The sequence below is a fragment of the Columba livia genome, chromosome 2, assembly GCF_036013475.1.
Source record: "Columba livia isolate bColLiv1 breed racing homer chromosome 2, bColLiv1.pat.W.v2, whole genome shotgun sequence".
Taxonomy (NCBI): Eukaryota; Metazoa; Chordata; class Aves; order Columbiformes; family Columbidae; genus Columba; species Columba livia.
Genome location: NC_088603.1, coordinates 91,907,662 through 91,979,750, shown reverse-complemented (window position 1 = coordinate 91,979,750; position 72,089 = coordinate 91,907,662). Strand labels below are relative to the sequence as shown.

Here is a 72,089-nt window from a genome sequence, read left to right as displayed (position 1 = left end):
AGGTCCTCTCCTAATGTCAGCCATAAGCAGAAGGGAAAAGGGCAAAAGGGAAAAGCAAACGAGATCCTTGTGATCTCCCACTTTTATATGGAGTATTCAAGTGAATGGGATGTTATACACAGTTGGTCAGTTTCTTGCTCACTTGCTTCTCGTCGCCCCTCTCACGAGATGTCCATCCGTGCTTATCAATAAGTTTGCATTCCATTGCTAGGTTTACCAAAACATGTGTCTGGTTCTCCAGGAAAATGCAGTTAATATGAAGGCTTTAGCTGACAGGCAAATTCACTGAAAGAGATACTTGTTTTTAACAAAACCAGGACAGTATATAAGATGAAATACATAGGGGTGGCAAACAATCTGTTGCCCAGATTCAAGTACTTGCAGCAAAGGAAATTAAGTTTAAACATTAGAGCAAACTACCTGATAGATAAGAAAGCCAACGCTCATGTTGTTTGTGTGAGCAAGCTGCCGAACTTCTGTCTGTAGAGGTTTTTTAAGAGTAGGTCCTACAATCTTCAGTAAGGAATGTTGTTGATCCTGCTTTTAATTGAGGAATAGTTATTGTGTCCTTTGTGCTTATATGCTTTAATCTTATTTCAATTATAAATTTATTACTTTATTTTTGTTTGACACTGAACACAGCATGTTTTATGATGCTGGATGTGTATGTGCTCACAAAAAGTTGAGTGATTTGTCCTTTTAGACCTCTAGTGTCCTGCAGCAAGCATATGAATTCAAAGTCCTCTGCAGCCAGAAGTTTCAGCCTCAGACCCAAGCTTTCTGAAGAAGTTTTTGGGGTCACAGTGGGCTCTGACTGAGGCGTGGGTCTAACAGCTAATAGTCAGGTCCTGAAGACAGATTTTAAAGTTCACCGGTCCTCTGTGTTGACATAGCTTTTTAAAATGTTAATATAACTCCTGTTTTGTCATTTTTTTTCTGTATCTCTTTCCTTGATGGAACATATTGCTTTGCAAGGTGCCCTTATTCTGTATGACTTGGCTTGAAGCAGCAGATAGATGCTTCTTGCTCTTTGATGACAGATATTTAGCAGGCTGAGGGCTATCAAGGCAAGATTCTTCCGGCGTCATTGGTACTTATCTGTCTCATCCCAGTAGCTGTGCTAGTGGCTCATGGTGCACTGCTATATGAAGCGGTAATTATATATTGATTTATTTCACTGCAGAAAGCCTTCCACCTTCATTCTGTGAGATGAAAAAGGAATCTTTAAAGCAGAATGTCAGAGAAAATATCTGAATGATAACTCTAGGATAAACCACAGCAAATGGGCCCTACTTCTCACAGTGGACAAAGGTTGATGCAGCAGCAGGCTACTCTGGAACAAGTTCCCTCAGTGGACCGCTTGAGGAAGGGAGGGACAAAAGGTAGTTCTGGTTCACACGCAAGAGAAATAGCTGGGTAGCCTTTGCAGGATGAGTGGCAGGTAGTCAAATGAGAAAGAACTGTATGAGGAAGAGTGAAAAGAATTGATGTTTGATAATGGTGATTCTGTTGGAAGAAATGTAGCCCCAGAAGCACAACTGGTCAGGGATGCAGGAAGGAAAGGCAGATGTAGGGAGGAAAGTGAGGAGCTGCTTAGCCTAGTGTTGGTTGCTGTAGTACCTCATTAGAACACTGCTAATGCTGGTACTGGCAGCTGGTGAGTAGTTTCTCCTAATATGTTTTTTTGCCACTGTTATCAGTTTGGAAAGGATTTGGTAGTGACTGCTCTTGGGTTGCACCTGTCTACCTTGTGGAACTTGCTTCTTCCGTGTCTGCTGGGCATGTTTATCAGGGCAGTCATCACTCCCATTTTGCTTCTGTGAAGGGTCTGAATATAATGCCTCCTGGAGATGGAACCACTTCTGATTTGGTAATGTGGACAATAACTAGAGTCAACAGTAGGTGTGAATGAACAGCCCTTTCTGCAGCACAGAAGTCAGAGGCTGGTTATAACTGAAAGAAAGAAGAGAAGGCTGGGCTTGAGGCTATACTGGGCCATACTGCAAACAACCACAGGAGCTGTATGAGACACAAGGTTTAGATAGGGAGAGACAGGAGACTTCTAAACTGTTACAGGATACCAGAGTGAAAATTAATTCCACATATGCTCTATGATTTTGTTTCCAATCCCTATTGAGTATATTTAGAGAGGAAAAAAACAGTCACATGTAGCTTAAGGCTGTGACATTGTCTGCAAAGTACACAAAGATGGAGGCTTTATATGTCCCCGCTTTCTTGAGAAACGTTTCCTTTCTGCCATAATGAAAATAATGGTGTCAGACAGCTTGTTGCTGCTTTGGGAATAGCAGTATGGCCTTGCTGAGATAGTTGAAAGGTGGGTCAGGAAACATGGAAATTAAACTCATACCACACTCTAAAACAACTTCAAGCAAGACACTGCATCTTTTGCTGAGAAGACATTCTGCATAAATGTATTAAAAGAACTATGGGTATTAGTGTATCAATATACTGTTACAGAAGAGTGGTTTTTCACTTGCTGCTTTCTCACAATACATACTCTTAACAGATTAAGTGACATGCTGTGACACACTGAGGATTCAAAGGTGGTCAGGGAAGTTGATATGGAAATCATATAAGTAATCCTATTTTGTGGTCTATTAGGGAGAAAGCTGGGATACAGTGAGCCTCTTCCAACAATATCACTGTACTGAGAAAGCAACAACATGAAAGAAATCCCTGGTGGAAAACTCACTGAGTGCTTTTCTGTGGAGTTGCACACAAGGGCTGTCAGGGAAGGACTGCTACATGATGTCGTTGAACTCCTTATCTCTATGTACCTGTGCTTTGTTCTGCAAGGAACAAAGAGGCAGAAGTACTTCTGCAGAGGAAGAGGCTTCGGTGTTAGTCTTCACTCATGAGCAGCCAAGATATTACCATTATCAGATGTTGATATTATTGCAGGTTCTGCAGCAGTAGACAGTAAAAGATCTCTTCAGCACTAAATGCATGTCCTACATTTGAGAGGAAAGGCTATATTGTTGCTGCAATATAAGAGGCAGGGAAAGAACAATAAAAGACACTATGGTGGGGGGGCATGCACAGAGATTAGGTGGGCCAATCCTGGTTTGTTAAGGTACACTGGAAGGGATTTTTCACCCAGAATTGCATCAGGAAGGTTTTCATGATTCTTGCCCACCAATCGGTGCATGTTTGGAATGTCTCTTAAATCACTGCAGATGGCTGCAGTCTGGCCTGCAACAGTGCTTACCACCAGGGAGTGTGAAAAGCATTAAATTGCAATAGATTAGTATTAACTTCCCTGGAATGCACCCAGAGGATTGCCAGAGGTCACTAGAACCATTTAAAAAGAAAAAAAACCTTTCTTTAGGGCAAATAATGACTTCAGAAAACTATGTCTTTAGGTCATCTTTGTCAGCTCAAGGAAGGAATGAGTGTTAGGAACAATCCTTCCCTGAACAGGAGGGAACAGGAAGAAGAGAAGTTAAGCATGAACAAGAGCCATGTTGGTAAATGCCAGTAATCCAAGATGTAGCAAGAACTCCAGATTCCTAATATCTGACTACATCTGCATAGTGTGTTTTTGTCTGTGCAAAATTAGCATCTGCATTTCAATACTTATCATCTTTTCCACCCAGCAAACATATTTTCCAGCTCCAAACATTGAATTAACTTTGGAGCTGAACGATAGCTTAAGCCTGTCACTTTAGGCTCCTCCACTGACACTGAAAGCACTTGTAAGTACATTACTGTGATGCTCTGTCCATGAAGCAACCCAGGTTAAACCCTCACATCTTCGAACTCCTCAGCAATATTTCATACCTCTAGTTCCTCTGTTGTAGCACACTTAGTCACACTAATTTTCAGTGTACCAGGACAGGATCTCTCTGGATAGAGACTGTGAAAGTTGGTGTTGGGAACAACTGCAGCACTGGAATACAAAGCACTACGGAATAAAAGACTAAAAACCCAAACCTGATTTCTTGGTGTCTTTATAGATGAGTCCCCAAAATAATGGTCTTAGATTCTATCCTCATGTATTGTAGATCTCCCTTTTCAGCATTACCAGGCCAAATGAAACATTCCGAAATGCTTAAAATTATTCATTTTGGTTCTGTCCAAAACTTCTTTATATTTCCTTTGTGGAGAATGATACTGGCTTTGCTTTCTTTTTCAACCCTATAGTTAATTTTTCTAAATCAGAATGCAAATTAGACTTTGACTTTTTTTTTTTTTTTGTGAGAACATTGCTGTTCTTTATCTAGGTCTGCAAATAGTATTTTAATAGCTTGCATAGTTTTCCTTTAGGGGCTGTTACTTCTTTCTTCTATTGTCTACTCACTTTTTTGTTAATGCTAAGAGTTCAGAAGATTTTGTTTTTCTTCTTTGAAATATCCACTCTCTTGCTAATATTTAGCTTCAAGAGATATCTTACTGGCACCCCAAGATCTTTGACTTCATAAGAAGAAAAATAGAAAACAAAAATATAATAAAAACTATCAATTGGTTGTCCTTAATGAGTCACTTAAACAGCAGTCATGCTGGTTTTGCCCTAACTATTATGTTAGCCATCTTTGGCTAAAGGAGCCAACTGTGAATTCAGTAAACCATCTTGTCATGCCAGCTGGGAAGAACATTTGTTTAAGTTCTTCTGAGGGCTTAAAATGCTTTGAATGCTTTATTTTCATGCTTCTCTCTGCTTTTCAAAAAGCAGTTTTGAAACCATACGGAGTCTACCAATTACTTAGTAATGTAGCATTTCTGTTAACACTCACGCAATTGCTGCATCCTAATTATAAATAAATTATCACTCTTATAAAGACAGGTCTGGCTTAGATTCTCCATTTTGGGAAAGTGTGACCAGAACAGTTCTTCAGATCAGATCTCACCCATAGGATCAGTACTTTCCAAGTTTTATTGGAAATGTCTCTGCATATGCACTGCTGTTGTCATATTCTCCTGTTTTACAGTAGCATCACACTGGTCACCCAAAGTCATAATGGCTGATAGATTGATAAATTCAGGTCTTGGTACTTCTTTATTATTTCCATCTATTTCCATGAGAGACCAATCAGAAGCAGACATTCTTCTAAGCCTTACATAATATTTCAGTTTCTCCCCTTGCTTACTGTCACGGTTTAACCCAAGCTAGCAAGATAATCATGATAGCTGCTCACTCACTCCCCAGCCCCAACCCCCCTCCCCAAATAGGAGAGAGAATCACAGAATTTTAGGGATTGGAAGGGACCTCAAAAGATCATCTAGTCCAACGGCCCCACCAGAGCAGGAACAGCTAGATGAGGTTACACAGGAAGGCGTCCAGGTGGGTTTTGAATGTCTCCAGAGAAGGAGGCTCCACAACTTCCATGGGAAGCCTGTTTCAGTGCTCTGTTACTGTAGCAGGATGCAGAACCCCCTCTCTCCCCTTCCCTCCTTCAGTATGGAAGGAGTAGGCACATCTCCCTCTCTCTCTGCTGTTTGGGGCTAACAGCTTCTTTTGTTTGGCCCCAGAGCACCCTGGCCAGGGCCATTAGGAGAAGGGAGTGCTGAGGCGCCAGTGAGCCGCTGGGTGCCCGCGGCCAGTGTGGGGGATGTTTGGAGGCTTCAGGGGCACGCACAGCCAGGGTGGGGGTGCAGAGAAACTTCTGGAATGCCTACAGTCACATCTGATCAGCCAATAAAAACCAGGATTCTCGTCGAGACTCCGCCCATTGTTGCGGGTCTCTTGGAGCACGAGCAAGATGCTGCTGCCAAGAGCCCCCGTCCCTGGGATGGAGACTGCGCTTGCCTTGCCGACACGAGTGTGAGTAAAACTTCTCCTCGCAGGACTGCGAGTGTATTTATACTTTCCAAGCACATTTGCATGTGTAACTTTCCGTGCTCAATACGAGCATGTGTAAAATTAATCCTCGCATAATCATGGGTGTATTTTCCTCCCTTGCTTCTACATAAGCACATGTAACTTTCCGTGCAAATTTGCATGTGTACTTTCCTTGCTTAATACAAGCACGTGTACTTTCCGTGCACATTTGCACGTGTAACTTTCCATGCTCAATACCAGCACGTGTATAAACTATTTCCTCGCACAATCGTGAGTGTATTGTCCTCCTGTGCTTCCACGTAAGCACGTGTAATATTCCATGCACATTTGCACGTGTATTAACCTTCACAGGATTATGAATGTATTATAAATTTACCCTTGCAGAATCGCGAGTGTACACTTTCCGTACTCACTATGAGTACACGTATCTCTTTAAAATAATACCACACCGTGTTCAGGCAAGTGTGTACTCCTCCTGGACTCAGAGATGGTTCCAGCATTGTTTTGGGTGAATCCACGTGCATGCACTCTGTGGACCGCCTCTTGTGTTAGTTGCTGCCCCTTAATAATTTTCCTCAACAGATATCCGAACCTGTATTTAAGTCACTTTTGGAGTGCTAAAACTCAGTTTCTCACCGGTTTAATAAAAGTTGGTTTGGACCCTGTTGTCCCTTAAGCTAACCTTGGGGTGCCTCCGTGACAGTTACCCTCACTGTGAAGAAGTTTCCTCTCAAATTTAAGTGGAACCTCTTGTGTTCCAGTTTGTACCCATTGCCCATTGTCTTATCATTGACTGTCACCAAGAAGAGCCTGGCTTTATCCTTATGACACTCACCCTTTACATATTTATAAACATTGATAAGGTCACCCTCAGTCTCCTCTTCTCCAAGCTAAGGAGACCCAGCTCCCTCAGCCTTTCCTCATAAGGGAGGTGCTCCACTCCCTTAATCATCTTTGTTGCCCTGCGCTGGACTCTCTCCAGCAGTTCCCTGTCCTTCTTGAACTGAGGGGCCCAGAACTGGACACAATATTCCAGGTGTGGTCTCACCAGGGCAGAGTAGAGGGGAAGGAGAACCTCTCTCGATCTACTAACGACCCCGCTTCTGATACACCCCAGGATGCCACTGACCTTCTTGGTCACAAGAGCACAGTTCTGGCTCATGGTCATCCTGCTGTCCTGCTGAATCGAAAGGGGGAAACTTGTAAATTGAGATAAACAGAATTTAATAAACTGACAAAATAATACTAACATACTACTACTATATATATAAAATAGAAATAGATTATAAAAAAAAGATACTCAAAGCAATTCCTCACAAACTCTGTCTGTGTCGAGCAGCCCATCCCAGGAAGCAACACATTGGTACTGAACAGCTGATCCTGGAGAGAGAAGAAGACAGAAAGGCCCAGAGACCTCTGCAAAATAGCAGGATGGGCGAAGGCTGAACTAAAGATACTCCCAAACAGAACTCCACTGAAATGAAGCAGAACCAGAACAGATCTCTGTCTTTGGCTGTCCTGGCTCTGTCCTGACCCGTCACTAGCCAGAAGACGCTGACTCTCCTTTAAGTGTGACACATGACATTAACGGCATGAAATACTCTTATTGATCAGTTTGGATGTCAGTTAAGGTCTGCCCCATCTATGCCCCCTTTCCTACCTGCCTTACACCTGTGAGCAGAGAGCTCAGAAAGGCCTTGGCTCCCAGAAAACAATAATTAAAAACTTTAACTCCATCCCATGATCTTCTTGTTCTCAAACTAAATCCAAACAACAAGTGTGCTAGCTAAGAAAAAAAATTAACTTGTTTTCAGTCAAACCAGCACGCTTACTATCGATGCCACACATCTTTGTGTCAGTGGGTATCACATGCCTAATTTTTGGGCTAAATTCATTAATGAAAGTATGGAGCAAAATTTCCCCCAATATTGATCTTTCCAGTACTTCGCTAATGGCTTTTTCTTTGTTCATTTTAATCTCCTTAATATGGTCTAGTTCAGTTTGACTTTAAGACGTTTTATTTTCATTCTTGCCTTTTCCAACATCTTATTCAGACCTTTCCATAGTGATCTTTCTCAATTTCTATTCTGTTTCCACTCCTTTACATTAAGATTTCTGGATATTTCAAATACTAGATATTCAGGTATTAAGCTGAATATTCATCTGTCAGAGTTTAAGCCTTCGGGGAAGCTTTCTTCCGTTTTCCGTAGTTTTCAAGTCTGAGAACTTCTGCAGCCTTGTCTTAAAAGGAATTCAGGATCTGATTTTCACTGAAGTCTTTCAACCGTTAACTATCACTCTCAGTTTCATGGTTTAATAGCATAGTGCTGTCTGTGAAAGCAAACAGATACCATGAAAAACTAACCAGGTTGCAGTTATCTATTTACCTTCACAGGAGACCTGGTACATTATACTTACCCTGATCAAGCAAAGGACTAAAGAATGTAACATGCAAGTAGTCTGTTGGGAAATTTGTGAGGTTACTAAAGCAATTGCTCACCTTTTTTCCAACGTCACAGGCATTCTTTCATGCTTCCAGTGAGCTACTGTCTTTACATCTTGATTTAATACAGATTTGTATATGGTCTGCAGATTTTTTGATACCAGAAAGGCACTGTTGCAGCTGCCTGTCTGTAGATTTTTACCTAGGGGATCATTTTAGTAAAGTGCTTACTGAAGACCTCTTCTGTTTCTTCAATGTCTTTGGAAAGGAGAAGTCACCAGGCATCTCCATGGGTTGCATGAAAGCCCAAGGCAGAAGCCAATGTACATCTCTGTTCCTGTGATTTGAGTGAAATAACAATCTTTTAAATAAAATGTTTATAACAAAAATGTGAACTCTTGCAGTCTAGGCTGTTCAAGACTGTTGTGTATAGGCTCAGGGAATAGGCATTTGCTGCTCGAGAAGTATATACAAAGCTATTTTTCTTTAATTGAAACTGTAAATATGTTCATATATTCAGATGGCATAAAAGTGGCATAGCTACCTCAAAGTACAATTCCGGTTGCTATCAGCTGAAGATCTCACACAGTATATCCTTGCAGTAGCTTTATTGTTACTTGGATTCAAAGCTTGACAATTCATTCTGTGGTCCAAACGCTGTGAAGGTCAGTGTCATGTGAGAGAAGGCAGCTGACAGGAACACAATGGCCTCCTTGAAAAGTGTATATGCTTTTTCTATGTGACCAAAGAAAATGCATGCCCCCTGAGATTGACACTGTTGTTAGAAGTCTCAGGGGAAAGGGGAAGATCTGATTTATACTTTTTTTCCTGAAAATGGTCTCTGCAGGTAAGTCGCATCAAGCTGGTGGAGCAGTATGCAGAAGCCTCTCCTGACATGACTTGCACTGTAGTTACTTTGCAGGGAGAATAGATGAGTTCAGTGTGCAGGCCAGTTCAACTTCGTGCAGAGCAACAGATCTCCAGCCTTAGGTAGCACTCCTGAGATCCCCAGCGGTGTTCCTCAGCTGAGCAGTGGTGTGTTTGCCTATACGCATATTGAAAATACAACCTATTGTGGGGATTTAGCTATTTATTTACAGTGTTGCAGTGCCTCAAAGTGTCAAGTTAATTCAAATCACATTAAAGACTGTCATATACTGTGTGATATGACATCAGCATACTAGGATTGATAGAATTCATCTTGACAAGGCACAAATGGACAGGTCAAATAAGGATAGATTTTTCCCTCTCACTTGCCACTGAAGTTGTTGTCCCCTTCTGATTCAAGGGAAGAGAAGTCCTAGACTAAAGTCAAAGGAAAGAACCAAGCAGATTTGAATGTCTGGTAAATATTTGGAGAATGAGAAAGAAGGTTTTTTTAAATAAGAAATGTAAACTGTTTTATTAAAAGAATTCTTAACATAGTCTTGCAGAATATAAGTGTATTTTTTGCGTGCTATGAATATCATCTACCAAAATGAGTCTGTTTCTGTGCTGAAGAATTTGGCTTGAGGTTGTCCAACTTCTGCACAAAAATACCCTTGTATTTGTTTGTTGAGGTTTGATTGCAGGGTGACAATAAAACCATGGCAGACGTATTGTGAACCTCTTCTCTCCCCTGCTTCCCCCTTCAGCCCCTCCCTCTCCCCCCTTCCCACTAAGGACAGGCTACTGAGAGGGAAAGAAGGACAGAGAGAAGAGAGTTGGAAAAATTAAAAATGTTTTACTAATGCTACTGATAAAATAGAGAAAAATAATACAAAATATACAAAACCAATCTTGAAAGTCCTGGCAACTGCTCCAGCAGATGTGGGGCCAGCACCTGAAGTCCTGGACTGGACTCCTCAGCCAACCGGAATTGGATTCAGTCTGTCACTAGGCCTCAGTTCACAGGGACGACTTGCAAGGTCCTCTGCTAATGTCAGCCATAAGGAAAAGCGACAAGATCCTTGTGATCGCCCATTTTTATATGAAGTTTTCATGTGAATGGGATGTCATATTCGGTCAGTTTTTGGTCACCTGTTTCTTGTTGCCTCTCTTGCAAGATGTGCATCCATCCTTGTCAGTCCAGCGACCTTGCATATCGTTGCTATGTCTACTAAAACATGTATCTGGCTTTCAGAAAAGCAGCTAATTTGAAGGCTTTAGCTGACAGGCAAATTCACTAAAAGAGAAACTTGTTTTTAACAAAACCAGGACACCATTGCTTCATGGAGAAATAAATGTTGTTTGGTCATCTAATTCCAATGGAAAGTATGTGGGTTCTTTTGTCTGTTACCAAAGGAAAATGCATCTCCCCAGCGACTAGCATGTTTGACAGTCTCAAGAGAAAAGAGAAGGTCTATTTTATACTTTATTCCCTGAAGGAGGCCTCTCTGGGTAAGCTTTGCATCAAGCTAGCAGAACAGTGTGCAGAAGTCTCTCCTGCTATGGCTTGTACTGTCATCTAATTACTACTTACACTGAAATCTCTGTAAACCCTCTATAAAATAGTATTAAAATAGACTTTATGAAAAAAATAAAGCAAGTTAAATAACACACTGGAAATTCCTAGAGCTTTCTGTTGGTTGTGCATGAAGTTGTTAGTTGTTTTTAATCCAAAGAAGACTGCATCTTGTTGACTCACATAATTTAATAACATGCTATAGTTCTTTTAGGGTGCTTATAATTGTCTGAGTAGTCTTTATGATCGCTTTTTATCACTTCATTTATGTGTAGAGCTGCATGCATTTTTAGTGTCCATCATAAAATCTGAGCTAGGTATTGCTGAATAAAATACTTGTGCAAACGCAGAATGAATATTTAAAATAAACCCAGATAATTAACTTTTCTTTCTTTTTACAATCCTTTTTATCTATGGTAATTCAGAAGAGTGACATTTTTCTTTTTTCCAAACAATACTTGTGAAAATCTGAAGCTTTGCCACTAGGTATAAATATATTTTAGTGAGCACATTAACATCAGAAATGCTCTAGAGACTTCTCATAAGGACTCATACATCAACTCAATTTTGAAAAGAAATTCAGGGGTGAAAGAGCTTATTCTCTGAGATTTGAAGGTAAATGCACATTTTAGTGCTTTCTTGGATTGACAATGTAGAAAGATCAGAAAATGGAAACTTCAAAGAAGCATAACAGAGATGTCGACTACAGAATCATTTTGGTTGGAAAAGACTCTTAAAATCAAAAAGTCCAACTGTTAACCTAACACTTCCATGTCCCTATGTGCCACATCTACACATCTTTTAAACACCTCCAGGGATGATGACTCCACCACTTCCTTGGGTTGTCTTTTCCAATGCTTGATAATCCTTTTGGTGAAGAATCTTTTCCTAACATCTAGTCTAAGCCTACCCTTAGACAACTTGAGACCATTTCCCCTTGTCCTATCACTTGTTACTTGGAAGAAAAGACCAACACCCTCCATGCTACAACCTCTTTTCAGGTGGTTGTAGACAGTGATCAGATATCCCCTCAGCCTCCTTTTCTCCAGGCTAAACAGCCCCAGTTTCCTCAGCTGCTCCTCATAAGACTTGTGCTCAAGACCTTTCACCAGCTTTGTTGCCCTTCTCTAAACTCTCTTCAGCACCTCAATGTCTTTCTTGCAGTGAGGGGCCCAAAAATGAACACAGTATTCAAGGTGCAGCCTCACCAGTGCTCAGCAGAGGGGGGCAATCACTTCGCTAGTCCTGCTGGAATTACATTCTACTGATATTTTGTCTGGTACCAAATTGAATTGTCTTAGCAGGAAGGAAACCATTAATTATTTTGTAACAGAAACAAAAGAAATAATCAGTGAAAAAAACATATATTTAACATCTTTTTATTTATGATCCAAAGGTATATGTTCAAAAAAACTTTCAAGAATCTGCTTCAGAAATTTTCATATGAATATTTATTTTTCAGTGATTAGTAGATATGTCTTATTTAGTTAGTCTCTATTTGCCTGCCAGAAAAGTCACTCATGCACTGAATAGTAACACAGCTGTGTCATTTGGCAGGCCAGTTATACAACCCAAGCAAAGGCAAAGCAGTGAGCTTACAAATAAACATGAGATAATGTTGTGTGAAAACTTAATAATTAACTTCCAGAAATAAAATAAATACTGGCTTATGAATGGTGACATCCGCCCTGACTTTTTTTCTTCTGAGAAATCATATGTTCTTTTTTTTTTTAGTGAATCTGCTGATTATTCCCATTTCATAGGCACTCTTTGAGCTTGTCAAGTAGATTGGGTACATGTGAACTGCATTATTTTTTTTTTTGCAGGAAACAGATCTGCAAGCTACTGTTAAAATCTATTCCTTCTTTTCTTCCTCTTTTTATTCCATCAGGGATTTCTGCAGACAGGGAAGACGTGGTTATTTTGTCAGCCTCATTTTGAGTATGAGCCAGAATCCACCAAAATCAGTGAGAAGTTTTCCACTGAATACTGTAGGTACAGAGTCATGCCTCTAATTCTGTGAAGAGTATCACAACATAAGCAAATAAATTTGTATTGAAAACAAAAGATGTTTCTTACTTTCAGTAAAAAAATAATTACAAGTTCATCAGAAAACCTACAGTTTAATTGCAGAAAAGTGTGATTATAGTGTTATTCTATCCAGCTAAAAGGTATGTTTACATCTGCTTTTTCAGTAGTAGAATTTTGTGAGGCAAGTGGATTGTATGGAAATAGAAGAAAATAAACGAGAATAAATAATCTGAGAATATTAAAAAAATAAATACTTTACTGCAGCTACTTGTATTGTTTTATGGTTGATGTTAACTAGAATTTACAGGCTAATATCTTAAAATGAACTCATTTTGTTCAGCACTGAGTGTTTGTAAAGAGTATAGAGGGAAAGTCTCCTTTAATGATTATATAATAAGGATGAAATCTGCTGCGCATGAGGCTAAGCTATCAAGAGACGATTTGGAAAAGTATAGCCTGAGCTTTTCCAGTCAGAGGCCTGTCTGAAGTTATTTGATTGTCTGTGAGAAATAAATGAGGCTCTGGACACTAATGGTTTTGGTCCCGAAGAGTAATGCGTGTTCAGTGGTTGAGAAATTAAGGAACTGTCTAGAAAATTTATCTTGCTTACTGCCAGGCTTCCAAATACACAGAGGATTTTGGGAACAACCTGACAGAAACTCCTGAGTGACAAGTCAGAGGATGATAAAGGAATGAATTAAGACACATGAGGCCAAACTGTCCTCCTGATTACTCCTATGGGGTCATGCAAAGGCATTACTTTGCAGGGTTTTTTTGGACAGAATCAAATTTGCCTGTGTTATCAGATGCATCCAAGCTGATTCTGCACTAAAAGCTGTAAGACTGTGGGTTTAAGATGAGGTCTTAAGCCTGAGGTGAAATCTATTAATATTTGAGGCTTAAGAAGTTTCTGGAGTTGTTGTTGTTTCTGTCTGAAAAGTCTACATCTGCTTAAGGTTAAAGTATTAAAAATAAAGCCTTCTATCTCTCAGTGGTTTGTCTCTATCTAATTTCTGGGTACCACCTGGAAAGGCAGAATAAAATGAGAAGGCACAAAGCTAAAACAAAAGCTTCCTACATTTCAGACTAGTCTGTGACTAGAAGAAACAGCATGCCTGTTCTTAAATTAAAAAAAAAAAAAAAAAAAGAAACAAGAAGAAAATACATATGTGTGTGTTTTGTTGGCCTTTGTTTCTAACTCTTAATGACAGGCCTTCCCATAAAATTATAAACACTGTACAAAGGAAGAAATGCTTATATTTCCTTTGAAGTTAGGTTTTAGAGATATAATCCTGGAACAGTTACAAAATGTCTGTGGGCAAAATACAACGATCAGTGAATTATCCCCAGCTTGATTTTCCTGTCAATTTTACCCAAATTACTGCACATTCTGAATTCTTTATCCCAGATTTACAGTGGTATGTAAAATAAATGAAAATTAGTTGAACTTTGCTGTTAGTGCAATCTATCACTCTTCTGTGTTGCTCATTTTACTTCACCACAAGATCTGAGAAAAGTGTATGGCCTTGACGGACACTGTCCTTTGGCAATTTCTTTAACCGAGGTAGATCACAATAGGTTAATTAAGACCAAATGGGAACAATATCCCTCAAGAGCTGAACACCAACATTTATTAAGGGGTTATTTTAGAACTAAACTTTAGCCTTGACACGTTGCTAATTTTCTATGAACTTTTAAGCAATGTAATTTCAAAGATGAAACTACATAATCTCAAAGTAAGTGCTGGGATGAGCAGTGGTCTGGCTTAGAAGGAGTTTGAAATATTGGCAATGAAGGAAATTCTCAGTGACAGAATGTAGTTTAGGGCCTTCTAGTCCTTCATGCCTTCAGGTGAGAAGAAATAACACAAATAGTTTTGTGTATTCCCCTCTCAGTTCCCAGGTAAGAGCGGTTTGGATTATTGGTCTTTGGAGATTGGAGAGATAAGGTGAAAGTGGGAAGTGGGAGAGAAATGAAGGAGAAAGGTGGGAAAACTTCGGGTTTAGTATTCAAGAGGATTTCCAATTCAAGAGGATTTCTAATGCCAGGCTCTGCCAGTGGCTTTCAGCAGTCAGTGTTGCCTTTCAGCTTCTCTGCTTTCCTAGTGCTATCTGCTCTGTAAGGAGACAACTCCTGAGGCTCCACTCTTTTGAGATCGATTACTCAATCCATAGAAAGAGGGAGAAGTAGTGACAGGGATGGGACAGATTAAGAAGGGTAAGATGAGTGAGAAGATAAAAATATGACTCAGTTGTCAAAGTGCTAATATAAACTGGGAAATTACGGGTCTGTGACAACAATTTTGGAAAGGAGTGAGTGTTAACAAAAGGTGAAGGTAAAAACCTAAACAATTAGTATAAGAACTGAGAAAAAGTTAAAAAGTGGGGTGGAGAGACTAGTGTGAAGGAATATTACCAGTTTTTGAAAACCAGTGGAAATGGACAGAAAAAGAAATAGGAAAAAGGGGAAATTCAGCAAAGAAAATTGAGTGAAAGTCAACAAATCCCCAATTTTGTTAAATATTTTTGTTTAAAGTTGCCTTTTGAACAGTTACAAAAGCATCATGTGGTGTTTTTTACTTGGTATGTAAAGCCTTTCAAGGTCATTATAGTGGAGGAGTAAATCAAGATAAGCTGGCCAGGACAGGAAGGATGTACAATCCATCTGTCATTATAAAAATATGGGAAGTGGAAATAACTTTCCTATTTTTCTAACATACTTATGTTTTTGTGTAGGTATCCTGAGTTTTAGTAACTGTAAAATGTAAATAACAACAATCAGTTTTTGCCTTTAAGCACATTTTCTGCCACCTGATTAATGTCTTAGTTGTCCTCTTGGAAACATGTAATTTGGGAATATCAAACTCTAATAGGATGCTGCCACTGACACACATGGGAAACATTCTACATTGCAATGAAAGCTTCAGTGCTTCTGGGAACATGTGTCATGAAAAGCGAAAAACTGCAAAACATTAATGCCCAATCTGACCATACCACTTAATGGTTTGATGGAAACTGACTTGTGTATGTTTGGAAATAATATTATATAGATAACCTAGCTGGGACCAGAGATTACTTAGTCTTGAAATCCATTATTGCCTTCAAACTGTTGTCAGCATAAATTCCCGTCTTATGCTTATCAAGGCTTATTGAGTAACTAGTAAGTGAATAATTAGACAAAATAGAAATTGGGACATTTCAGTGCTTTTTTTTTTTTTTTTTTTGGTTAAAGGATCCTTTCATTTATTTGTTTCACAGTGAAGATAAAATTCTTCTTTACAAGTTCTCTGTCCTTTTTTTGGCAGTATTAAAGCTTTTTTCAGACCAGACCAGAAGTCACTTTTTTTCTTTTTCAAGGTTTGTCTGCTTCTTCACAGGTACCTATTTATGTGATAATTATTTGCCTGTCTGTCCAAGAATTTTTCTGTTCATACAATCTTTTGCTGGCTGTGGATTTCCATCTTAGCCCCACAATGTAGTTGTTTGGAGCACAGCCAGTTCTGCCTGTCAGTGGGTGAGGTGTTTCTACAAATATCAGCTTCAAGCTCTTGCACGAGATAACACCTCTTAGCGAAAGAACAACTGACAGTAAAAAAGAATACAGATGAAGACTGCGAAAGCTTTTCTCTCTGAGCTGACAAACACACTGCACTTCCATGTCTTTTTTTAATAGTGGTGTTGGTTCTACGTTTTGGTCAACATTTCTATGCAATGACATTATAAGCATGATGATAGTAGGTCTGACATCTGGTAGATTTAGGCAAATTTCCACAACTATACTTAAATCATTGTGGCTTGACCGTGAGATCCTACAGTGACTCTCATTGTTGCTTTTAGGACAATTTTTATCATCTTTTCTCATTTGATGGACGTTGAGCTCCATATTGTGCATGGCTAGTGCCTGACTAACACCAGTGCTGACAAAGTATAAAGTATTATAACTGAAACAAGCCATAGGAAAGGAAGGAGAAATCTGGACCAAAATCAGAATACTTAGTGAGAAATGCACCTGTTCATCTCATGTTCAAGAAAAATATATGATAATACAATTATTACTAAGAAGTCAGTTTGTCTGTAATTCCACAGAGTTGGCTTTTAGTAAAGTTTTCAAGACTACTTTAAAAAAGAAAATATGTACATTGAAAATAATGGATTTAGTCCTACATTTTCTTAAGTTTGTCTCCAGGCAGCTGCCTGAACAGCTTAATGGTGGGACACTATTTCACGTTCTATATTAATATTTTTAGCACCAACCTTTCTGATGTTTGTCATTTGTAATCACCCTGTGAAGAGTTTTCCTGAAATATCTGCCAGGTAAAGGTTTGTGTTTTTTTTGTTGTTGCTTTCTTTTAAGAAGGATTTTCTTTCTTTTGCACTCCAGAGTAATTTACACAAATTAAAAAGTTACTTTTAACTTTCAAAACAGTGGGTGTATTTCTGAAATACTATTGTATGTTAGCCAAACCATCTTTACCTACTCAACAGCTGCGAGGAAAATAGGTTTATTTTGCTTTGCCCTATTTATATTCTTTTTGAAGAGGTGATGTAGAATTTATTTTCACCTTACAGATCAGTTAATTTTATTCTTTCAAACTTGTACAGGGTCATTCTCAGACCTAAATATTTTCCCTGTTTCTTCAGGGATTACTTCTTACATGAGTCTTTGGCAAGACTGGGTGATTTTTTTTGCTGCCTCCAGAACCAAGGCTGTTTGCAAGCATATATTCACTAGCCTTGCTCCACTTTGGACATGAAATGGCTGATGAACTGTCAGGACCTGGCAAAAGACATTCATGCCAGACAGCAAGTGATTCACACAAGGAGCCTGGACAAAAGGTTTTATCTCTCTATTGTAGATCCAGTACTGTCTGGAAGAGAAGAAAACTCTTGCTATTCAGTGCAGCAATCCAGAGAGACAAGAAAGCCTATTTTCAGTGTGGCACGTTTTAAGCTCTGCAAGTCTCTTTAGTATTAATGGAAGAAATAGACCTTGATCTGTGTGGATTTTCCTAAAGCCTTGTCCTTATCTGTCTTGTTATTATCATGGCGAAACAAAGGTGAGAAAACACATGTTTATGCTTTGTGGTGTTGATCAACAATATCCATCTTCTGAAATCCATTTGCCTAGGGGACATGTACCCTCACCAGCAACTGTGTTTGGTTCTTTCAACCATGCTCAAAAGAGGAGTGCTCCTAAGTCAAGCTAAAGACCAGTTTAGGTATGAAAGTATGGTCAGATCTGTAACTTCACTGATAAGTCAGTACAGGGTTTTGGAGAGAAGAAATGACAACAGAATGCCCACTTGAAAAGCTGCATTCAGAAGCTGTTCCAAATATTAGCCAAATGTGCAGCTTTTTGATATAATCAACAAAGTCTTTCAAGGGTAGAAACTTTGTGTTTTTTTTCTAGCCATAATGACTTAAAAATAAACTTGTTTTATGTATTGGAATAGTGAAGTTTATGTATAGCTGCTTATTGGGCCACATTCCAAGTACCTCTGCTGTAAAGAACTGGTTTGAATTAAACACAAGGCAAAGAGAGCATTTTCCTGCTTCTGGCATAATATTGTTTTTAAGGACAACGAAGTGCTAGGTAGATTAACCCTGCAAATACCTCTTAGCAACATGGGTCGTCTTCCCATGTGGGGAAAGAAAATCTCCATATAGTCATTTTAGTTGGTGCTTCTCATACTAAAAAATCATCCTTATCTCTTCTTCTGAACTATTTTCCAGACTTCTTCAATTTGTTTTCATTAGTCAGGCATCTTTTACCACATCATACCTGACTTCCTAGATTTGCCCATTATTTAATGACATTTCCATGTCTTTACCTGACTTCATTTCTCTTTGTGTTCTGGTAATTATAAAGGTCTAAATATTGTTTCTCTTTTGCAGTTGTTCTCTTTATTTCTCACATTATTTTCATGCTCTTTCTTACATTCTTTTTTGTTATATAGCCTAACCTTCACCTAAGACTATCTTTAAATGTTACGTGTAATACTACCAGAACTGAAAAAATAATCTCTTGTATATAAATTATTGACATTAAAAGACTATATTATCTGAAAAATATTATAATTGTGCTGCAGTATGTTCAGTCTCTCCTTTGTAAGTCATTGTTTTTTCTCAGTATGATCACTGCAAGCAATAGAGAGCAAAATAAAAGGGGTAAAAACTGAAAACTGAGTGACTAAAATTAAACCTCAAAATATCTTTAAAAATGTCCCAATTCTTAAAGCTGAGGAGCTATGCTTGAAGGCACACAACTGTCTCAAATTCAGACTCATTTGATTTAATGTTCTCTTATTGTTAGGAAGTAAGGTGTATATTCATATATATAATCAGCATAAATGCTGATTTATGCTTCTTCTAGAAGATGTACCTCTGTGGTGTTAATCAGATGTACCAACAGAAAAATATCGAAAGAACATTATTGAGTAATAATGACACTTCAACAATCTTCACTGATACAAAACAAACAAGTTTTTTTATATTACTGATTCAGTAAATAATGATTAAACACTGCTTTTCTGCCCAGCTGTGTTTGCCAGTTATGGAGGTGCCTGCATCAGGGAGCAGCACATTCACTGTGATACCTCAGGGCATGTGAGATTCAGCTTTCTAACAGCCACAAGCTGTAATGACAGCTGAAGTTTAGGCTGCCCACGGATGCCATCTGCCTTGCCAGCAAGTGCTATTGCCATCCCTCTAGTGAGGAACCAGGATCTTTTTTTTTTTTTTTTTTTTGTCTGGCACTGGCCACCAGAAGATAAAGCAGCTAGAATGTTCCTTTGCTGCTGGTGTATGCCCAGCTCTGTGGAAAGACTGTATAGACATCTGCTTCTGCTTGTCTTCCATGGCTTTCAGATTCCCCTTGATACTTCTGTCTCATTCATCCATGATCACGCACTTAGGGACAATTGATGTAGATGGCTAATGAGTTTGAACTCTGCTGTGCACTCAGGTTAGTATTTGATAGGCAACGATGTGTATCCTTACGTTCATATTTTTAATGCCTATGCCACATGATGACTTATCAGTGAAACAGGTATGGCGTACTTATCAGCCATAAAGTGATGGAAAAATAATGTGGAAATGAACCTTACAGCTCATTTTCAAAATTCTCTCATGCTTATAAGTTAGTAAAAGAGATATCTGAACCTGTGTGGTGTTTTCTGTTTTGGAGAAGTTGCAGCCTGTGAAAGTTGGATTTCTTTTTTTCTAACTTTTGGTTAAAGTTCATCTGAAAATAAGATATTGTGGCATGAAACAAGTTCTGTTCTTTAGGAAGCTTTTTATTCCCACATTGTATACAGCAATGGAATTACAAGTAGTTTATGAAAACATGAAATAAATGAATATTAAGTGCAAAAACTCAAGACATAGAAAATACTTTCCTTTTTTTTTTTTTTTTTTTTTATTAAAAGAACAGGGACAGGATAAGCTGTCTTCTTGAAGGCAGGTTGTCTCATTATTCTCTATTTAGGTGAAGATGTCTCACACTTGACTTTACATGAGTATGTTTTACTTGCAGAAACAATTAATAGACCCACGTGCATTACAATTGAAACAATTGAAACACTTGCACCACTCTGACAAGTTTTAAAATGTGATTTAAATAAACTTTCTTGCATTAATTTAGCTGTAAATCAGATATTACTCATCAGAATTTTAGTTCTTTTACAACCTCCTGGGCTGGGATTTGGACCATTTTAATACTGTGTAAGTGTAAGTAAGGGCAAATGTGTAATTTATTTCTGGAGCTCTCAGTACTGTAGTAGCTAAATGCTCAAAATATGTTTAAAAGGAATTAATGTGCTGAGATTTCAGTCTGATATAAACTACCAATAGAGCATCGAAAGTGTTCTCTATTTTTTACCCTATATCTTCTTTGTCTGTTTTGAAGAAGTTTGGGCCTTTCTGAGGACATCAGATAAGAACTTTTCATCTAGGTTTATTCAAAGAGAGATGTGCCTTATTACACAGATTCAATGACCACAAGATCACAGGCTGGAAGGGACCTTACAGATAGTCCAGTCCACCTCACATACTCAAAACAGAGTCGACTAACCAGGTTGCTCAGGACTCTGCCCAGTTGGGTTTCGAACATCTCCAGGGATGGATACTCCACAGTCTCTTTGGGGAAGCTGGTCTATTGCTCTATCACACTTAGAGTAAAGCAACATTTATTTTTAAATGGAATGTCTTTTTGGTTTGGTTTGTTTTTCCTCTTGTCAAGGGCATCACAGAGAAGAGTCTTACTTCATCTTCCTTACTTCTCTCCATCACTTATTTATACATATTGACAATATTCCCCTTGAGCCTTCTCTTCTCCAGACTACACAATCCTAGCTCCCTCACCCATCCCCACGGTCTAAGTCCTTAAATATTTTGTGGACTGAGTCCAGTATGTCCAACTCTTTGTTATGCTTGGGAGCCCAGATCTGGACAGAGCAGCCTCACAAGTGCTGAGTAGAAGGGATGGATCACCACCCTTGACCTGATGGAAACACTCTAATGCAGCCCAAGGTGCTGTTTGCCTTCTTTTCTGCATGGGCATGTTGTTAGTTCATGTTCAATTTGCCATCCACTGGGACCCCTAAGTCCTTTTCTGCAAGTCCCAGTATCAGTTACTGGGGTTATACCACTGGTGACTGCCCTTCAACTGGAGTTTGTGATGCTGATCACAACTCTCTGAGCTCACCATTCCAACCACTTTTCAACACAATTCACTAGCCACTTACCTGGCCAATGTTTCATCAGTTTGCTTATGAGGTTGTTATGGGAGAAATTGTCAAAAGCCTTACTAAAGTTGAGATAAACATCTACTTCACTTTCCTCATCTGCAATGCCAGTCCTCTAATTGCAGAAGGATATTGGGCTTCTTGAACATGATTTCTCCTTCATAAAACCTTACCAATCACTCCTAATTATCTTTTTCTTATGTTTGGCAATAGCTTCCAGGATAGTTTGCTCCAACATCTTGCCAGGAATCAAGGTGAAGCTAACTACCTTGTAGCTCTGTGGATTTTCCTTCATGCCTTTTCTGAAAAAAAAAAAAAAAAAAAATGCTTCCAGTCTCAGGAATCTCTCCCAGGTGCCACCACCTTCCAAAGGTAATCAAGAGTTGACTCACAATGATGTTGACCAACTCCTCAACACTCGTGGGTGATGACCATCTGATCCTATGGACTTAAATTTGTAGAACTGGCTTAAATTTTCCCTAACATGCTTCTCCTGCACAGTGGGTAAGTATTCATTACTGACGACTTTTCTACTGATCTCAGAGACAAGGGATTCCTTAAGGCAAATCTTACCAGTAAAGACCATAATAAAGCAGGCATTGAGCATCTTGACCGTTTCCGTGTCCTTCAGCAGCAGCACTCGTGCCCCATTCAGCAGTGGGTCCAGCTTCTCCACTGTCATCCTTTTGTTGTTGATCTATATTTTCAACATTAAAAATAATATTTCAGAATTTGATATGGAGATCTTACCAGTCAGTTTCCGTACTTGTGATTCTGTTCTATCTTATGTTAATTTCTGCTGGTGTCACAATAGCAGCTTAATTCAACTGGGAGCATGTTGGATGTTTTAAAGTCTTTTTTTTTTTTTTTTTTTTTTCTTCTCGTGTCTTTTTGGTAGCTTAGAAGGGCTGGTATAAACTCTTCCTCTTCCTTCTGACAATGCAGAACTGGAAGTGTAAGTCTGAAAGATTATGCAAACCTTGTTGGCGAGAGAAGAGTTTTGTCAGTGTTGTCTGTGAAATACTAAATTATGAGACCTTTTGTTAAAAAAAGTTTACCAAACAGTTACTGCTGTCCCATAATCAATTTTAAATGAATAAGACTGCAAGCAATCTCAACATTAGCACCCGAGGTTTGTGCATGTGATACGTTGGTAATGTTTTAAACATGAGTCTTACCCTTTTGGGAAGTTTATTTCTTCAATTTAACTGATATTCTTTCTCCAGTTCTCTTTTCTTCATGCACTTCTGCATGTGTTTTTATTGCTAGACAGCACCTTGTGCCTATGTAACGAGCTGGCAGAAGCACAATTACATGTCTGCAAGACTTAACTTAAAAAGTTAAATCTTTTCCATACAAGTTGTTTCAGCTTCAGTTGCCTTTGCTAAACGCAAAAGAGAACCTTTTATTTAGCACTAGAGGGAGCACTTGTGTCCATCTTGTGTTTCCTGCCACAGTGCGGTGGATGGAGTACATGTAGGGAAGGCACACTGTCTTGGCTAGAACATATAGAGCCAAAGTTGTGCAGCTTTCAACTCACCACTGTACAGTCTGAAAGCAGAAGTCCTTCACTGTCCCAGGCCAACTTCATTCACACTGCAAGGAAAAGAATAATGGAAAAACTAATACCAAGCTGTTTTCCTGTATTTACATGGCATTTTGATAATCCTTCTGTAGTGGTATAACTCTCCTGTATTTTTTACATTTTGAAGGGTGGAAACATGAAGGGAATAACTCTAGAAGAAAAACACACTGTTGGAGGAAAAGGTAACCTGCCAGAATAGGTTCTCTGATGTTACTTTAGCTAAATACCAGGCAACAATAATAGTTAAAACTGTCGTATAAAGTGGACCATATTGAATCCCCCTACCTACCCTGGCCACCGATATACTAGTCATTTATCAAGATTTAGATCCTGCAAAGACCTATGACCTATGTGTATCTGGAGACTTGCTTTCTAAGCAGGTACACTAACTGTTCATGTGGTGATCTATGTCTGTAAGTCTTTTCATTTTGGAAGAAATAAATTAAGCCTTGTCCTTCTTAAAGGCAATATAAAAAGTCTTACTGGACTGAGTGTAGTGTAGCCAAGATTTTCTATTTTCTCTCTCCTTTGTGGAACCAACTATTCTCAGTAACTATTAGAAGCACTGTTGCTTCCTTTCACTTCTCTGATTTTATATAATACCGGGCAATCTTTACTGCTGTTAACTGGTACTATTGATAACCTTTCACGTCCCTATAAATTTTTTTCAGAGGCACTATCACCCCAGAGTTGTGCCACTGCAATTTCTGGTCTGTATACAGGAAACCGGGAGGAAATTTAATCTTCTCCCAGGATATGCCCAGATGGGAACTTGGTAACTGGAGTGTTCAGTCAGCTCAATGCCAAAGCTGCTTAGCTCCACAATCAGGGGGTTGTGGAAATGCAAAGCATCAGGAAATAATTTGTCTTATTTATATAAAAGCTTTTTATGGAGTCAGTGTTGTGCTGTAGAGCGCTGAGGTACTGTATAGTCAGCATTCCAACATAAGACTCTCCTAGCAAAAGATTACCAGCTGACTCTACCACCTGATTGCATTGAGATAGAATTATTACAGTATATTTCATGATTTGTGCAGATCATGAGCAATGAAATTTTAATCCAGCTGCACAGTAATTTTGAGAACTGTGAGAATGGCATTTTAACTTGATATCCCTGCCACCTTAAATCCTGGCATATGCCTATGGAGAGAGGAAAATGAGATTTAGAAGTAGTTGGCAGGGAAAGATGTGAGAGTAAGAGGAAGAGAGTTAGCTAATACGGAAGTTTAGGGATTAAACTAAACCTTTCCAATGTTCTCATCCATTACTCAGTGAAAGAGAAAATAGTATATTGCGCACACAGCTTGAATTCACTAATCAACAGTTTCCTGGGTAAGAATTGCACTAATGAAAATATATTTCAAGTGACACATGATCTGGAAACATCACTGTGTGTGTCTAGGCCAGAAAAATTCGTTCTCAACTTAAGGAATGGGAACAAACAGCAGCTATGTCTCCAGCCATGCATAAATAGCTAAATAAATAAAATGGCTTGATAAGGCTTTCCAAGCTGTCAGTGAACATCATCTGTGTTGATTCAAAGAGGTAGTTGTCAAGTCATCGTGTTCTCCAGATGACTTATTGAGTACCCGCAGGTGCCTAAAGCACATTCTCATGCTAGTGGTTACATTGTCATGGGCAGAATGACCATTCTTAACATTGAGAACACTGCATCCGTTTTTAAGATGGATCTGGAAACCTGTCCAGAGTATACATCTGTTTCGGTGCCTTCCACCTCAAAGGGAAACTGAAGAGACTGAAAAAAGCTTTTGAAACACTGGTTTAAAAACACAGATTACCTTGTTTTCTGGGGATTTATCTAATTCCTTTTTAAACTCACATGTGTATTTGGCCTTCACGTTCCGTAGTGGTGTGCACTGCAGTTACCTTTCCTTTCCATGGAAAAGAAATTCTGTTTACTTGTTTCAAACTTGCTATGTGATGATTTCATCTATCATTCATAGGTGCTTGTCTTATATGAAGCAAAGAAAATCATTCCTGGCTTAGCGTCTCCACATCTTTCAGCACTTTATTGATGTCTAGTTTATTTCTCTTTGTTGGTTTTTTTTTTCTTTTAAAAACTAAACTATATGGTGTTCCATGCATGGGATCACTGTTACATTTTTGCTGTTTACAATACCACTTCTAGTTCTGTTGCATAGTTTTGTTGTTTTTTTCTTTTTCGTATGGGGTGATCAGAATTAGACATATCATGGCTTAAGCAGTAGTAAAATGATGCTGGTGATTGCTATTCCTTTTAAAGTAGCTGCAAATGTTTTATTTGCCCTTCTTTCTGTGGAACTTTGAATTTTCATAGGGCTCAGGATAGCAAGATGTCTTTCTGAATTGGTATCAGTAGAATGTGTTACTGTAGGTGCACTGAATGTCATTTTTCCGTGCACGGTCCTATGCACTTTTCTATGTTGAATTTCATCTGCTCCTTTTTTTGTCACTATATTGTACCTCAGATCCATCAGTATTGCAAGAGCCTTTGTAAATTTTTGCATTCAGCTTATATCTTTATGATCCTGAGAAATAAGTATCTTCACAAGTCAGTGCTTTTCTCAGATTGTTTACAATGTCAAAGCGAGCAGGTTCATATATGATCCTCCTGGTAACTCCCCTTCTTCCTTCTACTCTACATTTCCTTTCTTTTAATAAATTAAATTATAAGAGGCCTTTCCTTTATGTCTGGACAGCTGGCGTATAAAGGAAAACTTAGTGATGGGAAAATTCAAGCACAAAGTATTTTTTGACTGTTTCTAAAAGATGCTTATCGAAGATTTCTCAATACCCTACTTCAAAGGGGTACCTAGAATGTCCTTGGTGAATCCAATACTGGGCACCTGGATATGTGTCCTAAAGAATTGGAAACACTGCTTTTCTGGAAGAGTCTCAGTTACAAAATACTGCTGAGGATTGAATGATCAGTCCCTAATTCAACCCCTTACAAATTTAGGTATATTGGTGTACCTAAATAGGTATACATGCAGGTATAACTGAGATTTTAGTTTGAAGAACACCTGTCTTATTTAGGTGTGGTTGAAGGTATAATTTGCTCTCCCATTTATTGATGATGTGTCCACTCAAGGCCCATCTTTTGTCTTGCAGGTGGATAATTGTCAGGGATCAACAAAAGTTACACCATTTTTACAACAACTATTTTTGGTGTAGATCTCTGTCCTAAAGTCCCAGATTCAAAGTCATTAAGGGCTTGTTGATATATGTGGATGCTTCTTGTGTGTGTGATATTCCTGGGAAAACAGAAGACTGCATTTTTACATATGTGACAGATGGATTGTATTGCTTAATGCATAATCTGATCAAGATCAGACAGTGGTGAGAGTAAGTTCTTGGCACTTTTTAATGCTTTCTGTGGATTATCATATTTTGCAGCCAGAGGTTTCTTATCCATTGAAATTAAGTTACTCAAATTATGACAATATTTTTAGCTGATTTTTTTTTTTCTTTGTAGGGTGCTTTGTTGCTGATTAGTATGCAATGAGGACAAATAGAATGCAACTGCTACTAGTTTTTACTTAATTGAGCTACACAACTGTCCTGCAGTGCTAAGGTACCAGGCATATGACAGTCAGATGCTAATTGAAGAAAACACTTTGATTAACACTTATCTTTTCCAATAAGTTGCATAACTTACTTGATCTCTTGTGACTTAAACAGCAATGGTTATTCCAACATCTGCTATTTTCGCTGTCAGTTTTGCAACTTTCAGCCTGTTTCATGCACTAGCAATTTCCTTTGGGGCTGGCAGTTCCTCAGAGACAGCTGGAGTTGGAAGGTGTTACCTTTCCTCTGTGTAAGTCCCTCTTAAAACTTGATTCAAAGCCTGAAAACTCAAGAGCTTTCTGGTTGACAGGAAAGGAATTCACAGAGATATACAGAACCTTAAGTATAAATGACAGTCTATCCATTGAACTGACATTAGAGGAAAAGAAAAAATAAACCAACAAAACCAAACAACCAACCTCTAGATTTGCCTCATCTTATTTTTGAAACAATGGAATCATCCAAGTTAAAACCTAGTTACCATATATACCCTGTGTAATTAGTTAGTAGAGGGAGAATCACCTCACTCTTTGATAGTCTCAAATGTAAATGACTATACAATGATACTGATATGGGTTTCTTTATAGTGCCAAAATGTTGTTTGGAATTAGCATGAAAGTGTATTTTTTAACTTCTAAGCTGTGACTTACTGTCATCTATATTTTCTGAAATTTAGCTGGAATATTGATTTTTGAAGCCTGCAGTCTTAATACCTGAAAAATTAAGCTAAAACCCACTCAAGTTAGTAAAAAACTTTATTCAATTTTAGATGTCTTTTATTTCAATTGTTACGCTTCAAGTTCTTGTATTTTTCATTTGTAAAATTATGTCCAAAATTCTGGCGATTCATTACTGAATGCCTGCATGTCAATTATAAATTTCTTATACATTATCATCAAGTTTCAGTGTTTTGTCATTTAGCAAATGCTCTCCCTAAAGCAAATAAGTTGCTCTAAGAACCTATACCTCCATTTGTCTTCTACAGATGCAGTTGTTTTAGTGGAAACTTTTTTGGTAATCTGCTAACAAAAAGGAATACAGAATCAGATATCCTCAAAATGAATGCTTCCATGAAAATGATAGTTTTATTACTTTTTTTTTTTTTTTTAATTTTAATTTTTTAACCTGTGGAAAAGTCCAAGGAGTACTTAACTGCACTTACTGTTTATACCTGCACTTTAGACAGAAGTGGGGAAAAAGATGTAAAAGTCCCACTGAGCAAGGCTGTGAATGGTGTTAAAAAGGCAATTTCAGCTAGGCAGCAGGCATGCTGACAAACATTACACCTTCTCTGCAACAGCCAGACAATCCTAACATGGTATTGTCTTGTTTTCTTGACTGGGGAACCAAAAAAAAAAAAAAAAGAGAAAAGAAAATACATGAAAAAAAACCCTAGTGAATGAAGCAGATTGAGTATAATGGCAGATAGTGTCAAAAATATACATATATAACAAAAAAGTAAGCTTTTTAAAGATCCAAGCTTAAATTACTATGAATGAATATGAAAGCATGACAATATTTAGTTTTAATAAGACTTAGGAGTCCGTAGGTATGCTATTTTACACGGAGCTGAGTCCCTGTGTTTATTTCTGTCATGTCCTTCGTTTTGCAAACTGTATTATTTTCCCCAAATATACTGAATTTCATGCTAATTTGGTGACTCTGGATTATTGATGCTGACCACTGTTCTTTTTAAAGTCTGTGTTTGTAGGGACAGCAGGTGAAAACAATAGTTCTAATTTTCCATGAGGAAATGAGACTCATATGGCAACCCTGGATAGAATAATATTTTGGGTTTTTTTCAGCCTTGCCTCATATTTGGTATCACACTTTGAATGATGGCCTGTTGAAAGATATGGTCCCCTATGGAAAAACCAGTAGGAATGTGACATAAGAAAGCAGAAAATTTGGTGATTATTTTCTTTTATGTCTAAAAGGTTATTAAAAATTAAAAGGAATACAGTGACCATCATTTGTTTTTGAAATTTTTTCTTCTATTGAACTACCTGATGCTGTTTACTTAGCAAGTATTGGATGCTTGCAGATTGGTGGGGGGAAGTGGGTGACTACGCAATACCATAAACTCATTTCTCCAACTTCTCTAAGCACTTGTGAGGATAGATTGTGTATGTAGAACGCATAGTCTGAATTTTGTTTGATGTTGATATTGATCTTCCTAAAGCAAGCTGAACACATTTACTTTTGTTCTGAAGACTGTTGATCAGCAGATCCTTTCCTATGTATCTCAGAAAATCTGTATGCAGCTTGGAGTTGGGGCATCCCACATATAAAGCAAATGGAGGGCAGGATGCGTTTTTTCTTCTTCCATGAGGCACAGCAATCTCCATTTCATAATTTTAAACAACAGTCATGTTAAAAGTTGTACTGTAGCAGGCGCCTGTTAGTTTTGTGTCATATTAATGGCACGTGCTTGTTCCAATTATGTTTGTGATTCCTTCATGTAGGTGAAGATCAGACTAGGTTAATAAGAACAGCTCTTCCTGTGATTAATGTATAGAAATCTGTTAATGCCTTTATAATCTAGTCATATATGACCAACGGTTTATGGTTGAGCAGAAATGCTCTGAGCACAGCAAGATGTGTTATGGAGGATTTAAAGGAAAATAAGGAATCTCATCGGGAGCTGCCAAGTGACCTTTTTGGCTTTGGTGCCACGGGACTGAACTAAGGGAACTTCTGTGCTTCTTATGGGTGGACTTGGAATCTTCTAATTTTTAATGAAGCCTCTCAGCATTTGGTTTACGTTTAGATCTACTCTATCTGAAATATAATCTCCTTTCTGGAGGCAGGCAAGCATATAGAAGCCAAGGATTCTGGGCATATGTTGTCAGGCGCTTTTGGTGTTAGGAAAACTTCTGAAAGATTTGCTCCTCCCACACTTAGCTCTCAGAAGGTTTTAAAAGACCTTCTTAGTCATTTGTCTGAAGCTCAAATTCAGATCAGCCATGATGTGCATGTCCAAAACCTGTTGAAGGCAAATAATTTCTCAAAAAAGTTCATCTTGTTCATGAAAAGCAGACCCCAGACATGCTGTTCCTGTGCATGTTTTTACCCCAGACATTTTTTATCATGTTTAATGTGAATCAGTTTTGCTGTATTTTAAATCCATAATTCATTATTCATGGGCATGGAGAAAAGATTGTTCTGTTCTTTGTAGCTGCTTTTTGTGTTTGAATCTGTTACAATTGTTCTACCTCTTCTTTTCTTTAGGCCAACCCCATTCTTTCAGATTTTCCTTTCTAACCACCACTTTACACACCTAAGTTGGATGTTTGTATTTTTTCCATACTATTGTTGACTGTTTTCTGAAGGGTTGCCATGCAAGTAGTTGATCTTAGTCCTGTGGTTGTGCAGTTCATTATTCCTCTCCCAGTTAAGTACTCATCCTCCCTCATCCAAAACCAGGTCTCAGTAAATCTGCTCAGCCCGTCTTTCCATTTTCACAATCAGGCAGCCACCTAGATGTGGTTGCCACTGAGATTTGCACCTACCTTATAGCAGTTTAATCAGGATTATAACTTCCTAGTTAGTTTATGAAAATGTCAACCAAGAGCAGCAATTAAGAAAACCTTTAATAGGTCAGTGACTGTGCATCTCCCTTAAGCAGAATTCCTTATATATTGCTCTAAAGAGATGTATTTTTGTTGCTTACTGTAGCCAATGCTATTTTGGGTGTAAAATGAGCTGCAAAGCAGGAAGACAAAAGGAAAAGAGAAAAGAGGGAAGGGAAAGGAAGGGAAGGGAAGGGAAGGGAAGGGAAGGGAAGGGAAGGGAAGGGAAGGGAAGGGAAGGGAAGGGAAGGGAAGGGAAGGGAAGGGAAGGGAAGGGAAGGGAAGGGAAGGGAAGGGAAGGGAAGGGAAGGGAAGGGAAGGGAAGGGAAGGGAAGGGAAGGGAAGGGAAGGGAAGGGAAGGGAAGGGAAGGGAAGGGAAGGGAAGGGAAGGGAAGGGAGAAAGAAAGGAAGAAGGGAATGGGGAGGACTGGTTGGTGTTTTAAGGAAATGAATAAGTATCACATTCCCAATTTGCTTTCTCATTGAAGAACGATTTTGGCACTGGCATTGATTTTAGGCAAATTAATTTATTTTCCTGCATTCTTTAAATTATACAGAAAATGCCTGCACACAAATAATCTCCTTGCCATTAGAGGTTTTTCTTTCTATCTTAACATAAGCAAATTGTTTTTCAGCATTTTCTGAATACCTTTTCTAAAGTAAAATACACACCTAGTTGACATCTGTAATTTTCTTCCAGATGACACCGTAAGCAATAGCCCAGTTAGTAGTTCTCTAGCCGCCATAACAAATAAGCATCATGCAGTGTTATATTTCAGCATGGACTGAGATTTCCCAACAGACTATGTCATTGTAAAGTGAACTGTGTCACCATTGTCTGTATCCCCTGCTGGCGAAAACAGTATTTTTATAATTTCTTTAAGGAAAATAATACAATAAACAAGGACAGCCCTAGCTAAACAGATCATAATACTCGTGTGAACATATTTTTTCATATTCAATGCATATTATTTAATTTCAGGATGAAAAGAGTTGAGTATTTTTTATGCAATGATTGAATAGAAAGTTATTATAGAAATAGAAGAAATTATTAAGAAATTATTAAGAAATAGAAAGTGGTCAGTGACCATTAGCTCTCTCGTCACTGAGAGATTAAAGAGCTTGACCAGTACAGAATGAAATATTAAGGTGATGCAAATCTGATTTTCATAGAGTTGCTTCTTGCCTATTTACATACATTAATTAAGGACATAATATAAATTTTGAGATCTACTAAATCAACTGAAATAGTAAATTAAATTTTCTCCAGCAAGTTTGACTCCATGAACACAAGGTAGCTCAAATGTTAAAGTCATGTTTTGCTGCTTTTGTTGACATAACTTCTACTAGAAAATTGTACCATGTTCTGGAGCATGTTTATGCAGACAGTGTTCATGTTTTGAAGTTGTACATTGTCCTAGTGCCCTTTAAGCTCAGTGGACATTTGATTCAGGCATTTTCAGAAGAGGTTTAAAAACTCTTTCTCTCTCTCCTCATATCTCAGATAAATCTGATGCAGCTATATTTCTTGCTCAAGTGAAACACTAAGAGGCTTTTGACAGTCATGTAAATGAAAAAGTAGATATTTCAGTAGTTACCACTGTGATTCAAAATAATATAAGCAAACTTTTCCACCTTTGCTTAAATGAGTACCCATCTCGTTTTCTTGAACGGATGACCAAATAAGTTAAATATCTTTTGATACTGTCAGACTTCACGTGAGACGGCAACATTCAGCTCATATGGCTATAACATCAACACAGACATCAGTTATGCCAGAAATTCAGGAAGTGCAGGATTAGGCCTTCCCTATATGCCATGTACATTATGCATCATACAATCTTTCTTCACCTGCGGGGCAACAGTGAGTTTAAAAAAGTATTTGTTGCAATACAAAAAATTAAAATACATTGCATAACTGCAGTGATTAATGCAGGAAAAGGCTATTACAGTTATATTTCTTAGTAACTAGGAAATGTTAATTACAGTGATAGTCCTTTTTGCAATGTGGTATTTATCAACTTTACTAAATAACCCTCATAAAAATATTCATGTTTATATTCTTACATGCCAATTTCAAACTCTTCAGTAACGCAACTGTGTCAATGTCTTGAAGACAGAGTTTAATTTTATTACACATCCAACAGAATTTATAATCTTTTCATGAACAGTTGAATGGGAAAAATATCCTGGAAATTCTTTGCAATAATTTAGTTAGGAGTCATGTCAGGTTTAACTAGGATGACATTCTTTAATTTCCTTGTCAGCTACCACACTTGCCTCTGCTTCTGGTCAGTTGTTTGTAACAAAGGCTACAAATTGACAGGCTGTTAAACTGACAGGCTGGAATAATAAATACAATATTTAGGCATTTATTTTAAGCTTCTACATCTCTTAAGAAATGAGGCACTGTTGTGTTGATCTGCAGTGTTGATTCCTATTCGGATTTTTGAAATCATAACACTCATATAAATTTTGTTGCACCTTAGATTTCTTTTTACTAGAAAGATCAACTTTATTATTATTTTTATTCTAACTCATCTCTAGCTGTTTGAGTCTTTTGTAGCTAACACTAATCCTCCAATGTTGGGAACTGAGTTTTCTTGATGTGATGTGTTAATGCCAATGCACTGGCAGTAGGGAGCCTAGATTCATGTCCTCATAGAGATTAACAAGGTCTTATAGTACTTTTTCTACAGAGATATAATTATTACTATTTTCAGTGCTCTTTTTATCTTGATTGTTTACCAATTGACCTTAGGTACCACCGAGGCACCTCACAGTATTTGTGGTAAATCCTCTAAGTCAACCCTCAAGCATAACATCTTCAACCTCAAAATGAACAACCCAAAAAATGTTTCAACACTAGTAAATAGTTCTGCACATCTCCTTGGTAGATTCATTAGCAAGTCAGTATCCTATACAACTCTGATGTCAACCAGTATAAGTACCTACCAGGCTACTATTTGACACAAATTGCATATCGCTTTAAGTGTCAGATACACCATTTATGCTGGTTTTCAGCCCTGTATGTGCAGGCTTGGACTTTTGTCTTTAGGGTCCAGAGGAGGTTCCTGTGAAGGTAAATTCCTCCATTTCAGAGGGATGTGTTAACTCATACTTACATCCTGCAAATATATCTTTTCCCTCTGTCATTGCTCAAAATGGAGTTGCATTCAAACAAGACGCTTTTTTCTGCTATAAAATGAGAATTGATTTTGTTTCTTAGTGAAAGGCTTCTTCCATGTATTCCTACCTGTTGAGGTCTTGCTGTCTGAAAGCTCTTTGCCAGGCTGTGTTTCTGCATGCTTAAAAGCAAGAATAAAAAAAAAAACAAAACAAACCCTGAGCTTCCTGCATATCCATCTCTATGCAAGATGTAATAATGCAGATGGGGTTTGCATTTTGATGTTATTAGAGAAAGGAGCATATGTTTTAGGAATATGAATGAATCTTATATATTGTTCAGTAATTTTTTATTCCATTCAGCTATGCTTCCAGGCAACTGGGCACAGCCCTTTTGTTTATTAAAAGCTTTATTTATTTCCAGGTATCTCAGAGTGGAAGCAGGGAATGTCACAAAGAGTGTGGGACCAAACAAGCAGGAAAGCATCAGTATCCTCCTGGAGGAACGCAGATGTACACTACTGCTTCATGCTAGGTACAGGCATATTTTGCTTTGGGTCCTCCTGAAAGCAAAAGAGCTTATTCAAGAAAAAAAGGTACTAATTTTGCTGACTTGGGGCCTTGATGTGGGTACATGACTGCATTGCTAATGACACCTTGTCAGTTCTGCAGGTGTGTATTTGCTAAGAGGGAGAAGATTCCTCCTGCCCAGGATGTATTGCCTTCTCTGGAGTGGCAGACACCACAGAAACACATGAAAAGTCTTGTATTTCCTAAGCACTGAATTGTAATTCAAGGATAGGTTGCAAACCAGTATATATAGCCTATCTATACAAGGAGATATATACTTTATTTTTCTTGTAAACTGTCACCTGTAGGTTTATAACTGGTTGAATATTGATTTACTTCCCACAGATGACTCATTTTTGAAATACATTGAAGTATTTGCAAGGAACACTCGTTTAAGTTACTCCTCAAAAACAAGATATATGATACTGCAACTGCCAAACTCAAGACCTCAAAAATTATGAATAAGGTTTGAACCACCCCGCCTGCTGCTTTGAGATTATTCTAGTAGCAAGAATGATAAATTGTTATTGTTGTTTTTTTTTTTTATTTCTGATTTTTTTTTTTTACAAGACACCTACTCCTTCTTAAAAGTGTTTTTGTAGGTTTTTTTGTGTGTGTGTTTATTTTTTTTGATTACTTGTTTCCTCTTTGATCTTAAAAAAAGTTCTGTTTCTTGATGTTGCATAGATTTAAATCTGCATGAAGTTTCTTGTCAAGATAGGTACTACAAAATATTAGTTGTTATTTATCTTTCTAAGAATCTTGTACAGGATATGAAAAGAACAGAAAACTTAAGAAATGTAGCCTGGGGATCAAGTTGTTTTAACAAGAATTTTAACAAGAAATTGAACATGTAATTGGCAGTACAGTAACGCCAGTTCTACAGTAATGGTGTTAGGTAAACAGTATGAGCATGCTGTCCTGAATATTGCATTGCTCTAGTATTTAAAAGCTAAGCCGTTGAACAAGTCACACATATAAAGGCTTTCTAATGCAGTTTGAGCACAAAATCAGGTGATGTAAACTCCTGCTCTTCTATTCTTAACGGAAGAGAAAATAATTTTGGAATCATTCTGGTTCTTACTGCTTTTTTTTGCCTTTTTTTTTTTTTTTTTTTTTTAACCCTGTCATCTGTTATTTCTTACTACTGGGTGAAAACAAGATGTCATAGACTTTAAAAAATTCTTTATTTTAGCAAAAAATGTCAAAGGTCATCAAAATTTGCAGCTTTTATCTTCCTTCTCTGGTTTTATGCAAATTGTCACAAGGAAATTGTATTACTGTACATTAACACCATTACAAAAATAATGGGCACAGCCTATGTTTAAATTTCAGTCAGAACATCTGGACTGCAGCCTTGGAATACAGCACGAAACTGGAAATATTTGCCTTGTAAAACATGTTTCTTAGGCAAGCTAAATTAAAGCACAGCAAATAAAAAGGTCATAGGGGTAAATATATACCATGATGTCAATGAAAAACAAATAAAGTAGATATTTTTTATAATTCAGAAATTATTCCTTTGTGAGCAATCAAGAAGAAGGTTTGATTCTAGAAAAAATTCAGTTCTCAGGAACTGTATGAGTTAGAAAGTTACAGAACTGCCAGCACCTTAAAACTTGAGGGCTTTATGAAAAAACCTTCTGAGATTGGGAGGGGTTTTGTGTGGTTACTGATAGGGGATAGGACGTTTAGGGACAGAAGGAATAAGTAGCTTGAGTACAGTCTTAGTACAGCTGTTTCCAAACCCACAGACCTTTTCCACTACCATGCCCATCCTTTCGTCTTTTTGCAGCCTATCCTTATAACAAGGCACCCCTGCTATGAACAGTGGGTATAAACTTACCCTTTCTTTTCTCTTAGAAAAATAAATCTAGTTACTCAGGATATCCAGCAGCATTCAGAAAATTTTTGGATCATAGTTTATATCCTAACTTGTTTCCAGTTGTTTTCTCCTACGAAATGCACTTGTAGCCCATTCTGATTGGAGGAGACATGCAGAAGCTCTTTTTGCAGGGATTTTCAGGAACACATGAGGATGTGACGATTTCAAGGGAGGTGGTGCTTTATTGGAACTGATGAGCTTGTTCCAGTTTTAGTGGAATTTTTTATCTCCACAACACAATGACTGCATTACAGGTGGGCATTTATTAGTTACAACATTAGTTTTATGCTTGTCTCTAAATGCCTCTAATTAGAAGAGGCTTTATCAAGCATTATTTGATGACAACTAGTAAACTATTTGTTGATGTAAATTTAAATTCAAATGTTTTATAAAAGCATATCTCACAGACTTGTAAGACAGTATGTTTTGAACTGTTAATAGTTAAAAGAGATTAATTAATTGTGAAGCTAATGATCATTTAAGTCGTAGTTTAGCCTGCTGTGTCTTGTCGAAATACATCTGCTGTCTTATCCAATTAAAAACTTATTAAAACCTCAATTGGTAAAAAATGAAAACATCTGTATTATCACCCATTTTTGTAAAATACCCAGTAGTCATGGTGATTAATTGATTAAAAAAAAAAAAAAATTGATTTAATTTTTACTACAGCACTCCATTTTAGGATTATAGCTACCTCCTGACTGCAAGCCTGACAACAAAACGAAGGAGTAAATGTCTGCCCCTAATAAAAAAAAGAGTGCTTAGTAATAAATCACAGTTGTCAAGCTGTACTATTATATTATCTATAGGTGTCTCTTATAGCATGTTATATCATAAATCACATATAGCCTGATCCAGCTTCAAAAATTCCATTGCCTGTTTCATATCCCATGTGAATGGCACTATTTATATGATTCTCCTGCTACACATCTGTGCTTTTACAGGAACATACAAGTATCTTCACATATGCATTCTATAGATTTGTAAAAAAAGCAGACTTAGAAGACAAACTGGCACAATTGTTTGTATAGCATGCATCCTAAAATCTTTGTCTCCTTTTTGAGAAACTTCTGAGCAGAATATTTTTTGCAAGCAGAGGTTTTAGGGAGAGCATATACTTGATGATACTCAAAACAGAAAAATATGTCATTGTTTTCTTAATAATACGGAATATTTTTAGAATATTTTTGGACCTGTACATTCTGCAAAATGTAAGACATTATACTGGCTATTTACATGTAAGTATACATACGTAGGTTATCTACTGATTGTTGATATAGTCTCAGGATTCTCATCCATAGTATAAGGAAGTTTAATCTTCTTTGTGATATTAAGTTTTCTTAGAATTGTAACAGCACAGATGGAGAGACCTCTCAAAGGTGCAATTCTTACCTAATCAAGACCTTTGTTAATTGACCTAATGGAAATTGAGTAGAATTATATCTGTGATGACTCTCCTTTAATGCAGAATAAGGCATTAATTTAAAACACTGGGTGGTAAAACAATACAGCATGAGGGCATGTTAATTTCTGAGACTGGAGTTTGTTAGATTTTGCTTGATTGGGGGGGGATGAATATAAACCATTTGTGAGATTGAGCTCTTTGAAATTTTATGCTGTTTATGAGATCACTGGTGTCCAAACCATGTTTATATGCTAGGAAGATTCATGCAAATAAATACACGTTTAAAGAATGAAAGAAGGTACCACAAAATTTTGCAGAAAATAACATTGTGTTTATTTGTAAATAAATACGTTTGTGAGACTGTATCTGTTATATAAGGCCATGTCAGAGGAAGAGTCAAGATGATATGCTGAATATCTCTTGAACATTTTGTCATGCCACGTAAAGAGGTTTTAAATATGAAAGAGATAGTAAGATATTACCAAGTATTTACTTTGTAAACATGCTTGTTTGATGATAGTAATAATGAATGTTAGCTTTCCCTCTTAATTTCTACTCAGCTAAATCTGTGATTAAAAAAAACAAATACAAATTAGTGTTACTGGTCAGAAATAAACCTAACAAAATTGACACGCATTAAATGGGCTTTGTCTAATCTCCATCCATGCCTGTGATCAGCAGGAGGCCTATCTGCACAGACATTTCCACCCCTACATTTCTTCACTCTGAATCCAGTTCGTCTTTCAGATTCTTCTGAAACCACCAGCCCTTCTCATGGTTTTCTCTGACAGTGATGTTGCCCTGAAGTGTGTCTTGCAAGCTGCAGGTGCAATTTTTATTCTAGAGATCTGTAGTGGCATTTAATGTAGAAACAATAAAATTGGTGTGAATGGAGAATGAAGGGGAATGTCAGGATGTGGGTGCAAGAGAAGGAAGGGAAGAACAGCTCTTAGAGTGGCAGGTGCTGCTGACAGTGGTTTAACTACATTATCAAGATCAGAGTACATCAACATGCAGCTTCTCAGGACAGGCAACCTGGGAAAGCACCAAAGAGCCTAGGAATAATAAAAATATTCTTCCACTCCAGGAAAAATTCATATGCGCAGTTTAATTTTAAACCTTCAAAGTCATGTTTATTTAAAATGAAGGCTGTGTTGTTTTGTTAGATCTGACACACAGACTGTAGTCAAACCGGTTACCATGTGTATTGCAGTGATGACAATAAGAGTGAAGGTGCATTAGAATCAGTACTAAACAACAGTCTTGCGAGCACCAGGATTAACAACTTGATTTTCAGCAGTTTTGTGGGTTATTAACATGCAGCAACTCTACACGGGGAGTAAGCAGCAATGCCAGACCTTTGTCTCCCTTGCTACATGTGCTGTACTTGTTACATACTTCTGAGACACCTCATGGTTCAGCTTTCTTCCCACCCTATGTTCACAGAAAAACAACAGGCAAGTTGAATTTATTTTAAGCAATACAATCATGGCTATCCTATGAATGGGGGTTTCCTGTATCTCTCTAGATGATGCTTTCTATATGGAGAGAGGAGATAAAGGGCACACCATAAATTATTTCTGCACAAGCAAGGAAGAGCAAATGGTAATTCACACTAAATAGAACTGCTATGTCCTCTGTGCATGTATACACAAGGGACAAAAAATCCATTGTAGGTATACAGGCAGACAACATAACTACAGTAAGCCTAGTTAATTTAGAGAAGTTTTTATAAACTAGGCTGAAAACAGTTCAGGGTAAGCTATTGAGGAGTTCTTAAGGTTGTGTCTTTTATATGAAGGAACTTAGTTTTTAAGAGTGATACTCTGATTGAGGAGAACATTACTGGTAGGAAGAGAATGTAGGACCACCACTAAAATAAGCTATGTCCTCCAAACCCTTTAAGGTACTGAAAGTTAGACTTGTAATAAATGCTCTCCTGAATATAGATGAAAATAAATGTGAGCTTTAGTGCTTTTTTAAACCAAGGCTTAAAGTAGAAAATACCTGTTCACATTGCCAGCAGAACTTTGCTGAGAACATACACATGATTGGGATCTTCAAATTTATATTGGTATGTCATGTTTTATAAGAAGCAGTACTTTGTTTTCCTAGTAAGAAGTTTTAGAAATACTAGGGAGTTTATAGGCTGGACCTCTGCTAAAAGCATAATTGTGAAGAAATACACAGAGAAATGATGGTCAATAGAGCTCGATGGCTACAAAAGTTGACTAAGAATGGTTATTGGTGATTTTTATATCAACTTTATTTATCACATTTTACCATACACTTAAGTGTCATTCGCATAAATGCTTATGAGAAAATGAACAAATGTTTATGAGAAACAGAGATGGATCAGTGGCATTCAATAACAACTCTCAGACATCAGTGTTGTCTTGACTTGATACTGACAAATCTGGAACTTATTTATTGAACAACCCCTGTGGAACAATTTGTCTCTTGGCTCACCTGGCTAGAACCTTTGAACATTAAACTTCTGTTCTTTTACAGTTCAGGCACATTCTGCCAGAAATACAAGAAAAATTCTTCCCCAAAAACATGACATCTAATGAAATTCACTCACCCTAAAATGTTTAAAAGACTCTTCAGGCTCAATGAATTAGTATTTCCTAATGATTTTTTCATTTCACAATTCTACTTGTGGAATGGACATTATTGCATCTGGTGTGCTGCACCATAAAGAAGGACATGATGCTGAAGTTTAATCTTTTTCATCAGACTAAGGAATGTTATCTTCATTTGAAATCTATTTCCATATATCTGTATCTGAGGATTTGGAAGTGTTGCCAAGGAGATGTTTTTCCATTAGGAAAAGTAATGGAGACTGTCAATAAAAACTCAGAATATCTTGTCAAATTGCTTGCACTAAGAAGCTGAATGCTGAATATGGAGAGTTTTACAGCAAGTATACAGCTGCATGAGGACAACATATTTTCAGTAATTTCATGGTAGTATTTTAGTAGAAGGTCTTTGATGAAGTATGGCCTATATGTGGGAAATATTAATGCCATACATTAGAATAATAATGGAAATTCTTAAAGGTTACCTTGTTTGCGTTTGCCTGTGTCTATGGTGTGAGATGCCTTTGTGTTTCACAGATGTGAGAGAACCAAAGATTTCTCAGAATAAGCTTCATCTTCCTCCATAAAGGTCACCCAATGGACCTCCTGAGGTAACCCAATGGACCAGAGAAAGACCCCTGAATGCTGGACATGTAAGCATTGGCAAAAGAAAGTGTAAATCTCTTGAGCCTGCACAGTACAAGCCTGGGTTGCAAAGTCTTGGCACAGACTAGCCTAAAACAATGCGAGCAAGCGGGGGTGAAGAAGCATAAAAGGTGACTCCAGAATGGACACCATTGAAGATCTTCCCACCAGAGGATCCCAAAACACGATGGAGGATCGGCAGGACTCCACGGGACCGGAGACAAGAGGGACACTTCTGAAACTGGACTGGTGATAAATGCAACCTAATTTCTCATCTTTATTTTTACTTTTTCCACGTTTCTTTTCCCTTTTCTTTTCTTACTCTCTCTCTTTATTGCGTGCTGCTTTATGGGCAAATTAATAAAGTAACACTGCTTGATTGAATTATAACCCCTTGGCATCTTGGTCGCCTTAATTTTGCACTCTGAGATCAAGGTAAAAGAACCATCATGAGTCCATTGCCGAACGGACCGTGACAGCTTGTTACATGCATTTATGATCATCTACCCTATAAGTAGCATCAGTGATATTTTAGAATAATTGCTGAAAAATAAATTCTTAGCCCTTGACACATGTTCCAGAAATGCTCGCCCTTCTTGCAGTGATTGTTGAGTAGAACTGTAAACGGAATGACTTGGCAGAAGTTGTGTAGAGGGATGGAAGTATGAAAACAAAGTGAAGTCTGAAGCAGGTTCTTAACACTTAAATGATTTAAGTCTTTATCAAATCACATATTCTTCATCCATCCAAATGTCACAATTTCTTGCCCTGTCAAATGATGTGGTCTCTCATTTGCTTTAGGAAGTTACACTTCATGGACTTTTCTTATGAAATAAAAGAGAGCTGGACAAGCTTCCCGTTTGGAAAAGAAAGTACAGGATGGATAAAAAGAAGATGAAAGTTCTAAGTACACCTTAGAGAAAGTCTTAAGCATATGTTTGGTACATAAATAGCTACAGTGGAAAGATCCATGACCCTTCCCATGAAAGCCCTGTTCTTGGCATTACCAGTCATTAAGTATCCCTTTCATCTGTAGCTTTGAAATGTTGAAGGTATTTGATACCTGATCACCCTAGAGTCAAAAGGACGGAAAAAGGGGATGAATCTTCCATGGCTAAGAACCTCCGAACTTTTGATGTTTGCAGAACTTGGGAGTTTGTGGCAATGTTGTTTCACAGAGGCCAAAGAAACTTTGTAGAGTGCATTTATTTATCCAGTATAGCATTTTCCAGATGTCTTCATTAGGAGCATGCCTGCTCTGAATAAGCTGGTCTGTGTTCTGCACAACAAGTTTAGATCAGTACTTCTCTGGCTAGATTACCGCAGGCAAAAAGGACACTATCCTTGAGCAGCACATTAAGGGAAAGGTATAATGAATCTCCTCTTGTAAGTAGTGAAGGATAAAATGAGAGGTAGTTATGAGGATTTAATTCTCTTTTATATGCAAAGAGCTTTGAGGTCTTCAGCGAGGAGCCCCATGGCTGTGTGATTTTCTATACTGATGGTAACTGAATTAATAAAAAAATTTAAAAAAAAGAAAAAAAGAAAAAAAGTGCAGGCTTAAAGGCTGTCTCCTATTCTTTATTGCCTGAGAGATTAAGTTGAAGTAATGATTTGGTTATTAGGAATCTTCACAGCCAGGGTAAGTGGCAAAAAGACCCCTACATCTCTGTTTGTAAGATTGTGAATTTAATTCAAGGAAGTGGGAAAAAAAGAAAGAGGAGGGGGTGTGGACTATATGGGATGCTATATGATGAGATGATGTATGTTTTCTCTGTTCCTTCTTTCCTGAGTCTGAGGTAGATAGAGAATACATGAGCTAGCAGCTTAGCCTTGGAGCTTTGTCTAACTCCACTTCCTTTGATTTCACTCTAGCTGTGACTTACCACTCATTGGCCTTCCCTTGAAAGAGATCCCTCCTGGAGCCTGGAGAGAGTGAAAATTGTCTGTGTGAGAGTGTTGGAGGCAGAAATCAGTGGACTTTCGTATATCAGGACCTCTAACCAGCCAAGCCTGGACAAAGTCTGGAAAGATTGAATTGCATAAAGAATAAAAGACAAAAGAGAACATACCCTCCAGAGCAGCTAAGGTTATTGAGACACAAGTTTCTATTTCCTTCTTCATGCACAATATTTGCCTCTGACACATGGGTATTGATTACTCATCACTTTCTTCCTCTGTCAAGAAGTAGTTGCTTTCACAATCATGGGAGCCAATGTCAAAGATCACTGTGTCTCATTGTGCCTAAAATGGCTATGAAGCTGGCTTTGGTACCTACCATGATTACTATGGTGGTAGCCAAGTGACTACTTTATTGTGTTTCACAGAGGCAGGTACCACACTTTGCTGTTTCCTGATGTTAAATTGCTCTATATAGCAATCAACCAGAAATCTTAGTGTTCAGGTTTGCTAGGATGCCTGCAAACACAGGAGACGCAGCTGAGTTGTTCTGCCTGTTTTTTACTCAAACCTCAACTGTCACCACTTGCTCTTTCTATTTTTTTTTGAGGATCCACCCAAGTTTTTAATTTTAATGTGTGGACTGTACATCACCTATGAGACCTTTTTATTTATGTAGTTTTTTCATGCCTGTTGTGGAACAACCTGTGCTTCTTGACTGAAAAAGGTATAAGTGAGTTGTGAAGGCTTGTGAGTATTATTAGGATACTTACAAAGGTTTCTTAGCATTATTTCTATGAGCTGTTTTTGTAACTGAGCTGTTGGTGTTCATCAAATAAGAATCTGAATTTCTGAGAGGTACTTTACCTAGCACTTTATATCACACTATGACAAACGTTAGAGACTAGGAAGTGTTACACGGCAAACAATTACTTTTCATCCCCTGTGTATTTCCATATATCTTTAAGCAATACGTACTACTCATATGTACAGATAAAGCCAAATATTATGACTGCCTCCAAAAGCTGCTGCTTTTTCTGAATTATCCATTCAGAAATGCAACATCCTAGCTAGAAGTGCTTTTATTGAAGACACTCACTCATTGTTTTTTTTTCAACACTCATTGATTTTTTTTTAACAAATGTCAGGGTGATACTACTTTGCAGACAACTCGAGGCTGTTGGTTTAAATCCAAAGGCAATGTTCGTTCTCCTAGTAGCTAATTCATTCATAGATCATCCTGAAAAACTGGAATATTTTTTTCCTTGAAATAATTAACCTGCTTTTGCATAAGGCAGCATGTTGGGTTTTTTTTTGTTTTTCTTTCTTTTTTTTTTTTTTTCCTCCTTAATGCACTCTTGCTTAATATTATGGCGAAAAGGAAATTAGTAAAGGAGATTCAAAGATTATTACTCTTGAGAAAAAAATTAATCAAATTGAGATACCAGATTCAAAGGAATACGTTAGATAAGTAAAAATGGAATAAGTCCAGAGCTAAAGTAACAAACATTAGTTTCAAGAGAAGATCTCTCTAAGTTGGCATTATTCATTCATTAAATGAACTTTATGGTGACAACTGTGACCCTTTGAGTTCATGAATTATAACATTTGTCTTACGTTATAAATATTAAGTGTTCTATTAGTAACAAATTTGACACACACAAATATGCTCTTTCACATGTGGTGAAACATGCAAAGTAGAGGTTTTAGCAGAAATGCAAGCTAGATGAAGGGAGTGGGTCAGTTTTGGTGAACACACTCCTCCCCTGAAATGGTGAATTCTGATCCAGGATTATTTTACACACAAGAGGGGAGTCTCTTTTTTTCTTTTTCTCCTAGAGTTTCTGCATTATCTTTAGACATTTCCTTTAAGTCCATTGTTAAAATTAATGTAATTGATACAAATTTTCAAGTGTGGTGTTATTTTCATTTTAAAGATAGGAATTCAGCTACTTTTTGAATGTGAATATACTTACTTCAATCATGTTCAAATTCAGCCTTTCTGATATCAGTGCCTTCAAAATCCGCTTGATACTGAGCTAGCAGGAAGCCTGGGTGTTGCTAATCCATATATCACTTTCTTTTCCTTCTGACCCTTCAACAGGCATTGCTGTGGCTGAAAAATATCCCACAAATGTAAGGGAAAACTTGCATTAAGAACAAATTATGCTGCTAATTAAAAAATAAAAGTTTTTAAAGTTTAATAGGACTGAGATTCAGATTTCCTAGATGTACCTTATATTAAGCAAGGAAAAACCTATGTTTAGTTTTTTTCAATAAAGCCTTCTTATTTCCTCTTAATTGTCTTTCTCTTGATGTGGTCAATTATTTTAAGTAGTCTATCACCACTGTATAAACTAACAAAAATAGTATAAACCAAGTTGAGGTGAATTGATAGGATCTGGAGAAGCTTCAGCATCTGCCTCTTAGAAATACAATTTCTTAGGTTGAAGTTTATTTCCTTTTAAAGAACCTATGAATAAAAGTAGGAATTAATGAATATTCTTCCATTCATATTCCTGTGAACAAGTGAGTAGGGATGCCCACACTGATTTTGGAAAAGGCCTTCATTGCTTACATCATAACAGAGGAATTTTGAGTGGCTAGAGGAATTTAGCTCTGATTTTCTGCTATAGGGAAGGAGGCAATGAATCACATGATCTCAGAAAAATAATCTCTCAAATATGATGCAACATGGAAGCTATAGATATTGTTTGACATATGATTCAATTCTGATCATAAATTCTGGTTTAAGATTGGCCTGTCAGGGAACTGTTCTTACTTGCATGAATGTTTGTAGAACTTTGAAAGACTGTAAAGCTGTGTAAATCCTGAATCTTGGATCCTTGAGCACTCTGAGTCATTTTGTTTAGTTGCCTTGCTATCATTTTAGAAGCTTAAACTTAGCTGCTGAGGTCAGAAAACCTGACTCTAAGTTGTGTCTGAATTAGGAAGAGGAAAGGAGTAAACTTATGAAAATCCGATGTGAATTTGAAATGTCTTTGCTTCTAAAACTAAGGAGGCAAAAGACATTGAGAATTCATTTGGTCTATTTCGCTGCCCAGGGCATATTCTTTTCTAACCACACTATTTCAGACAGATGTGTCTGTTTTAAAAGACCTCTCAAGACAGTCAGAAAATTTTTCAATCAATATTCTAGTATTTAAAAGTAAAGACTTAGCCTTTAGCACTTGGAAGTGTTATCTAGTTCCAAATATAAATCTTTCCTGATTCGGATGTCTTACTGTTTGTGATACTGATCACCTTGGACTGTCTACTATATGTGCTAGAAAGAAGCTAATTTAGTCAGTGTCAAATGTTGAATTATAACTAGTCATGCATGTCATTCTTAATAAAATACACATTGATATTATTTTGATTTTGAAAACTACTGTAATTTCCCGATAGTTTTTCCTCCTGTAGGACAAGTAACCCCATTTCTTTCATTTTCTTCTCCTTTTGTACTCTTCCAGTTGTTTACCTTGTTCTTCACTGGACCTCCTCTGGCCCTTCTGCTTCCTTCTGACAGTGCTTCTTAGGCTTCTCTGAGGCTGAGCAGAAGGGATCAAGCACTTTACAGCTCTGACTGCCTCTTTTTCTTGCTATATACATCAAAAGAAAATGTTAGTAAGAACTGAATAAAACTGAGCCACACCATGTTATTTGTTCTTGTTAACACCTTATTTATGACGGTTATTGATAAATTCTGGGATTGGGAAATACCACTTCACACTGACACAATGTAAGAAAAATTGTGCAGTATGTGATTTCATATAATAACTTTCAATAATGTTATCAATTTTTGTCTAGTAAATTATGACAAATTCAGTGTTATGTTGGAGGTTTCCAGGTTTAAGCAGCTTCATAAATCAGCATCTGATCAATAGCAGTAACTAATGGCCTCTAATTCTCCAGTAGTGACAATCAGGGCTGGTCATGGTTGAAAGGCCTGTGTTAGATATTAATGTTGCAGATGAAGTTTTACCACTCCAGATTATAATACAGAGTAATTACTATTGCCTTTGGTGTGTCAGGATAGTAAATTTATTTCAGGAAAATGTAAGGTCAGCTCTTTGATGTCGAGCATTTATTTGGAGACTGTAAATAACAATTAATTAGGAAAATAAATCTAATAAAAATATGTTTTAAAAAAAGTTTTGTGTCCTTACTGGGGACTAGGGAATTTCTTGTCATAAGAGGTCATTTTCTAAATTTTGATTGAATATTAACCTGCAAATAGACCCAACCTAACCTCTGTAAAAGCCATTTTGAGTTTTTCTCGTTATTTTATTGGGCAGAAAATCTGCAACATCTGTCTATCTTATAGTTTGTCTTAACTTAAAACCAATTCATTGCCGGGGGAGGAGGGAGGGGAAGGGGGGCGTGTAGCTGAACCAAATCACCCATTTTTCTATTAAAGGATGTTGGAAAAATAATAATTCGTTTCAGAATACCAGAGGAGGACATTTGCATTTTCAGGGTGCTGTTGAATGTAGAGAAATACCAGAGAAATAGTGCATTGATTTGTTCCATGATCTTGATTCAGTCTCATATAAGTCATTGATAATGTGATAGGGTTTTATTTAAGTGGCCATGTGTCTGGTGTAGTTGTTATAATTGGAGGATTTTAAAAATGGCTTTCAAAAGAGGGCATTTGTGTCACAATATCTTGAGAGATTTCAGATCCTGCAGAGAGGATTTTGCCTGATTGTCAAGCAGAAGAACATAATTTCTTTGGTGCTTGCTTGGGGTCCCCTTTGTTATTCTGACCACTCTGCTCTAAGTTACCTTTGAATCTTGAGTTTTATCAGCTAGAAAGTATGAGGTGTATGAAAATCCTGTGGATTCACTAATATCACAATAGGAAGATATATGTAAGGAGTTGCAGTATTTTAGAACTGGAAGGCAATTATATTTCCACAAGGTTTCCTTGCAGTTCTTACACATTTTAATATAATTTCCCCTGAAAGTCATGTTGAAAATCCTTAAAATATGCAGTTCAATAAAATGCAGAAATATGTAATGAATACAATAATTTTGTAGGAGTTTATGTGAGTTAACAACAGAAACATCTCTTAGACTAAAAGAAAAATGTGCATATCTTTAAAATGTGAAGTAACAGAGATAAAATATAAACCATTCTTTATCTTTACCTTCAATATTAACAAGCCCTGACATAAGTTTCTTAGAGAAACATTATTGTCTAACTATTTATTTATTTAGCATTGTTGTGTTGCAATGAAAGTCTGAAATGGCCATAAAGTGGCTACTTTAGTATATTTACTTCACATTTTTACAGAGGTGGAGGAACCAGAATTTCTGATTATCGGTTAAAATTTACAGACACTTCTCCTGGTTGCATGCAAGTCATGACATTGCAGAAATTTATCACCACTGACTAGTGCCTCTGGGACTCCCTGATAATTCTGGAAATTGAGTTTTGTTAAACAGCTCTGTTATTTCATTTTCACTTTTAAACATTCTTTACATCAGTGTTTCCATCTGGCAATAGCTATCTTGAAAATGCCATTCTCAGGAGCTCCAAAGCACTCCCATCACATCATTTATGGCTAGAAAGAAGTCCCTCAAAATATTTTTCTGCTGTAAAATTTTATTTGTTTTGAAAACATTTAGAATTATGGCACTAAATTATGGCTCAATTTCAAATTACTGTACTAAATTAGTTCAATTAAATTTCACTTAAATGTCCCCTTTTATTTTTGTGCCACACTGTTGTTTTTATCTCTGTGTGTACTGTGTGTCATACAATATGATTGGCTACATGTGAAAAAAAAAATCTTTTTATTGCATTTGTTCTCTTTTTTATACTGAAGTTTATGGTAACTAGTCATAATGGTCTCACTGGACTTAAAATTTACAGCATCATAACAGATAGTATCATCACTGATTATCTTTCTTTTTTGCTAACAATGAGTATTTCTTTTTCTTGATGGTAATTTAAAAAAAAATCATTAAAAGCTTAATCTCTCGATTGAGAATAAATCTTTATAGCATAAGAAGCCTTAAAGACTTAGACCAATTAAAAAAAAAAATCAAATATTTACCTGTTCTTATTTTTTTTTTCATCTCCCACCCCTAAAAATATATTGATAAAAATAGTTTCATAACATAGTTTATATCTCTTGTCAAAAACATAAACTTTCAATTATGATCCAGAACAACACCCGATGATCTTAATGTGTTTCATAGAAAGAGTCAACATCATTCCCTCCAATGGACTGAAGTTAATGTGCTCATGAACATCCATTGACGTACATTATAGCTTCCTTTACTGCTGTCTATTCCTCGCTTTCAGCTATCTAATTAATTTGATAATGTAAGACTTGATGGGTGGTTTTAGTTTTCTTGAACACTGAGAAGAAGACATGAGATTACAGTCAGGCAATACAAATATCACCAAGATATTTATTTTAATATAATTTTTGGTTGGTTTTCTTGCAAATGTGTAAGAATATTTTACTGGCTTTGAACAAATAGGAGCAAGGGATTTAGGCTCTTCATAGGGTCAGATTATTTGATAAGGAGGAAAAGCGTGTGTTTTCAAAAGAATAATTTTCCTGTGCACTTTTCCCGTCTTGCAATTTTTGCTGTAAAAATATTTTTCGAAGGACAAGTATCATGCTGGAATAGTTTTTGATACACTACCAACTGGTCTCTACAACTACCTGAAAGGAGGTTATAGCATAGTGGTTGTTGATCTCTTCTCTCAGGTCGCAAGTAATAGGGCAAGAGGAAATGGCCTCAAGTTGTGACAGGGGAGGGTCAGATTGGATATTAGGAAAAAATTATTTATGAAAAGGATTATCGAGCATTGGAACAGACTGCTCAGGGAAGTAATTGAGTTACCATCCCTGGAGGTGTTTAAAAGATGTATAGATGCTTTCTTAGGAACATGATTTAGTACCAGAGTTAGGTTAACAGTTGGACTCGATGATCTTGAGTGTCTTTTCAAACCAAAATGATTCTATGATTCTACAACATTCTGTGTGTGCAATGTTTGTGAGCCTCACAGTGGTGGTATCACCCAGGGAAGAGGTAGGGTCAACACTTAAAGAGTTTGACTATGAGATGCGGGGAGATAAAAGGTATTTGATGAAAGGAAACAAAATGAAACAAAACAAAACAAACACACAAAGATCAAATTCAACAATCTTTTCAAACAAGTCCTATAAAATATTTATACATTTGTTTTTGTTACTCGGGCTATTCAAGAATTGATTGTGTCATCTTTTTCTTACAGAATAGCAGCCCACTTAAGTCTCTTACTTTGGTCTCTTTGGAAGTACCATCCTAGGAAATTTCTCCTTGTACCATTCATAATGAAGTTCAGAGAGGTGTAAAATCTTCAAAGGATGGTGTATTCTAGGATTTTTTTTTATTTTTTTACACACTGAAACTTCTTTCAATATAATAAAATAGCATTGCTATGTGGAGTAAGATATCTATAATAACGTCTAGTATTATTTTGGCAGGATACAGAAAAACCTACATTTTCACAAATAGATGGAGGTGACGCACTTGGACATACATAAATGAAGAACTTTTTGAAGGACTGGAAAACAAACGTGTTCAGGAGGGGTTTGTTTTCCTTTTGGGAAAAAAAAAAAAAAAAGTTTGCATTATGAAATACCAGTTCATTGAAACCAAATTTTTTTTTTGAAATTTTCATTTAAATAATTGTTTTTAGTTTAAAACATGGCTGTTCTGATAATTTTAGAGCTGGTTATAAATCATTAGTCCATTTAAAGTCCCTTTTCACTTTGGAAGAGACTGTAAAAAATCCAGAAATCAAAACAAAATATTTTAGAATGACCACTAGTAAATATTTATATTACCGTGAGTCATTTCCCACTTGGAATTTTGGTTCACGGTCATTTTGGTATGTCAGCTTCTTGTCACCTTTGGTAGGGAAAAATAAGGCTTAAACTCAATGACATATATATTTTTTAAAGGATTTATTTGAAAATATAGGGTTTGGAGAACCTCAGTGCATTTGTTACTGTGTATTGTAAAAGTATTTCTTACAGCTAAACTATGAAGGCTTTGTATCTTTGAAAATCACATTCCATTTTGAGTGTCTAAAAATGAAGTCCTGGCAGTCAGATTTGAAAATTGCACACATATTGTGTAAATGAAAAACCTTTTCTGTTGTGAAAAAGCCAACAGAATTTAAAGGAATAAAGTGCAGTAGATATTTAGTGAATTTTACTGTATCCCATCCATACGTGTTCTCTGTTCATGAGTTTCCATGGGCTAAGGGGAAAAACAAAAGCCTTTGTCAAAAATGTCACCAGCATGTAAGAGCATAATCAACTTCTGACTATGCTCAAGACAGACAGAGGTGCTACCTGGTTATTTATGACTTTATCCTGTATTAGAGTTCCACCAATAGCACACAAAATTGTAGAGGGATTCAGGAATTCATTTGCAATATTGTAGAAATGGTCCTGCTACCATCATGTAAGTTATTTAAATTGACCTGCTTCTGTTTGTCATACTACCTGTTGCCCTAGGTGTTTTGCTTAAATATTAATCTATTATTAAATATTAATCAAGAGAAAAATTGCAGACTGAAACATTTGACCAGTGACTCTGCAAATGCTGCCATTTAATCATATTTGGATGTATGTTCAGCATTTAACATTTCTGCTGTTATCTTCATCTCCAACTTCACCTTCTTTCTTTCCTCTGTATTTTCTAAAGAAATGTTTTTGTGAAATTACTTGATGACAATCTCCTTTTCTAAAGGTCTTGCCTGGCCTTTATGTACAATCTTAGATATTTTGACTTACTGTCACCAGAAAGTGGACAAGTTTTCAGTCACTGTTTATCAGTGGCATAACTCTGTAATGTCAGATCTGAATTAATCCTTTTAATGAAATATTCTCTTGCTTTATAGGAGCAGTTAAATGTCTGCCCTTATAAACTGAAGGCTATGTAGCTTTCTAACCCCATGAATCCCAGAATAGCTATATTTTCTGAAAGACAAAGAGAAATATTTTTCTATAGAGGAGATGTCCAAGAATGACTGACCTGCAAGTAAGTAGGGAGGAAACAGCTTCAGGAATTTCAAGAACCTAAGGGGATGTGGTTCAGAAAGAAAAAGTCTTGTTAAGGAAAATCAGCATTTCTCAGAGCTCTTCTTTTCTGAGCTGTAATGAGTATCAGATAGAAAGACTACTGAGCAACATGCAAGATTAGGCAGCTATCTGATAAAAAGGCTGTGTGAGTAAACCAGAGCAGGCATTTCTTTGCTGACACAAAACTGAATAGAAATAACAGAGTTGACTCTCTCCTGTCAAGAAGCAGCAGTGAGGATGCACATAAAATGAAGCTACCCTGTTTCCCCAACAATAAGACCTAGCCTGAAAATAAGCCCCAGCATGATTTCTCAGGATTTTTCGAGGGTGCTTGAAATATAAGCCTTATTCCAAAAAACAAGCCCTAGTCACAATTCATAAAAAAAGTCAATTTAAATAGTGTCCAGGCAGCTATACGTGTAAAACGGTGACAAGTTTTGGAGCAAAATTTAATATAAGACCCTGTTTTATTTTCAGGCAAACAGGGTAATAAAGAGCCCTGAAGTTTGGTAGACCTGTATCTGGCAAAGAAGTGAATGCAGTTACTTGGTTGGGCCAGCTGCTCCTGGACAAGTAAAAAGAGTATATCAGAAAAGAGCACTAGAAAATTGTTTGGAAAATACCATCTCAAGTAAGATTCTGGCTCCACAAAGTTTACTAAAAGAAAAGATTCTTAGGGAAAATTAGGTAATATGCCTTTCCAGGGTACAAATCTAGTGTATGTTTTGTCTTCAAAGTATCTGGACTGCTATAGACTGAATTTTCATGTTAAAAAAAGTTTAAACAGTGCCAACTATTGACCATTCTGCCAAGTAGTAGGTTTGGCAAGCAAACAAAATATGATTAATCAATGTAATTTCTCGACATGAGCATTAAATGGATTTGTATATCTCAGAAATCTTATTAGTACCCTGGCAAAAGATCTCTTTGCAATATGGGGTTACCTTAAGTGAAAAAAGAAGGCCAAGACTACAGAGTTAGGAGAATGCACGGGGTGCTATAGAGTAAGGAAAACTTACTGAAATTTGCAATGTCTCATATTAGGAAATTAAAATGTTTGATTTGTTAATATAAGTTGAATTAGCTGGAAAAAATGCAGTTATTTCAACCCAAGTGCTGTTAAATATCAGGAGTAGTTTCTGATATTAATGTAGCTCACCGTTAATTTATTGATGTATTTATTGCTTAGGAGAGGTTCCTTTACTTCAATTGCAGAGTGCTGGGGAGGAACCTCTGTAGGGCTCTACTTGCCTACTCAAAAGTGAAAAGTGAAAGAATATGAACAAAGGAGGTCTTTCATCCTGCTGTTCCATGTCTTCTCTTCAAATGACCAGGCAATATAGTTGCATGGCACAGGGGAAAGTAATCTGTGAGAAGCTTTTCTTCTGGGTTCCTCAGCTCTAGTTCACCACTGTCTGTTCTCCACCACATTAAAAGGTTAGGAAAGAGAAGCTATGATGAGAATTCACTAACTGGACCATATGAGAGCAGTGTGTTATTCATGCTTCTGAAAATGGAGCATATAGTAAAGTGACTGTCATGCCTGGTGGTCACAAAGCTTAATGGGGACAGTGGAGGTCCAAGAAGTTCACACAGAATCACAGAATGTTAGGGAAGTTCTACAATGAATGTGGAAAGAGCAAGGGGGGGGAAACCTATGTCATTGCTTTATCTTTATACTAGAGCTCCTTGAACTGATTTTTATGTTTTGTTTTGAAAGTTTTCATACTCTTCATTTTCCTCCCAAGGGATTTATTGTTTTTCATTCCTACTTTTCTTGTTTGACATCTTTCACTCAATCTGTGTCGTATGTTTCTCAGTCATAAACTTCTATGAAAAGAATAAAAGCTTTTCACACTGTATTACCTCATGTTTCAAGAAGCACTGAGGTAATAAAATCCTACCATTTCCTCTTTTTGTCCTGCCTCCTGCCAAGACCTCCCAATGCAGCAGGAGTGAACCTCTCATCATTCCACCTCTATGGTCAAATCAATAACAAATGGTTCACTAAAGGAGTATTTGCAAGTTGAATCATTTCTACTTCTGCAATGAGTCATGTCCTCTCATCTCAGGGGCAAGGAGGCAAATGCATAGTTTTCTCTTCTTTAAAGAGATAAATTCTTTTTCCGGCTTGCTAAATGGGATGATCTTCATGATAAAATTGTGTGTTGTCTGTTTTTTCTGTATCAATAATGTCCTTTTCGAAAAATTTAAAATGTCAGGAGGCTGTCACATTGAGAGAGACTAGCATTGCCTCCCTAGCATGACTATGGGCTGTATAGGGTATCTTTCTCCAGTGGTTTTGTAAGCATCCCTCAGCAAATCTGCAAATTCAGAGCTGATGCTCCTGTGTGGATTGTGCAATACACTGCAGCACATGCATCTTGCTCAGAACAGCATACAAGGTACTGTTGTTACCTGTTGTCTTGTAGGTGCGAAGTGCTTGTCATAGGTTCTTATTTCGATCTTGGCAACCCTCAGAAGTTGGAAGAAAACTGAAAGTAAATTAAAAGTCTGTTTTTCTCTGGTGATGTGTGAGAAACTAGTTCATGGTAGTCTTTGTCCAGGCATTACTTGGTATGTGTTGATATTTCTGGAAAACAAAAATATAATATAGAGAGGTGAAATATGCTGAGAGGAGACAATAACTGGTGCTTCAAAAGCAGCCTTAAGGAGACATGAGGAACTCACATCAGTATTAGTACATCTCCAAGAACCACTGCATGATGTTCTAACACATTGGATATGACCTAGACAGTTAGTGTTCTTCTTCTAGTCACCGATTTCTCATACTCTTTTCTAGCATCTTCGACACTCCCTGCCCATTCTGTGGTTAAAGATAAACCAGCAGCTTTGTATTATAGTACTTCATTTATGATAGCTTAAAACAGTGAAGGCTAGGAAAAAAAAAAGATAAGGAAGATTTCAAAAAGGAGGAAGATATCACAGGGAATTCATACATTAGAATTTTGAGGCCATCTTTTAAGTATCATCTAAAGCACATTTTCTGATGATAAGCAAATATAGGAAAGAACTATAGGAATTTAAGATGTGAAAGATGCATATATTTAACATCTATGTAAATGCTGTTGCATGAGGAATCTGATTAATTAATACTAATTATAAAAATTATTTCTGATATTTTCATTGATTAACAAGTATATAAATATTATTTTTATTTTGAGATAAATACTTGCTTAATATTGACATGATAACCTCTCTCTCTACCAACAGAAGTTAATATTAATACATACTACAAAAACACAATTATCACTAGTGTCTTAATTTATTTCACTTTTTCATGGACTAGTAGTTAATTAAGCAGTCTTTAAAATGTCCCTATAATTACACAAATGCTAAAAATTCATTATTTTATACATTTATATATAGAAATAGTAGGGGTTGATACCTTCCACTGGAGTTCTAAAAAAATCTCTAAGTCCTATTTAAAATACATCTTTGTTTCATAGATGACATTTCTATAACATCACAGCCGACTAAAGATAGCTGAATTACAAAGAAACAAACCATAAAACTAAAACTCATGGTAGCATAGTCTAATTGGGTTATAACTATTCTCAAAGGCTGGTTTGCTTCCCTTTCCCTCCTCCCCAAAAATAAATTGGAAGGTGTGTTTTAAAAAAAAAACAAACCTGCACACTTATTTTCATAGTGATGTATATATACAAAGAATCAACAAAGCTGAAAGTATTCAGTTCAATTTCATCTGTTTCTTCATATATGGATGTTAATAGATACATTATCTTAACAGCTCACCTAATCAACATAACGTGAATTTCTGATTTTGCCTAATAATAATCCATTCACACCATTTGTGAAACAATTATACCAAGGATGTCAGAGCAACATCATCTTTAATTTGAATTGCGTATATGTGGCTTAAGAATGCAAAGCAAAATTGCAGTGCATTATAGTGAAAACTGTAAAATATAGCAGTCTTATTAAAGCAACCTCCTATCTTCGAGTAAATAGCTCCAAAGTGTTACAAAACATATGGGAAATAGTCCCAGTTTACCATCCTTAGAAAGCCTACCTGCACTTCTGAATTTGCAATAGGAAAGTCTGGGGAGTTGGGGAGTCTTTCTGCATCTGTGTTGTGTAATGGATTTTTTACATGGTTTTGATTTAACAGCAATTTGAAATTTATTGAAGTAGATCACAAGTTTAAGATATTATTTCTAATAACAATTAATCTACAGCTGATTCATAAAATAATTTAAAGCAATTCAATGGGATTTGTTGTAATCAAAACAGTGACTTTGTCACAGTTTTAAAAATTAACAAGGGTCACACTATACAAAGAGATAAATTGGATCACATGCACATAGACATGTAGACAGACATATAGACATATACATACAAATCTATAAAACACACGCACACTCAAGCATATTAATCCATGGATACCTGAATATACGTAGAGGTACACCTATGGCCAAAATTTCCCTCTTGAGATTAGTGAATTACTCACTTTAATGTTTCGGCATTCTCAATGGGTGATTGTTGAGTCTCAAGAAATCAATTTTTGCCCACAGATTTGTGGCATCAGTTCATTGTGAGGTATTAATAAATCTAGGTGCATCCCACGTCAGAGGGAGATGTGAGGTAACAGCCCGCTGTGACCCCAGAGAACTCAACAGACCTCACTTAGGATCGCTATTTATAGGGTTGTGAGATCATTTACTTCAGTCAGTAAATTTCCGCTCTGACAACACCTAGGATGAGGTAATTTCTGGTGCTTTCCATCATTTGTCTACATTCAAAACTTTCAGATCGTATAGTTCTGGTACCACCCCGCCCAGGCTACAATCCACTTAGCAAAGTGTATTTAGGTTACCAGGATTTACTTACTGTTGCTGCCTTTCTCAGGTTGGAGGGGGTCTTTTCTCACACAGCAGGAGCTTCTAGAACACAGAGGGAGTACATTGGCATCCCGGCTCACTATGCTTTCATAACGGGAATTGTTCTCCCAACATGCCTGACTTGACCTGGTATCCAAGTGGCCCAGGGAGAACTGCAACCACCACACTCTCTTTCTGTGTATGTACTCAGAAATTCTGAAGTTTTGAGGCAGAAAATATTTTCTGCAGTCTGGATTTTTGTGAGAATGTCATAAATTGAGGTTTTCTGTAGAATCAAGAAAACTGTGGCTGGTGTCTTTCATCAGTGAATCTGACAGTGTTTTATGGAGGACATTAGACTTACGTTTCCCAAGTGAAGCACGGAGAAGACATGGTAACCAGGGAGGCCAGAGGCAGAAATAAAATTGAGGGTCCTAGTTCTTTGCACTGCTTTTTGTTCACTTGAAAACTCAGAAACCAGAGGATAAGACCCTGCAATGGGATTTCTACTTACTCTCTTTACCTGTGTTGACCACAGTAACAGGCTTTACAAACTGCCTGTGTTGTGGAGTTGGCTCATCACCTGACATGACAGATATTTTATGCTACAGGAGTGGTGAGGCAGCTCTGTGAGAGCAGGAATAAAAGAGGGTGGAGAAGAAATATTGTCTTCTGTTAGACAAGTGGATATCAGTGGAGCAACAAGCCAGATGTCATGCAGTGACTGCTTCAGGTCAGATACAGATGCAGCTGATGTGAAGTGAAATGCAGATTTTCTGTCACAACCCAGATTTGTTAGTGTGTAGAATTGCTCCAAGACACAATCCTCAGTGGATAATTTTAGCTAGATTTAGATTGAGCAGTTAGCAAGCATAGCTACCTTTCCTGCAGTCTTCCTTCCCTAGCTGTCCCTGCTCTCCTGCACTATGCTGCAGCTCTCCATTAGGACATGGGGCAGGGGATCAAGGGCATTTTAAATGTTCTGATGTATCTGTCCTGACCTACATCTGTTTTTCCTAAAGGGTACCAGTGTGTATACAGTTCTATGTATGATGACTGCAAGCCATTTCTGGGAGTCTTGAAGGCTTTAGGATGTTTTCAATGTCATTCAGCATCCACCAGAACTGTCCTTTGAGAAGCCATTTGCTTATTTGAATTTTGTCTTCTTATTTGAATTTTGTCTTCCTATACCAACAACAATTATTTTTCAGGAAATACAAATAATTCAGTTCAAGCATGCGAATCCACTTCTGTGAAGCTCGTAACAGCATTGAACTCTTAAATAATCACTGCCCCCTGAGTACAACACAGGTACGAATGAAAAGGTTTTGTGGGTGATCGTGCAAGTCCATCCCAACTGAACTAGAGCAGAGACAGTTTCTGGTTTCACAGATCATGATTATGAATTTTGAAGGCTAGTGAAATACTGTGTTTCTAAAACAAAATATCTAAGCAGATTAGCCAATTTCTCTATTGGTTTCTTATTTTTGTAGATGTGAGTACTGAAAAATATGTGACAAAATTTGTTTGTACAGTTTATGTATGTGTTATTTGTGTTATGTAAGTTATTTGCTCTTTCTTAATTGTGCTCTGTGGTTGGTTACCTAATTTACATGTCAATACATTTATTGGCAGCAGAAACCTCTCCAACAGAAGACTCATCGCTGGCAAGTGTTGCCTGGCTCACAGCAGATTCTAAATAATGTATACACCTGACTGTGCATAAATAGCCTTGTTACATGTAAATCAGCATTGTGGCAGGAAAAACAATCTTTCTGCAAATGTTTGTGCAAACAAAAAGGAACCTCTAATTTGGAAATGGAAGAAGCAGTGACTGCATGACATTAGCCACTCGGAATGTTTTTGCTGATCCTGGGTGGCTGCTGCTTTTGCATTGTTTGGGCTGCCTATGTTCTTTTTTTTTTTTTTTTTCTGTTCACTGTCTCTCTTGAATCATTTTATTAGCTTTTTCGTACTGTGCTTCTGACTGACTGGTTGTTTCCTAGCTATCTTATTTCAATTTTGAAAGTACTATTTGATGAGTGTTAGAGAAGTTTTATATCTAAGAAAAGCCACTGCAGTGCAGTCTTTGCATGTAACCATTCATTCTACCTTACACAATAGCTTAGTATAAATTTTATCTCAGTAGACTTACTCCTGATTCATACTGATAAAACTAAGTAAAGAACATACAATTGTAATACATCATAGTGTAAACCTTCCAAAAAAGTACCTGGCCTGGCAAAACAATACCGGAGTTTTTGGAGGAGTTTGGATCGGTTTGTCTATTTCCTAGCTGAGGTTCAGTAAGGTGTCAAAAGATGTAATGAATTCTTTGAAAGTTCATATATGAACATTCAAGGTGTATTTTGCCCTTTGGCATAAATGGCATCAGCATCAGCCAGAAATTCACCATGAGGGTAGTTAGCACATGTGTGCATGTATGGACATATATGTTAGAATTATGTTTATTATTGTTAGTTTTCCTTTCAGATCAGAGTGTCATCCTGAGCAAATTGTTCTAAGCAGTTTTCAAGTTTTTGCTTGTGCCCATTTCTCTGTACTTCACCGATAATTTCTGGAAGAAAAGGTTAGAGAAGAGCACGACCTCCTTAGGAGCACCAGATCCCTCCATCAGGTGTGTGCAGGGGGAGTCACAGAGAAAAAACAACAGCTACAGCATGATGCTGATGTCTCAGATGCAACTTGTGCTTATTGGGGAAAGCAGTTCTCTTCCTCTTGTCCAATAAACAGAAGGACGAGACAGCTTAAGTCATCTGTGGCCTGACCAGGTTGAAACTGAAAAGAGACCTCAGCCAGGAGGTCACAGACACTGCACCTTGGTGGAACTAAGTGCCCAAAGGTGGTCAGAGGAACAAGAGAATTCATGACCTAAGACATCTGTATGAAAGTCAACTCCTCTGTTTCCCTGCAAACTGGAACAGTAAAGTAGTTTTCACATAGTCCAGACGGCTGTCAGACAAGAAATGGTAGCTGCCTGCAGCAAGCCATTTGGCTGTAATACCTCAGTTTTAGTGTGCTTTCTAATTTGGATACAGCAGTGGGGGCTAGATCATTGCCTGAGCCAACTCTTCAGACTTCTGCCCAATTCAAACATAAGATATAAACATACCCAAAAAATTGAATTATAAAGGCATAGATTTGCTCGATAGATCTGTGTATCAAAAAATGAGGGGTAGAGTAATCCTAAACAAATACTCAAAATGAATTGCATTTTTCTTCCAAAATGATATTATTTCCATAAGATTACCGGAGTAAAATGTTTCTACTGAACTTTAAACATCAGTGTTGCAATATTTGTTGTTGATATGATATGTTTCCTTTTGATCCATTTCCCTCCAGATTCAATATATACACAAATCTGTCAGGAATTCTATTTCCTGTGCTATTCCTTTGCATTGCATTTTTTTGCTCTGTCTTGAAGTATTAAAAATGCATTGCATCTAAAATCAATACCAGCCTTTAAATGGGTACCAGATCCTGGGAAAAGGCTTCAAATTATCTGTGAATTCTCATCTCTGTGTGAAAAATAAAGGTGAGACTTCACAGTTTTTTCACTAGCAATTGCATTAGGGATTAGGATAATGAGCACTAGCATTGCAGACTGTAAAAATGTGTTAGTTTTGACTAGAGAAACAGCATGGGAAAACAAATTAATCAACAAAGGGAAGAATTGCTGAAGTCATGCACTGGAAATTCGCCTTACTCAAGCATGTTTGATTTTTTTCTTAATTAATTATAATAAAATAACAATGTCCTCTTTTGATTTAAATAAATAATTTTAAAGGATTAGTTTGTGGCTCTTCCTATGTTATACTCCGATGAGTCCAAAGACAGGATTTGGACTGCAGCTGAAAGGTGTCTCTCAGCTGACCTCTGCTGCCTCTTCTTACGGGTGTAAGTAATCTGCATGGGAGCTGCTCAGGCTGTACTCCTTCAAACATCATGTCTGAACTGGCAGCAACGCTGATGGAGGTACTATCATTTTGGAGCCTTACCCCTTCCCTGTGCTTTCTGCACCCAATTTATTCTGAGTTGAGTCCAGGGGCTTCACTGCTGCCTTTTGATAAGTGTGGTTCTTCCAGGAGACTGAGGGGGTGATGGTCTAATCTTTATTTTAGTTGTGGACTGACATAATTAACCATGCATACTCTTAAATAAATTCTAAAATTGATATGAGATTTAGCTTTTCTTTCTGTCTTTTTATCTGTTCTAAACAAAATCCTGTTCACTGGGCTTCCAGTGCTGTTACTTGACCTAAGTTCCGCTGTGTGAAAAGCCATTAGATCTCTGCCCTCCTCTGCTGAAAACCTTCACCACCCAACAGCTTCTTGAAGGGTAAATCTCCCCTTGTGCTCAGTCATGAGGAAGTACCAAGAGCAAATGAGCAGATGAGAAGCAGAAAGGAACGAAATAAATGTATGTTCCTCCCAGAAAGTATTTAGCAGAGCAGTATTTTTTTCTGAATAGTAAGATTTGGTATTGCTTAAAAAACAATATTTCCAGGAGGATTATTATTTCAGTATTATTCAGGCATTTTAACTTATTTTACAGAAAATAACCCAAATGTTATGACAGCTGTCAACAGAAAACTAAAGTGTCTCAGGTTCAAACACACATTGGTAATAACTTATAACGGTAGTAGACTTTTTCTAATGGAAGCAAATCTTTCTAGATATCAGCTAGAATAGTTGAGTTACTTTGCCAGAGTGGGGAAGTAAAAAGGAGGTTTAACACTGCAGTATTTCAAAAGTTCATTAACTGTTAATTAATTAAAGCTTATCACTTTTGATAACCCACAGTGCTTCATTTAATAAAACAAATAAAATGCTGTTAATAATTGAAATGACCTATAAATTGATAATGTTACATATTAAACCTAGTAGCTACATTTGACTCAGGAGAGCTAATTAGTAAATGTCTGCTATAGCCCTTGGTTATTAAAATCCTAGACTGCCCATGTATTTGCAGGAGCTATTGATTTCACAGTTACAGAAAGTTTCTGTAGATTCACCATTTTCTCACATCCTGCAACAGCATTTACTGGAACAGAAGGATTCAGTCATGCAACACAGTATTTAACTGAATGAAACAACACAAGAGGTAGAAGATTTTGGCGAATACCCAGTATGTGATATTTGTTTTACTCCTAGGTTCAACAGAGGTTTCTCTTTATTGGAAAGGGTGAACAGAGCTCACCAGTTTGCCTGGATGAGTGTTTTCCTGTTTGCCATTGCTACTGGTTCCAGTACACAGACAGGTGAGGTTTTGGGGGAGTCTTTAGTGAGCTTTGTAGAAGTCAGTCTTGATGTATAAGGTGGTCTGTGAATCAAATACTCAATTTTAAAACAAATATTTATATTTACAGGAGACACTTTTTATCAAACATTGATTGCTTAAAATGATTTATCGCCTGGGTATTTTCTGTTGCAAGTTTTTGCTGCATGAAGGCTATGAATACTACCTAAGTTCATGAATAAACTGTCTTATTTTGGCTAAGCGTAGTTTTAGTCATACAAACACCCTTAGTGTTTTTAACTTTTAGGAAACCAAACCAATACAGTGGATGTTTTTAAAAGTGTTCCCATCCACAATACTTTTTGATAGCTAAGTCCTTCCTAGATGTCAAAACCTTGCATGCTCAAGTGTAATTACTTCTGTCTCTTCAAAGACTTCACACACTTTAATTTTTTTTTTTTGTTTGGATGCTCCCTGGTGTTTTCTGAAGAGAAATATGAATTTTCTGTGTGTTTATTAGCATTCTTACAGGCTAATGTGAAAACATAATAAATAAAAACAACAAGTGGCAGCCTGGCTGTTGCATACATTTACCATATACGGGATGCCATACAGTCTCAGCCCATGCTGCTGTTAAATGAGAGCAGAAGCTCCTACCTAGAGGGAAGGTCTGCTCCAAGGCAAAACATTGCTGTATATCCATGCTGACAGCTCTGTTTACTCATTTTCCAGTTCTAATAAGGAAACAAACCCAATTAAGTGGAATAAGACAGACAATTACCTAATGGATTATTTTAAACTGAATATTTTAGAAAGGCCTTAGGGAGTTGGGTGTCTACGTTCCCTTACCAGAGCTACCATGGTTGTCAGATATTGCACACTCCACCATGTGTAAAGCAGAGAACATCCTGTCTGTTTGATACAACCGTAGTTTCCCTATTGAAATATGCGAATATAGGATCTATTCCCAAGGAGATACTAGCTGTTTTCCCTTGAATACACCAGAGGACTGATGTATAACAACTGTGGAAAAAGAACAAGTATTTTTCTTGCTTACTTCTGGAGTTGTTAAGGCTGGATAACTTCAGTTTCCAAAGTAGCTGCAGTTAGCTATAAGGAAGTGCAATTCTTATATTTTGATCAGGGCTGCACAAGGCTGTTCACTGCAGTGGCCTCAAGCAGTAGCCTCAGCAGGTGTTCACTACTATGACCTTAATCGTTGCAGGGTTTTTTGATAAACAGGAGTATTTTTATTTCTTATAATCTTGTTACTGATAATTTATTTTTAAATGAAATACACGGGTAACTAAAATTCTGTCTTTACAAAGGTTTCATGAGAACAGAAATATATCGTGTTTAAAGATTATGTGTTTAATGAAATTGCAAAGAGTTCTATGAACAAATATAGATGGTACATGTGCTTTTCTTTACAATTCTCAATAGAACAGGTCTGTTAACTAAGGTAATAGTATTAAAGAAATTACCTAGTTTGTTCAACATTTTTCACTTTGTTGAAAAAAAAGAAAACATCTGTGTTGCTAACTTTTCCTTAAAACAAACAAACAAACAAACAGAAACACAATAAAAAACACAATTAAAAAAACCCCTTACAATACCTGTAATCTCTGCTTTCTCTCATTATGAAAATAGATACAGTGGAAAAAAGAGACCAGAAATAGAAATGAGAAGGGTTTTTCTTAGTTTGGAGAACATGTAAGTGGAAAACGGAAGTGAATTTGTAAACATGGGAAGCACTAATTCTCCACTTAATAAACTGTTAAAATTTAGTACTGAGGCTTTGATGAAAAAATTAGGCTGAAATCTTTCCATACAAAAGTATGGAATATTTATCATTTTGAGTAACTCTTGTGCTATCATTTGATGTCCAGTGGATAATCAATGTTTCATAAGCTAAAGATTTGGTTGTGCTTGTATAACTTAAATAGTAATTAGAAATGTCAATCAGTTCTTGATAATGTTTGCATTGTGCCTTCATGCAATAAAAGCTAAGAACCAGGTAGCTGTTTCAAGAGCTAAAGTATTACTGAAGTTATTATTCTAAGGTGTAAATCTTTGATATCTGTGGTTAATCTTCTCTCTTTGAACAAATCTAACTTCATGTGACTAAGTGGTAAAGACCCAAGACAGTCAGAATGAACTGGGTTTTAAAAAGCATATGAAAAAACAGTAGCTCTGTAAAAATGGACAAAATGCCAAACCAGAAGTAATCTCTAAGGAAAATCTGAAAAGGTTAATTAAATCCAGTCATATAATGCTGAGCTAGATTCAGTGTTTCTTCACAGTTCTTGACTTTGCTGGGGAGAATTTATCAGGTGCTTGAAAGAGTGAATATTCCCTTTCTCCTTTACTATTATGTAAGGTTGAAAGACTAGAGAAGTGGATGGACCAGAGTGTGTGTCACCTGTGGCAACTGCTTTGCTACTGAGACCAATAAAATGTTCCTGAACCAAAATGTTTGGCTGTGTGCTTAAGTGTGGCCAGGAAAGAGTAAAAATCTGATCACACAAGAACTCGATAGAAGACAAATTCATTATGTGCAGTTGTTTGTCATTACGTTTCACTGAAGTCCTTTGAGGTTGTATTAAAATGATTAGTACCAGACATGTTAATTTAAATATCTTTGTATGCCAGTGTCTTGAGGGTTGGGGGAGGTGGAGAGGGTAGTCCAGAAGGAAACAGGTCAGGCTGTTTCTTCACTAGTGACTACAGTGAAATATTTGTGTCAAATACTTTCAGGGATTTATTCGTACCACTGCATTCGTATCATTTAGCTCTACCTTGTTGCAAGGCATTGGGGACAGATATGCTTCCATCCTGACAAGATTCATGCTATTATCAACATGTACGGATCTTCCTTTCCCCTGCATTCTCCAGCAAACAAGACTGTTTATAGAAAGTATAGTTTATTCTCGAAGAAGCCTTTTATTCCATATTTTTTTTATACATTTTCATGACTAAATTCTGTCCCAGAGGGTTCTTTTCTTGGTTTTATTTTAAGTTTTGGACCTGTTTTATTTTCTGTCCTTAGAGCAGTGCTAATCCTAGGACCTACGTTAGTATAATAAAACTGAAATCTAAAGCTGATTAAAATGATATGAAAAAGAGTTCAGTCTCCACAAACCTTTCTGCCATATTTGTGACCTTTCACTTACAGTCATTCATATTCAAGCAGCAAATTCAGACAAATGTTGTTTGTTCATGCTGCAAAAGAGGGTAAAAATTGGATGAAATTACTGTTAAAGTAAAAAGAATTAAAACACTGAGTCAGTCATCTGATCAAGAAACATATAACAAAACAAGACTAAGGGTTTATATACTAAGAAGAGGTTTGCAAACTGATGCTAAATCTCAACAGCATCATGTGAGTCTGGAAACATGTTTATTTTCAATAAACTAGGTACAGAAGGAATTATGCAAATCTATGTTTCTTGGAATTTGCATGAGCAATTATACAATCAAAGGGGTTTTTTAATAGAATATCTAAAGGTTTTAAAGGTAAGTTTTGTCATGAATTGCCTTACTTCTTAATTATATTTCATAGATAAAATTTTATTCATATACAATACAAAATGAATAAAGCCATTTAGTGCCTCCTCTCTTCTCCGAAACCTATCTGCTTCTCTGGCTGCTGCTCGTGCATTTTGAATTGGCTGCCATTGCAAACATTGCAGTTGTTCTCCCTGGGCCACTGCAAAACAGGCAGCTGCAACTACAACTAACTGCCCTCTTCAGAAATTATTTGGCTGTGATAGCCCTTTGCCTAGCTGTGTTTGTTTGTTTGTTTGTTTTTCATTTAAAAGTAGTATTTAATTATGTAATAGCAGATTCACTTTACATATTGGGAAACTGTTCTTTTAATAGGACCTGAACTGCAACACAAATAGAGCAGTATGGACAGTATTTGTGACAAGATAATGTATGAATCTACATTAATGTAAAAAAAGCCCACACATACAGCATATATAAATACATAAATTCAACTTTAATACTTTCAAAAATTTCACAGGTATTACCTAACAGTAACCATATATATATATTTTATTTTATTTTTTTTTTTTTTTTAATTTCAATAAAATATTTTGGAGGCTTTTTGCACAACTGATGATGAAGGTATTGATTGTTTTATCTCACACCGCTCCCAAAATTGCATCTTTATATTTTCTAAGCAGCAGAATGGTTATAGTTGTGTCTGTTATGCAAGCTATTTTGAAACCAAACCAGTTATATGTACTGTCTCCTGTATTGTACTTGCAATTTATAGCCTCTGTTGTTTGAAATTCACATGGGATTTCCATTTGAGGCTTCTCATCCTAAACATCCGCAGGTCAACAGATGTTCTGAAATGATCATTTGGAACAATATTTAGAATGTTTCCTGAAAAAAAGCTGGTAATATCTGATGTCTGCATTTGTTTCATATTTCTAGTCCCTTTCTTGAGATACAAAATGACCTTTAAATTGAATTTTTTCTTGATTTATTCCTCTAATTGGCTAAACACAAGGCAAGACTCCTCTGTAAAGCACCAGAACAGAAAGATGTTTGGAAGGAGTTCAGCAATTTTGTCAGGGAACACCTTCAGTCAGGCACTGAGACTTAAGCCCAAGAAGAACAAGAATCAGCCTTCTTGATCGTGCCTCCATTTTATTTCATTGTTTTGATTTTTCCTTTGAATGAGGGGCAGATTTCCTTATTTTTCTCTCCCTTCTTGCATCCTGAAGGAGAAACTGTAAAGAGCATCAGATGTTTCCTTTAATCTCTATAGGCCTCTCAAATTCACGTGGAGGCCAGACTTTTTCCTGTGGATAAGTGTATATATGTGCTGTCTGTGGTGAATATCATTCTCCAGTAGAATACAGTGCATTCAGTAAGGGCAAAAGGGAGTACAAGAATAAGCAGTAAAAAACAACTGTGCCGGATTATAGTTGTAGCCTGTTTCTCACAGTTCTGGGCTAGATGTCTCAGTGGCTGATTCACTACATCATGAAGCAGGTAATTGCTTTTCCCAAAAGTAATGCACTGTTAGGAGTACCACTGGCTGCTTCTCTGAAAAAGACTCAGAAAGGCAAACACCATGAGAGGAATGAGAAAAGGAGCCCTACTTTCCTTCAGGCAAAATTCTGAAAATTTTTCATGAATTTTTATTCACTTGGTCGACATTAAGAGGGTTTTGTTTGCCTTGTGTGTTCTTTCTTTTCCCTTGTGGCTCACACCCTGATGTGCAACTCCTTTCTTCCTTCTCCCTTATTCAATCTCAATGGACAATTAAATGTTTAGTGTAGATTTAGGGAAAAAAATTCTTATCTGGAAGCAAGAATCCTCATAATTTATGACAACTGTCAAATCTTCAGGCACAGTGGTTTTAAAAGGCTTTACAGATAAAAACTCCCACTTGCAGTAAGGTCTGACCTGTGAGAGTGGTACAGTGCATTTTTGAGCTTTGCTTCCACACCTAAGGGTACTGCAAATCAGAGGCTTCTGAGTACAGGAAGATATGACGACTTGTGCCAAGGGACTAGGCCATCAGCTTGCACCATTTATGTATAAATTTCAGCTTATTGTAAAATGTTAAACCTCATAAAAAGACAGACAGCAAGTATTTTTGTGAAGTCAGTCAACTTGTTAAGAGACTGAATGCTTTTCTGAACTGATTTTTTTCTTTCTCAATGAGAGCATAATTTTCGAATGACTTGTGGCCCTCATAAGGTGTTGGGCAGGGTGTGTACAGAGGTATCTGTGGTTGAAGCCAGGCATGTTCGTCATATGTTACCCTCTCATTCTGTGATTTAGAGTAAAGTGGCTGTTGATGTTGATGGGATGTTGGGAAGAGGGTGAGGGCCATGCATTAGACTCTCTGTAATACCTCACTTGCCTGAGACTGAGTCCACTGCAGTGGAACAACAGGATTGCTGCAGCCATGGATACTTAGGACTAGGAGGTAGAGAAGAAGATTGTCTCTGTTGCATGGCACTTCATAAGGAATAAAGCTTAATGGACGAAAAAAAGTACTTTGTTTTCTAAAAAGTATTTCTTGCTGCACTTCCAGTGGGGGTGTGTTGCTAGTTTAATGACCGACCATGCTTCAAGCCACCTGTCAGTGGGCCTGAACAGATGTGCAGTGAATTCACTCAGCTTTTATTATTAAAACTGAAATCCTGTTTTTCTTGTGTTCATACATTTCATGATTGCAGTTGGCAGCCCCTAGGATTTCTGGAATTAGGAGTGGATACCTTCACAGCTTTGGTGTAGTTCTAGTTACTGTTTCCCTAAGTAATCCATACTAAGCAGTTTGTACTATTTTCAGTGTAATGCATTTTACTGCGAGGGCCTCCATATCTAATCTTAAAAGCTTCCTTTTCATATTGATGTTGGAAAGATGTTATTGTACGGGTTAGTCCTGACACAGTTGGCTACAATTTATCTGCTCTTCTTTACGCTCCAATGCATGGCTAAATTCTGCAGTTTCTAAATGCAGTTCTGTACAGTCATGTTGGTCTTGATTCCAGAAAGCATTTAAAGTAGAAGATATGTGAGGTGAATATCTATCAGACCTCAAAATGTACACTTTGAAAGCTACCTGACCTCTTGGTGTTTTGATGTGAAAGTCAAGTTTAAAAAAAATGCCAGCGAAACAGTATTGTCTCTCACTTAAGAATGACCCAGGTCTTTCACTGAGAGTCATGAGACAGCTATGAATTTTCCCACCTTTTTTAACTGTCAGGCATCACACAAAGGAGGGTACTTCTTTGGTTCATTTCTTCCAAGAACCTTATGATTAGAGAACTCACCTGGATTACAGGAGACAGGACATCCAATCCCGCAGGTGCTTGAGGGGACTTGAGGACTGGGTGTGTTAAGTCTGACTGAGATGGAGTTAATTTTCCCCATAGCAGCCCTCATAGCGATGTGCTTTTTGTTGGCAGCTAAGAGGTGTCGATAACACACTGGTATTTTGGCTACGGACAGAATCAGGGCTGCCTCTCCAACATTTTCCCCTTACCAATATGCTGGGGGATGGTCAAGATCTTGGGAGGGAGCATATCCAGGACAGCTGACCCAATCTGACCAAAGGAATATTCTATACCATGTGATGTCTCCTGAGGAATAAAAGCTAAGAGAAAGAAGGAAGCGGGAAGGTGGGTGGGGGTGGGGGCAGAAGGCATGGAATTTGTTATTAAGGCATTTGTCTTCCAGAGAAACCACTCTGTGTACTGAAGCCTGACTTCCCAGGAAGTAGCTACATGTTGCCTGCTGATGGGAAGCAGAGAATAAATCTTTTCCTTTCCTTCTGCACATGGCCTTTGCTTTTGCTTTATTAAACTGCCTGTATCTTGATCCATAAGTTCTTTTCCTATCTTATTTTCTCCCAGCCCTGTCCTGCTGAGGAGGGGAGTGACAGAGAGGCTTGGCTTGGTCCAGCCATGGTCAACCCACCACACTGGGTCATGTCTTTCACTACAGTGTCCTAAATTCCAAGTAGTGGGGTATGTCATGGTTGGCATTATTTCTACCTCTGCTGCTGAAGCCAATACAGGTAACATGAAAAAAAAAAAAAAAAAAAAAAGCATATTTATTTTAGAATGAAAATAGAATGGCTACTTTGGTAGGAAGGTGACATGGGAGGATTATTCAGTAATGGAGGAAGGGCTTGCCTTCTGTTTTCTGTTTCAGTTAATTTTAAACCTTTTTATAGATGACGTAGTGAAGGCAAGTGGTGAGATGGAAGAATGGATCTTGATTTCCAGAATAGTTTATTGCCATGTTACTGGACTTGAATGTAAGAGAAACAACCCATCAAGAAAGAGAAATATTTTAGAGTAACTCATATCTGTGAAAATTGCTTTAGTCAGTAGGGCATTATACCAAAAACAATCCACACCAATCAAATCAGCTTGTATATCTTGAGTGGTGACACCTTCCTTAACTGACATCTTTGATGTTAAAAATATTCTGTGCATACATCAAATATTTCATTAATGAGCTGATAACTGATAGCCACAAGGAATCATAGTTCTTTAAATCATTTTGGTTTACTGAAAAATTGCTGATCCTAAGCTAGGAAATAGGGATAGAGCATTGCTCCTTTTCCTTTTCCTCCTCCCTCCGTTTTATTGAAAATATTTCAGGCTGGACAAACAGCTGCACTGAGACCCATGTGGCTGAATGAACAGAGCAGACTCATCCAGGCACATGAGTTGGCAGGAAAAGATAGGATGAGTTCCAGATACTGAAGCTCTTATAAGTGACAAACTCTTGACAAGCGATTTCGGTGCCTGATCCTGCTGCATGTGAAGTGATGCTTTAATTTGCAATTGAATGACAAAGTCATCAAGTCATCCCTATCTCCTGAGTAATTGAAGAAAGACTCTGCAGTGTAGAAACTCATTATGATTCTTCTGTGTCATTTTGCTCCTTTGGAAAGGAATTTTTTATCATTACATCGCTCTCTGGTGTATTTTTATTAGCACTGAGCTGCAAAATATGAGATGCACACCCAGATTATGTGCCTGTATTTACAGATTAAATTGAAGAGAATTCATATTGCATCTGTGCTAATTCCACCATTGATCTTTACACTTTGTATTAGTTTCTTTCAAGCTCTAATGAGAAAATAAAATATAACCATTCTTCGTAAGCGGGGCTGGGGCTGCATCTAGCCGGCGGCCAGTCACTAGTGGTGTTCCCCAGGGGTCAGTGTTGGGTCCAGTCCTGTTTAACATCTTTATTGACGATTTAGATGAGGGGATTGAGACCATCATCAGCAAATTTGCTGATGACACCAAGTTGGGAGGGAGTGTCGACCTGCTGGAAGGCAGGAGGGCTCTGCAGAAGGATCTGGATAGACTGGAAAAATGGGCTGATTCCAATGGGATGAAGTTCAATAAGGCCAAGTGCCGGGTGCTGCACTTTGGTCACAACAACCCCCTGCAGCGCTACAGGCTGGGCGCAGAGTGGCTGGAGAGCAGTCAGACAGAAAGGGACCTGGGGGTACTAATTGACAGGAAGCTCAACATGAGCCAACATTGTGCCCAGGTGGCCAAGAAGGCCAACGGTATCGTGTCCTGTATCAAAAATAGCGTGGTCAGCAGGACAAGGGAAGTGATCCTTCCCCTGTACTCTGCATTGGTGAGGCCACACCTGGAGTATTGTGTTCAGTTCTGGGCCCCTCAGTTCAGGAAAGACATTGAAGTGCTGGAGCGGGTCCAGAGAAGAGCAACACGACTGGTGAAGGGACTTGAACATAAGACCTATGGGGAGAGGCTGAGGGAGCTGGGCTTGTTTAGTCTAGAGAAGAGGAGGCTTAGAGGTGACCTCATCACTCTCTACAACTACCTGAAGGGAAGTTATAGCCAGGTGGGGATTGGTCTCTTCTCCCAGGCAGTTAGCAATAGGACAAGGGGGCATGGGCTTAAACTCTGCCAGGGGAAATTTAGGCTGGATATTAGAAAGAAATTCTTTACAGAGAGAGTGGTTAGGCATTGGAATGGCCTGCCCAGGGAGGTGGTGGACTCTCTGTCCCTGGAGGTTTTTAAACTGAGATTGGACACGGCACTTAGTGCCATGATCTAGTAAACGGACTAGAGCTGGACCAAGGGTTGGACTCGATGATCTCTGAGGTCTTTTCCAACCCAGTCGATTCTGTGTGATTCTGTGTATTTGTTGCTGTCCATATCAGAGGAAAAGATAATTTCATAGTTGTTTTACAAGTGGAGATTCATCTAATGAAGTAACTAGAGTAAGTTAAGATAAAATCTAAGATCGAAAACTTTGAAATGGGGGACAGAATATTTTCTGTTCTTTGATGTGCTTCTCTCCATTTCCTGGAGCTGGAGAATGGTATTTTTTTGGAGTTAGAACTTGAAAGCAGAGCTAGAAGCCTTTCAGAAGAGGGATTTCTCTCTTTCAGGAGTTTGAAGAAGGGGCACTGCTCACTGAATCTTTAATTTGTAGAAAGTAGATCAGGAACTAGCTGGCAGCTGTTGCAAAATTATCTGCACATGCAGTGGGCCAGAACCACTGATATGCTATGAGTACTTTCTGCCATTTTGGGTAAGCAGGGGAGCATTTGTGATTTTTTTTTTTTCCCCCCATAGTGTCTGAGAGAAAATAAGACACAGCATCATGATGTCTGCATTATTTATTATATAATTTTACAAGATACCATAGCATACAAAGAAATGGAAATGGGGAGAAAGGTAAGAAAGCATCAGGTCCTGGAAGGTTCTGAGGTCCTTATTCTGTAACAGAGCTATAATGGAGATGTTCCACAGCCATATGCACCACAAGTCTCAACCTGAGGCTGAATGTATCAAAGGATGAATTTAAAGCAGAATGTGTGTGAAGATGCAGCATCTCCAAAACATTGTTCAGCAGTCAGGAGAAGCACTGTAAAGGAACAAGAATAATTTTGTGACTCTGGTTACATTTGTAGCCTCTCTACTCCAGATGTTGCAAGGCATGGGAATAGAGTTTATCTGACCAAGGAGATCTCAGTTCCCCATGCCTAGGAACTTCTGCTTGGAAATACCCTGATGTGTGGCCAGTTCATGACC

At 37.4% G+C, this 72,089-nt stretch overlaps 2 long non-coding RNA genes across 2 annotated transcripts; one reads left to right on the top strand and one right to left on the bottom strand.

Moving 5' to 3' along the window:
- Positions 1-51,348: 51,348 nt before the first annotated feature.
- Positions 51,349-56,394, bottom strand: LOC110361424 (uncharacterized). Its single transcript, XR_002418026.2, has 3 exons — positions 56,270-56,394; positions 53,816-53,990; positions 51,349-51,394 (listed from the first exon to the last, which is right to left on the bottom strand). It is a non-coding gene; the product is annotated as an uncharacterized LOC110361424 (long non-coding RNA).
- LOC110361425 (uncharacterized) lies at positions 56,327-61,546 on the top strand. Its single transcript, XR_002418035.2, has 4 exons — positions 56,327-56,458; positions 57,471-57,570; positions 58,753-58,897; positions 61,434-61,546. It is a non-coding gene; the product is annotated as an uncharacterized LOC110361425 (long non-coding RNA).
- The last annotated feature ends 10,543 nt before the right edge of the window (positions 61,547-72,089 follow it).